We start from the raw sequence: 72089 nt of genomic DNA, 5'->3' as shown, positions 1-72089 counted from the left end.
TCTCATTTTCGAGTCCTTAGAACAGATAATGGTGGTGAATTTATGAACCAACGGTTCCAAGAGTATTTTCGCCTATATGGACTTCTTCATAAAACCTCTTGTCCGCAAACACCTCAACAAGGGATACATTTATAATTAGTTTAGGAAAGCTTATATATGTTTGTAATTAGTCTATGAGGGGTAGTTAAGTCTCTACACATAAGAGTAAAATGTCATAAAAACGGCTATATAAGAGATTGTAATTATTTTTATAGGTCAATGAAAGTTTAAGTTATTCTTCTTCAATTTATCTGATATGGTATCTGAAGGATCTTAAGGGTTTAGATTTAATCAGCCTAGATCTAATGTTGAATGGCCTAATTCATGTGGTCATTAGGGTCCATGTGAACACTACTGATCATTGAGAAAAAGCTTCAGCGTTTAATCTTTAATTCAGACTTTCAATTTCAATTACTTTTCATTAGTTTCGAAGCTCATGTATACAAAAACTAGAAAAATGAATATATATTCACTACAACAAATGCGGAGATTGTGACCGAAAATTCAGTTCCAAATCTGTTGCTAACACGTTTTGGGACTGAATATTAGTAGTTTGCTATGAAGCATCATACTTCTCGAAGGTCAACGTACGAGTATTCGATACTCCGAGATACGTACGGGATACGGCTGGGAATTATCCCATTTTTTCTTTTTCTTTAATTAGGGGATACATTCGGGACACGTCGAGGATACTTTAGGGGTTTTTTTTTTTAAAAAAAAAACTTTGAAAGTGTAGAAGTTTTTTAAAAAAAAAAACTCTGAAAGTATAAAGATTATAATTAAATTAATCCCACCCCGCTAAGCATGTACAGGTACAAAAATTGAAATTCCTAAATCAATTAGTCTTCTTCTCTCTCTCTCAAATGAACGAACGAACCCTAAATCAAAAATCTCGTGGTTCGCATAAGTGGCTCTTCTGGTCGACTTGGACTTCTTCGATTTGGTCCACTTCGACTTCTGTCCAAATTCATCATCATACAACTTCAACTTTTGTTCAAGTTCTATTTTTGTACTGGGTCTCGACTTATTCGACTCCACTCTACTTCTGTGACTCAACTTTTTTTTCTACTGTCTTTCACTGTGGTTTTTTATTCTGATCGTTTATTAATCAGTAAGTTATTCTCAATCCAAAAATGTGAGATGTTGGTGGAGATAAGTTTGAGTCGCCGGATAGTCCAATGATCCTTGAGATTGTCAATATATCTCTTGATGACCCGGAATTTGAGGCATTGGTGTTTGTAGATGAAGGGGAAATAGATGAAGAATATGAAGATATATTAGAATAGTTTTTAAATTCGATAGTTCAAGTAGTTTTAAGTATTAAATGTTTTTTTTTCTTATAAAATAATGACTTATTAGTTAATATCACAGATGTTATTTGTGGTTTTATAATGACTTTATGAATGTGATTTGTGATCTATATATTTATGTATCTTTTGAATTTTTCATTATAAATGATATATATATTATTAATTATATATAAAATTTGTTGTATTCCCATCGTACTCGTATCTCATAGTTTTTAGAAATGTCGTTTGCCGTACCCATATGCGTACGCGTACGCGTACCTGTATCGGTGCTGCATAGATAGTTTGCAACTGAAATCATTAGGTTGTAATATCGCTGGTTGCAAACACCTTGGAACTGATTTCTTCAAGCAGTTGCAAAGATTGCAACTGAAATTTCTGTCCCAATAATTAGTTGCTACCCTTTGTGACTGTTTGTTAGTTGCTAAGTAAACTATAAATCATTCCTTCACTTATTATTTACCGACGGAAATACGACGGATTAACTTGTATCGACAAAGTTTTACAGATTTAACGACGGAGTTTGTGACAGATTTACATATTGTTGCAAAATGTGAAGAAATTGTTGCTAAAAAAAACATAAGATCTCCTAATTCCTTATTATGTATACCAGAACTGGAATGCTATTCAAGAAATTGTTGCTTAGAAATATTTAAAATTACAGTAACATTAAAAAAATTGAACTTCAACAGAATTCAATAAGAATTTTATTAATTGTAATCCTGACAAGACAATACCAAACAAAATATTGGAAGTAAAAGAATATAAGAACAAATTCAGGAGAGACACATAAATTCAAAAGCTTATTCATATGGTATAGAATTTAAGAAAGTTTGAAAGATAAACCAGAGCCCCTTAATTTCTCTTCCATGACAGTTTGAAGTTTTTCCTTCATGGAAGGGCTTAGAAGATTAACCCCATTTCCTACCTCTCCTTTTCTGAAGAAAGCGTTGTTTGGGTGTTTTGATAAATAAGTTCCACTCTTATTCACCTCTAAATCCTTCAATGTCCCCAAACTACACAACTTTGCAATTTCTTCAATGGCACCAGTTCTCTTTTCCTCCTCAGAAAACGGGTACCCAATAAACTCGGCTATTCTCTTCAAACAAGGAACAATGTCTTCCTTCATGTCTTCATACTTAATAAACAATACCTTATCGGGCCTCTCCAAGCTCGCCTTCCAATACCCTAACACATGATCCCAATAGGGTCCAAACGGACTTATTCCTTTGAAGAACAACTCGAAAAACTCCTCCATACTCAATTGAGCATCATGTTTGTGTGTAAATGCATTGCTGAAATGGCAAAGGGAGACTACGGTGTCAAAAGGGTTGCGACAAACGTAAATAATTCGACAGTTAGAGTCCTTAATTGAGTCAGGTAATGCTGAATAAGGGGTGTGCATGGCGAAAAGCCGAGGAGATGGAATCATGGAAAGATCAGGAAGTTCATTCTTGGTAAAGAGATGGAAGTCAAGAAAGGGAACAAGATCATGAGGGTTTGAAGTAAGCAAAGGGGTGTTAGAAGGGGTATAACGTGTTCGGTTAACAATAGAAAAGCTCAAAGCCTTAAGCCAAGTCGTGCCAGTCTTAGGATTGGAGGCAACAAGAATATCAGTATCTTGAGCTTCAAAGCACTTTTGGAAGGAAATAACTCCGCGAATGGGAGACATTCCGGTTGGACACCAAAAGCCCTGGTATAAAGACAACTCGAAGGTAGTCCCCTCAAGTATTTTGGGAAGGGAAGGATAAATCTCGTTAATTTGTTGGTTCAAATCTTGAGCCATTGAAGAAGTGGTAAGTGAGGATGAAGAGGAGATGTTTTCCAATATGAAGAATTAGTAGGATGATAGATGGTATACAAAGTATTGTTTGGGGTATCTATATATATATATATAAGTTTATAGGTACTTTTTGAAACTGTAAAATTGGGACAGCTTAAAGTGTCATTATTGGCTGCTGGTTTAGGGTATAAATAAATATATAGATCACTTTGAAATCTATTAAATATACCAATTGGATGAAGTCTGCACATGTCTTCTCTATGTTCGTATTTGACATATATAGTCTTGTTTTCTTATAGTGTATATACAAAGTTGAGGCACTTTTAAAACAAAAAAGAATAATCAAGCCGTCAATTTGGGGCAGCAGAAACTGTCATTATTGGGTTCTGGTTGAAAGTATAAATTAATATATAGATGACTTTGAATTCCATTTAATAATATGCCAAATGGATGGAGTCTGCAGATGTTATAAGTATTTTCTAGTTATTTTGAAATAAGTATGGACTTGAATTGACTTTTCCCAAATCCATTTGCAAATTGAATCCCTATCGGTAAGAACGGTTAAACCACGCCCTATAACGGGCATGTACTGTGGATTCGGTCCGCCTACAGTGTCTATAGAGTTCCCCTCTATGGAGACATTCGCCTTCCTTCACGAATGACGTATGCCCGACTCTTCTGTCCCTAGTGGACGAAGGTTAAATCAACGAAGTAAATTAGTTAACAGAAAATAAAATGAAGTTTCTCACCTGTTTATTTTTCGAGAATTTTTACTATACACCAGGTGTGATACAACCTATCAATCAAAAGAATGATGGATATTAATTTATAGGAGATGATTGGTGTTAAGAAATAAACATATATAAATAGCATCATTTTATTGAACCGATATATTGCACCGGGAGTATGATAGAATTTCTCATTTTCTTCGTAAGCATAAGTTTCCGGGGTCTTTCTAATTAATAGTTTTGAAATAAAAGCTTTGAACGACTTTTCTTAAACAAAACTATTCTTCACATCCCATTTGCTAGTAAGTTTGAGCTACTTTTGGATTTAGGAATAAGGTACAGTACATCTAATGTTAATATCCAAGAATAATTTTATCACTAATTTCTAATGTTAATTAGTTGGATCGAAACTTTGACCAATTTTCAATAATTATTAATGGAGCATTATATGTAGTCATTAATCTTATTATCTGCACTCCATGTGTATATTATGTTATAACTCATTAGTAACAGATCAAAGATACGTGTACACACGTTAAAAAAATTCTAAAACATTATCCCGTGTACTACACCAAATCAAAGATACTCTATTGTGTACACGCATTATATTTGATCTTCTACTGATTAGTGATCACATATGCAAACGTGGAGTGTAGATAACAAGATTCATGACTATGTGTAGTTTAATTCTGATACGGTCAAGATATTATTGTGATACTCCAATCACTTAGTTAGGCTAATATGTACTTCTGACACACCTAGAATAAACGGACTTTCATACGAATTGTTGAATCGCACCGATGAAAACCTTTGAAATTCGACAAGGAACTTTGGAAAACAAAACTTACTTTTCTTTTTTGGTAACAGAAAACGAAACTTAAGTTTTAATTAATAATACTCACTAATACATCTGAAAATATGCTTTAAATAAATCTAATTCTAAAGGTAAAAGGAAAGAAAATAGAAATATGCTTTAAATAAAACTTCAGGGTCATTCCATTCCTTTCTCTTTATTTCCCTTTCTTGATTCCATTCCGTTACTCCTGTGCGAACCAAACGCCCCCTGAAAGATACCATGTCATGGAACTAAAATTGAACTAAAAGTTCAAACTAATAGCTAAGGCTCAATTATAGATCTCATATTAATTTCTGACACACCCCCACAAGTAAATGCTCATTAGGCTTGCAACATGTACAACACAAATCCATCACACCACGTGTTTTTAATTCCACAAATTAATAAGATTGTCAAAACTATCGACCATTTGGTCTTAAAGGCTCTAATACTATGTCATGTAACCAATTTAACCAAAAGCTCAAACTGATAGTTAAGGTTCAATCATAGATCTTATTTTAATATGTGACTTAAAGTGTACAGCCGGTAATTATAACCGATGAATGCAATTTCTTACGAGAATTCTGTCATGATATCCTAAAGTTTTGTCGAAATTTCTATCTTTCTATTACCATAATTTTCTTATATAGATGAAGTTTGTTCAAATAGTAAACAATTTAATGAATAGTTTTCCAGTTCTAGTATACATAAATAAGGAATCTCGAGATCTGATTTTTTTTAGCTCATTTCTTCACATTTTGCAATAATATTTATTCCGCTTAATACATCACCAGCTCCCTGACATTGTCCATAATAGTAGATTGGCTCTCTGAACTTTGCAAATATCTCACAGCTTCCTAAACTTACTTATTTTGTATCACCAACTCTCTAAACTTGTCTATAAAAATTTATTAGCTCCATGAACTTTGCAAGTGTCTCACCAGCTCCCTAAACTTGTTTGTTCTGTAACAACTAAATACAAAAACCATAATACTAACTCGGATTAAGGTGTAAAAATGTCCCTAACGTTTTGGGTCAAGAGTAATTTTACCCCTAACATTAGTAGCCAAGAGCAAATTTATAAATTTGGTGAATTTTTTGAATTTGTTTGTTCAATTTGTACAAAAGTCAGTATATTTTTTTTATTTTTTTTTCACATCTCAACATATGTTTGTGATTTGCTACTAATCAAATGACGCACGTGTGAAGTGTAAATGACAAGATTCATGACTGAGAAGACAGTTTGATGAATTATTTCTCAAATTAACCCAATTTATCAATGTTACGGGTAAAATTGCCCGACTTCCAACGTTAGGGGTAAAATTACTCCTGACCCAAAACGTTAAGGGCATTTTTGCACCTTAATCCGAGTTAGTATTATGGTTTTTGTATTTAGTTGTTACAGAATAAGCAAGTTTAGGGAGCTGGCGAGACACTTGGAAAGTTCAGGGAGCTAATAAATTTTTATGGACAAGTTTAGGGAGCTGATGATACAAAATAAGCAAGTTCATGGAGCTGATGAGACACTTGCAAAATTCAGGAAACCAATCTACTATTATGAACAAATTCAAGGAGCCGGTGATGTATTAGGCATATCTATCATTTTTCTAGATTTTGTATACATGAGCTTCGAACATATTGCTGAGTATTTTGGGAATAAGTATTGTTAATCCCCTAATCTTACAAAGCAATTCATGCTAGGATTTTTAAGTTTCCTCTTGCTCGTGGTTCCTTCTCCGGCATGGAGGTCTTTGTTCTCATGTTTTCCGAACAGACATGATATACATTGGTTGAATCTCGACACATCAAATTCCAAGCCCGAATCCAGCACAAAATCGTTCATCAATGCTGTGATAGGCTATAATAAGGGAATGGATACCAAATCCTAATCTTGGAGGGTATGCAACAGGCGAAGCAAAAAACTATCTAGGGCAGAAAACTTGACTAGAAATGAATCTCCTCAAGTATTATGCCATGGTGCTTGTCGATATAGATTTATCGAAGCCAATTCAACACACCATCCGAGTTAACACAAACATGATCTAATGGTTTGGATTAACTCGGACTATGCAGGTATGCCAGCTCATTGTTCTGCTTGCAAATCAGTTGGTCACAAGATGGAGAACTTTCGACATCTTGTTAGGTAAAAAGCCACCATAGGGCCGTGTTACCACTGAAAAGATGATACTACCAACGAACATCGTTAATCAAGGGGGCAATTAAGAGAGCGGAAATTTTCGAGGAAGCACTCGATCTCACCAATTAAGGTGAGAGGTAAGAGTGATGATAGTACGAGGAATTTGGAAGCTTTTATTCAAGCTTTCGTTAATAGTCGCATAACTAATAATAATTGTTCTTCTGGTACCTGAAGCTAAAGAAAGAGTTTGAAAGATAAACCAGAACCGACGAATTTTTCATGCATCACATTATATAATATTTAGTGGCGAATATGGTTTCCCCACAATATTTTCCCCACTAAAAATTCACTTTCTTGTAATGATCACTTCTAAATTTTTCAAATTGCTTAAACTACATACAATTTATTGAATGACTCCATCTCTCGCTTCCTCTTTAGCAAAAGAGTACCCAATAAACTCGGTTATTCTCTTCAAACAAGAAACAGTATCTTCTTTCATGTCTTCATACTTCAGAAACATCTTATTCGGCTTCTCGAAGCTTTCTTTCAGGTACCCCCAACACATGATCCCAGTAGGATCTGTACCAACTTATCCCCACAATAAATCCCCCATAGCCATTTCATCGTTTCTATATAATCTCATTTCACAATAGTGATGCCAATGGGAATCAAAAGGCTTGCGGCAAATGTAAACAATTCAATACTTAGACTGCTTAATAGACTCTAGAAAAGCTGAAAAAGGAAGGTGCGTGGAAACAATCCGAGTTGTAACGGCTTGCTTATCAAGAAATAGATGGTGATCAATGAACAGAACAAGATCATGAGAGTTTGAAGTAAGCAACGGGGTGTTAGAAGGGGTATAACGGGTTCGATTAACAACGGAAAAGATCAAGGCTTTGAGCCAAGTAGTGTCTTGAGCTTGGAAGCATCTTTGGGAGGATATTACACTAGGAAGATTGTATGTTGGGCACCAGAACTCGTGATATAAGACCACATCAGTAATTGTCCCTTCCAATGTCTGGGGAAGACAAGGAAGCAGCTCTTTAATTTGTTGCTCAACATCCTCAAGCAGTATTGAAGAAGAGGAAGTTGTCTTGTCTTGCTCCACTTTTGGTCTGAGAATGAAATGTTAAAAAAATTAAACTTAATTTATGGGACTTTATAGCTCAAATAAGTGTATGAGTGAGACATAAGCTGGAGCTTCTACATTGAACCTTAAAACATCTTAACCAACTTCCTTTGTTCCGTTTTAATCCGTCACTTCTGAACTCAGTCTCAGGAGTTCAGAAAGGAAATCGAATTCGGATAATACCCAAACAAACAATAGAATATATAGCTGATCATTTACCCCAAGAACTAGAAAATTAAGCTATTTAATTAACCAAACATATTGACATGATCAATCAGTGAAGTAAGATGCGAAGCTGATTAGCAGGTAAATCATATTTTCTTGCAAATGCATTGATTTTTACCTCAATCAAGTAAATCTGATGCAGAATTCTTCCGGAATGCATCGACTTGAACCAACTGTTTCGCCAGTGCTTCATTGGGGAATAAATTATATGCTTTCATTCTGTCTCGGAAACCAAAAGCTGGAGTTTCTGCATTGACGTAAGCCTGAGCCAATAACGCAAACACGTTGTTCCCTATAACATACCCGCACTGTCTGATTCTCTGAAACAGCTTCTCCGTGTTAAATACATCGCCTCGCTTTGCATACTCCGACATAACAGCCATATAAGTCAAAGACATAGGTCTTGCTTTGCTCTGACTACCTGCCCTATTCAGAATAGAGTCAGCTTTCTCAACTTCTCCTGATTCAATACAGAGCCTTACTAATGCATCCCAAGTTTTCGGGCCAATGGAGCATCCACTATCCGACATCTGCTTCACCAAATCATTTGCCTTAGTCAGTAACTTATTATTTACATATACATTCAGAAGTGTAGAGTAATGGAAGCCACTGATCTTGCACTTCTGACGCAACACATCGAAGACGGCCTCTGCATCTTCTATTTCGCCCAACTTGCCCCAAGCTTCAATAGCAGCTAAGCACTCGAAGATTGTTGGTTCTGATTCACAGTCTATCCAAATTTTACGGACCTTATCATCTCTTCCAAGAGAAGCATAAAGGGGAAGTAATAATTTACGAGCCCACACAGCATCCCCTTTCATTTCTTCAATTTCCTTCAAAATAGTTTCTGCTTTTGATTTGAACCCCGAAGCAATATAGAACTCAGCCATGGAAGCTAGAATACGTGGATCAGGTTCGACACCGTCGACCTTCATGGCCTCAAAAACACGCTCCATCCCCATAATGTCTCCAGTCTTACCTTTAGCGTCTACAAGAAGTTTATATGTTAAAAGTGATGGCTTGACATTTTGCTTTTGCATTGTCAATAAAATATCAACTATTTTCTTCTTGTCAAGATTCTTATAGAGAAGAATCAACTGATTGTAATCATCAACAGTTATAGGAATATCTAAATCCTTCATTTTCTTGAAGACCGCCTCCGCTTTCATCCTATTCGAGAAATGGACACAACTTCTCAAAAGGTTCCGGTATACTAGTTCACCTTTGAAGGATTCAGGGATCTCCTCAAAAAACATCTCGACCTTCTCAAGGGTTTGTGTTTGGGAAATACAACTGAGATGTACCGCATAATACTTTTCCGTTAACTCAATATGCTTACTTTTTCGGAGCCATTCGGAGAACTGGAGAACAAAGAAAGTCAAAATGAGCATAAAGAATCATAGAAGTTAAAGATAAAACATTAAGGGAAAAAAGGCGTTCTTAATGAAAAGAAAAAACGAATGTCACCAATAAGCTTAGTTGCTAGCATATGCAGAAAAAACTTAACAAAAGTTATGATCATGCCACAACACCTTTAATGCTTTCCAATACATATGACGGTTGTGCAGAGTACTAAAGATGATGGAAACCCCGCCTATGCTCAGTTTATTGCCTTTCTTCGCCCAGGTATCGCAAATATCAAAAAGACAATAACTTGAACCTCCTCTTATGGAATTTAATAACACTAAAGCTGTATCGATCATTTCAATGTCCTCACTGCTAGCTCCTTTCTCATCATCACCCTCCGAAAGCTCCATCTCAGAAAGTAATTCTTCTTTATCTCCATTTCGCTCTTCAGCAAGCTCAGCTGTAGGACTTATCTGAAGCTCAGAATCTGCCAGCACATCATTTCTATTCTCCCTTATTGCACTTGCCCCAGAGCAATAACCACAATTCCCCAAAAAGAGTCTTTCACCTGCAGATAGTGCAAAGCAGTGCTCTTTTTCCACTCTGCAAGAGCCAACAGTGTGCGACACAGAACTACTTAATATATCTGATTTAGCAGAGATGACTCGGGATGCCTCAAGCCAAGGTCCATGTAGCCTATGAAGAAAAGGTGAAATCTCTAAATACATGTACAAACCAATCAAAAGAACTGTGATTTTATTTACAAGGGAAAAGGATATATACATATAATGAATTGTGCTTTTCACTCCCAAACTTAACATAAATGTTCATAGAAACAACCATAGTACGAATTTTAACAACGCAAAATTAATATGTTAAAAAACAAAACGTAAGGTACCAAAACACCCTAATGTTGCTAGATGAGCATCATAACAATTGAGCGCATAACATTGTCAAGTTAAATCAACTTCAGATATTATTAACGGAGCCCTTTCTTTAGTCGTGAACATCTCCCTCATTTTATCACTAGTGGGAAACATATATTCTCTGTTCTACACGTGTTAGACAAAAGAAAGTTTAAAATCAAAATATTTCATCGAGTTTAAAGACATTTCATCTTCAAAACTATTCTGAAATCATAGAACCTTTCTTTCTGAACCAATTGGTATGCAAATGGTGCAGAACTAATAAACAGAATATTTGGGTATTTTAATAATGACTAAATTGGCTTAGACTTGCAACGCTGGGAAAAAGAGCAGAGAACCTAGAACGGGATACTTGTTCAGAATTTGATAACCAGTAACAATGGGAATCCGGTATCTTCAATATGGAAGAAAATCAAAATGTAAATTAGCCAAAAGAGATGCAAAATACTGCCTCGGCTCTCAATTCCGTTAATCCACAGCTAAAAATGATAGACAGCAAACGTAAACAATCAATGGAAACTAAAAAAACACAGCTACGACATCAAATAATTGGTAAGACATGATTTTTCACAATTAGAACAGCAATCTTAGCACAAATTTCACAATCATATGATAAAAGGGAATTCGATAGATAGACAGATAGATAGATACTTTAGAGGGAGAGCAGCTCGACGGAGCAACCACATCATCAATGGTGTAGATTAACCCCAAAAATCAGCAAGCAGGCAGCAACCGCAATTCAGTGGAGAATCCGGAGATTTAAACCCTTGCCTCTTCGGAAATCCCCTCTTTCTTTCTATCACGGTTCGGCCTGATGTTAGGTGGGCTTTGGTTCATGGATAATATTTGACCCGACATTCATAAGCTAAACTTTAATCAAAAATTAACTCCTAGTCCAAAAGTTAAAAAACATGGTCTTGAAGAAGCAAATTAATTTCTGTTAGAATGATTAATCCAAAAATTAAAATGAATTCGGAAATACGTAAGAATCGATAAAATTAGACTAATAGAGCATTATAACAGTTCCCTTAAAATAGATATTGTCGTAATTGACGATGTCTCCCATAATATAACACATTATATAAGTGAACTTTTACCGTGTGTAGAATTGTTATCGCCGGAATAGGATCACAGATCGAACAGAATAACAACTACGAAAATTGCAGGGATAAAAATGAAAGTGCTTTGTCCTTAATTGAACTTTTACAAAAGAAAATGAAAGAAATAAACCAAAAAACAAACTTCGATTATTGTACAAATTGTACATGTTCTGCATCGTTTTCCTTCGATAAGTCCATATTAATGGTTGTCAAGAAGCGACACCACCCTCCTCACGGGTGGTGCTAGCGGACAGAGGGCTCCCTCCTTCCGAATCGTAGGCTAGCTCCACCCTTAGCTAGAACTAAACACTATAGGGGTTAATAGATGAAAAATTATTAAAAACTACAAGGGATTTTTTACTAAACATCAGTCGGGGGAATTTCGTCGTACATTTCGTTAATAATGTCAAATCCTATAAAAGTTTTGGATATAATATTATTATCGATAATAATTATGTATTTAGCCATGGAAATTTTCCATTTGTAGTTCATTTTTTATCTAGAGTCGAGGGTCAACAGACTCTCCACGACCACATGTCGGTCCTTATGCCTTTGCTTAGAGATTTTTTGTTGTTCTTTGTTTTCACGGTGGAAATCAAATAGAAAATTTGAATAGTAATTTCGTCATAAGAGCCCATTCTTAGTTTTTGTGGTATCTCTCATTTATTTTGTTTTTTATTTTAAGTTTTATACATCTTGATAAAGTATTCCAAGAGTCTAATGTTGATTGTTATATAAACTATTAGATTGCTCAGCATTTGATATATGGTAGATGTTGTCCCCAAAATAGAGTGACACTAGCAAGTGCACTAGGTCCCAAGTAATAAAACGAAAGTATGTTATCGTCTCCACATGGATAGGAATGCTAGAAATTACATAGTTTTATATAGAACAATCAGGTTCTTAGAACAATGAGCCAAGTGAAATTATAGACGAGGATGAAATGATTGAGGAACTAATTCTAAGACTAGCAAGTAGGTAATTTATGCTAAACAGTAGCTATGCATGCAATTAAAGTAAGGTTGATTCAGAAATTAAATAGAACAGGCAAGAAGCACAACCAGACAGCTGGTGAACAAGCAGATTTTCCCCCATTGAGCAATATCATGCATATAGATCTAAGGTGACTTTCACTAATCTCACTAAGGTCAGGTCTCCCATGTTCCAAAGATTCTTCTAAGAGCATGTAAACTAGTATAAAACGTGGGCTCACAAGGACTCTTATGCATTAAGAATAAGAAAGCATTTTAATGGTGAAGCTAAAAACCCTTAGCACATTAGTTAATCGTGTCTTCGTCCTTAAGTAATGTGTGTTAGATGGTATTTTTCGTCATCTAACCCGAGTCTCCTCCGCAATTATTCAACTAAAGTATAGGCTAGCTAGACCTATCATGAACTACGCACCCAACCTAACAATCATTTATGGATATTCTTGCATGCAATAGGGACAGACATTACTTGCATCAACCAGCCTTAGGTCGGCTTCAGCCCATTGAGTGACTACTCACTCATGTTCATAATCAAAATAAATAGAATAATAAGATAACATAAATGGAAAGCTAGATAAAAAAGGTGAGATCACTAAGGATCTCACTATATAGTGCAAGTACAAAGATAAAAGATAGAAAGATAGACTGAGTCGTGTCCCCTTGCTTCCTACAAGAAGCTATATAAAAGGACACAAAATAACAAAATAAAGTACCAATCAAATTACATGAAATCAGCAAAGGACAGTCTACTGCTGGTAAGAACAGTCTGAGACAACAGACAAATATTTCAGAAAAAGACAAGTCTGCGGAATAGGACAAAATAGCACAAGCAGACAAGTCTGCCTACAAAAGGACAATGTTCTTCTTTTCCACAATCCATTCAAGATGCATGCAAAGACTTTTTGATTTAGAAACTAGTTGAATCAGCATTAGGACTTTTTATTTCTCTTTCCCAAGCATGGTCACATGATCTCTCCTCCCATCAGTTTGACTGCCCTTGACTACAGTTGAGCAAGCAAACGCATCAGAGAACAACCTGCACGGATAAGGCAAATTATAAGGCATTTTGGGTATTGATTTGATCAATTAAGTATTAAAACCAGTCCTTAATTCTGTGATTATCATGTCATAATTTGCATTTATCAGTAGAATATTTGAATAGACTACGGTCATGTGGTTTATACTCCTCAAATTGAAGGGTTTTCCACATAAATTTATTGCATGTTATGTATGATGTTTTTGTTGACACTTTCATTTTTACAGTTGCATATTGTGAATTGGCATATTACTCTATTTATAAGTTTATTCAAGTTGGGAAAAGATTAATAATAAAGATTCATTCTACATTATTGTTATTGTCGTTGTGATCATTTTTCATCAATTTTATCGTTTAATTTGTGTAAAAATAAAAAAATAGCTTTAAAAATCTATAAAAATGTAAATATTTTGTTGAATTGCGTCGTTTTAGGTTGGGTAGAGGCTAAAAAATTAACCATAATCCATATGAGTTGGGTTTATTTTTTACACTCCAAGCAATCAAAAGTCGATCTTGCCACTACACGAGTTTAAAATTGTTCCATATTGGAAATGTTGAAGACAAAATTTCTCTTCTTTGTCTCACCAATTCTAAAATTTTCAATCATATGACCCGAAAATCCATTCGCAACATTTATCTAAAGTCTTTGTGTTCTTCCTTAAGTATTTATATTCATTTATGTACTTTCATTAGCTAATCAAAATGGGGGCCCAAATTTATCATCTCGCCCCGGGCCTCTAAAAGGTTAGGAACAGCCCTGATTAGTAGGTAATACATATACTACTTAAACAAGTTAATGAGTGGATTAATTATTTATATTTAGGCGGTGCCAAAGAAGGGGAGAGTTAACAACGAAGACTTGGCGTTTCATTGGATTACTTGTTCCAAGTAAGTGATAGTTGATATATTGTTTGATTGTTGTGACTATGTATGTTTTAACAATTAATTGTCATTGATGGATACAATGGATGAGAAATTGAGATGATTATGATGCGTTATGAAAATTGATTGTCTGAGATCTTATGACATTGGTTTGAGTTGAAATTTATGAATGCTATGGACGTGAGTAATGATATTGCACTTGATTTTCTGATATTGGGTATGTTAGGAGATAAGCATGACAAATCGAGAATAATGGTTAAATAATAGATTATCATAGTGGATTATACGCAATGGTCATTTTGTGATGTTGGTATTTTATGGTTCAGTTGAGATATGATTTGCTAGTCACTTGTCCTTGTGGCTAGTGTCGGAGTATCTTGTGATGTAGGAGATACTCTGTGCTGTTTTTGCTACGCATTGGGAAGGTGCGGGGGTACCTGGCAGAGAGGTATCTTGTGCTGTTAATACATAATATGATGAGATTATGAATGAGATTTAGATAGTTTGAATTGACCAGTGAACCATTGGGTATACTTCTACTTGGCAAGCATGGTCCTTAACTAATAAATTAATATCAAAATACGTATGAAACTATAGTACAAGTCATGAGAAGTTATTTATCCGATAATTTATTGTTTTGTAATTATATTATGATAAATATATATTAGCTATCATCTTATTGAGTAGGCATCTCATCCATTGCCACCTATTTTTCCGGAGATAAAGTTTAGCTGTTCGATTCTTTTTCTCTCCAGCTTTTCAGTTCCTATTGACCGTGTTAAGTGAACCAGCGACGTTGAAATTCCTTTTAGATTTAAATTATAGCTTTGGAGTATCGTATGTGCTTAATCAGCTTGGGATAGTTTATTTCAAATTTTTTTGACTTTAGAATTTAATGATTAAGCTATGAGTTTCGATTAGTATTTGAAAGACGTATTTATATGGTTTGTTGAGTAATAAATGTCTTTTGAGAATCGGGTGTTACAAAATAACACTTGTATAAACATTTTTAAGTTGGAGGCTGAACGATTTTTTTATTACAAGGAATAAGGTACTAATTTATGTTGGATTTTTTATCCACAAAGTGGGCTTTACATGTATAATATAGTAAATTATGGGCTATCATATATTTGTCCATTAAGTGATCTAATTTAGTTTATGGACCTAAGGCATATATAATGGGTATGGGCTTATTTATGTGTAGATACCCAGTTGTAATATACTATTCTATGATGGGCTGAATAGTAATTACAACAATTAGGTTTTCACTATAAATAGAGGATTATGGTCCCTAGGGCATAAGCATTCTAATTCTACAGTCTCCCCCATCAAGTGTAGATGTGCTAGTTGCTTTTAGCCCTAGAAGACCAATCAACCTAAGGTGTCTCTGATTCTCTTTAATCCGCTGCGCTATTGATTCAGGTACGCTTCCGCTTTAGATCTTAATGGATTAACATGAGTTTATGATCTTGTGGTTTGTGGATCTAATTCCAATAAGTAATTCCAACAAGTGGTATCAGAGCAACTCATGATAGATTCATTGAGATTTTGTTTTACTTCGATGAAAAGTTTTTCTTTTGGTTTTCGCAAACCTTATGCTAAGGATTTAAGAATCAAGATTATTTGATTCAGAGACATTAAGTTGAATATCAATATTCGTTTAAAGTTGGTTTTCTTATGTTCTAGTTCATTAATGTTTTCAGTTCATTGTGTTTTTTCCTTGTTTCTAAACATGGAAAAATCTTATGGTATTGCTCTTGGATCAAGTTTTTTACTTATTTATTATGGATTTTAGAATCATTTATGATATTTATTTTAGGTTTTAAACATTGATCCAGAGACTTTAATTTGATGAATTCTTCAAACTTTTTAGTTGATTTGTTTTATTACAAATCAGAAGTTTTAGACATTAATGTCTTTTATATTGTTTTAAATCACAAAATTTCATAGTTTTAGATTTTTTGAAATTTTTGTGTTTTAATATTTTGGTTCTAAAGAATATTTGTAACAACTTTGGAACTTCGATTATATTAAGGTTTTGGTTACAATTTTTTTTTTGTAACAACTTTGGTGTTTTGGTTAAATTAAGGTTTTGGTTACAAATATTTTGTAACACCTTTGGTATTTCGGTTAATTAATGTTTTGGTTACAAATATTTTGTAACAACTTTGGTTTTTCGGTTGAAATTAATGTTTTGGTTACAAAATTTTTGTAACAATTCCGGTATTTATTTCCTTACATTAATGTTTTGGTTATAAATTTTTATGATAACTTCAGTATTTATTTCCTCATATTAATGTGTTGGTTACAAATTTTAATAATAACTTCAGTTTTCCTTACATTAATGTTTCGGTTATAACATTGCTTTGTAATAACTTTTGTATTTATTAAACATTAATGTTTTGGTTTTGAAATTGATTTATGGTTCGGTTTTAAGTTCTAAAAATTTCAAATAATGGTATAGATGTCAATTAAATATGTAACAATTATTTGGGTTTCTATATGAATATTAAACTTATCCAAAGATATGTTTATTATTTGATATGATTTTTTGTTAATATTTGATTGATACAATAAGATTACCACTTACAAGTTAATATTTATGTCCAAAGACAAAATATTAATGTTGTGCTAGGTGTCTTATAATGAGATTAACCATGATTTGATTTTTTTGTATTTGTCCAATTTTCTGATAATAAACTTTTGTGATTTTATTTGAGACAAATTTATAATATTGGACGATTATGTGAATTAAAGAAAAAAAAATTTAGGCATAATCATTTTATGCAGTTATTTAGTTTCGATGACCATACTTTTGTTATGACTAAATATTTATATATTGTCAAAAATATTTTCAGTTTTTAAGTTATATATGACAATATATAATTATTAAAGTTTTTTTATGGCCAATTATGTATACATGTCTCATCTGTATTCAATTCATGGTTATAGACGTTTTATATAAATTAGTTTAAGCAACATCCCACCAAAGTGGGCTCTCTTGTGGAGATTAATTTGATATATAACATCTATTCAGTTTTGTGTGTCTGTAAATTCATGCGGATATTACCCGGCCCAAAGGAAGGCTAATATTTGGCCGAATTACATACACACCTGTGGCAATAAATATGTAACAATTATCTAGTTTTCCATGTGAATAATAAATTTGTCCAAAGATGATTTATTATTTGACAGGACTTATTGTTAATATTTGATTGCTACAACAAGATGACCACTTACGAGTTAGTATTTTTGTCCAAAGATAAAATATTAATGTCGTGCTAGGTATCTTGTGATGGGATTTGCCATGATTTGATTTTTCTGTCTGCCCTAATTCAAATATATATAACTTATGCGAGCTTGTTAACTTCTCTGTTATTGAATTTGCTGCCATTATATTTGCTCATAATTAATTCAATTTGCATATTGAATTATGTTATTTAAGGTTTGAAAGAGAACATTATGCTAGTTCTCAATATTAAGTTTTGAAAGAGAACATTATGCTAGTTCTCAATATTGTTGATCTGGGCATTGTATTAGGAATTGATAAACTCACTGTCTTAATGACATCTGGTACTCATAATGATAAAAATTCATTATGGGAAGTGAAAAGATCAAATTGCATGAGTCTGATGATCATGAAATGTTTCATTCAAGAAGTTTTAAGGGCATTATATTGACTATAATGACTTATGAGGTATCTACAGATAAGGTTTCTTTGCTGAAATTGAGAAAAGATTTGCAAAGAATGAACATGATGATACTATTAAGGATAAGGAAAAGGAAACATTATGGAACACATTATAGAGATGTCTCATCCTACTTTTAAGTTAAATACACTTTAAGTTGCAGTTGTCTAATGACATGCTTGTGTATAAGGTTGTAATTTATCTTCTTGTATAATTTGATAAATTTAAGATGAGCTATAATTGTCATAAGGTCAAATGGATATAAGATGGACTCATTTTCTGAAGTTAATTTATCTTCAGTACTTGGACATACTTGGTGGGTAGATTCTGGTGCTACTACTCACATTAGTGTGTCCATGCAAGGTTGCTTGAGCTGCCGAAAGCCAAATGATGGTGAAAGACACATTTATGCGGGATATGGCAAGGTAGTAGAAGTAGAGGCAATAGGCATATTTAGATTACTTTTGAAAACTAGTGCTTATTTAGATTTGAATGAGACATTTATTGTACCGTCTTTTAGACGGAATTTGGTTTCTATTTGGTTATTGTTGTTCATTTGGAAACGGGAAATTGAGTCTTTTTCAAAATTCAGTTACCATTGGCACTGGTTCTTTATCTATTTATGATAACCTTTATATGCTTGGTGTTGTTTCTTCTTATAATGAAACCTTGCAAACTAGTACACGTGGTATGAAGAGAAAATTAAAATTATGAGAATTTTGCTATTATGGTACAAAAAATTAGGACACATTTCTCAAGAGAGAATTGAAAGGCTTGTGTCATATGGAATTCTCAATTCCCTTGATTTCTCAAATTTTAATATATGTGTCAATTACAAGAAGAGGAAATACTTCAGCAAGAGAGATCTGAATGTGTTTATAAGGCATCCACTTCAAATGATAAAGTTAAGAAAAGTATTAAAGATGCATGTATTGTGTCATTAAAGTGCAAAAGAGGCAAAATTCAGAAACTAATTGTTTCTTATGCAATAAAGTTGGACACAATAAAAAGAATCATGTCAACAACTGTGGTTGGCGTATAAAGAAAGGTACACTTCTTTTGTTTGTTCTAAGGTTATTTTTTGTGCTTGAACACACTTGATGAATTATATTTTTGGTATTATTATTCATATTGATGTGTTTGTGCAAGGTTGTCTAACCTAACATTCATTTGATGGTGAAAGATACATCTATATTGGAATGTTAAGGTAGAAAGTATTGACAATATACATATTAAGATTACATTTGAGGACCAGTGTATATTCATATTTGAAGAAGACTTATTGTACCACCATGTTAGGTGGATTTTGGTTTCTATTTTGAACAAATTCAAATATGTTTGTTTAAGAATAAGAAATTGTCTTTATCGAAAACACTATATATTTATTTGGTAATCTTTGTATGTTTGATATTGTTTTCTAAAATAATGAAACCTTGCAAACTGGTGCACATTTTGAGAATATTAATGAAAAAGAATTTTAAATATAAGTTTCATTTATCCAAAGAGAATTGAAAAGTTTATATCAGATGAAGTTTCCAAGTTCCTAGATTTTTCAGATTTTAAAATCTGTGTCAGTTTTTAATAAAGGAGAACAAACAAATGTAAAAAGAAAAGCTACCAACAGACTTGTGACCATTTTTTAAAACATGCAATTGACATGAATATTGTATGTTATGTTCTAATTAAAGTACCAATAAAATAAACAATTTAATCCCAAGCATTAGGAAGGTGTAAAAGCCTAGCTTAAACACTTATGTGTTGGGTTGTCAACCTATGGTTATGTATATAGACAAATTGAAAAGAAATTGGTTTTGAAGAATGATTGTTTATTATTTTATTGGGTACTGTGAATATAGGGGTTTCTAAATTCTATGTTCCCACTACTAAGAATTTATAAGACAAGTACTTCAAGATTCTTTAAGGATGTTGAGCTTGCAGGGGGAAATATGGTTGAATGATTTCTCATCCAGAAGAACAATCTCAACAACCTCAAGAATAATGCAAGTAAAGTGAAATTCAATAGAGAAATGAGAAGTGAATTTTTTTTATCATTATTTTGTATATCTCTAGGAACATAAAGATGATATTGAATTATCATTGTCATAAGGAGTTCCACTTCTCGATTGTGGGTTGATGCCATTAATTTAGAGTTTTCAAATCTTGTCAATTTTTTCAAAGGCAATTATGAAAAGATATAAGGTATTTATTGTTGTCAAAGACTTCAGACGAAAAGAAGACATTATTTGTGAAAAGCTTTCTTTCTAGTTTCATTGAAAGATTCTTTAATGTTATAATGGCATTGCTAACTGGTTATGGTCACGAATTTCACTAAGTTATTGTCTCATTGATTTTGAGATGAATTTGTTTGATAATTATGTATATTCTGGATTCAGTGGGAGCAAATTTATTTTTATGTTTGAGAACTCCAAACTAGGTGATACCCTTATCATTAAAGGAGACGATTTTAGTCTCAAATAGTGCACAAACAGTTATACATTATTTTTGTGTGCTTAAGTACGCATGCATTCTGATATGTATTCATATTTGAGGTAATGAGCAGATATGCAAATATTTTAGTTTTGAAGTTTTAAAAAAAAGCATCTAATAAGGTCATGCGCTATTCACATAGAATAAAGCTCGCATATAATATGTCAGAGTCAAATCAAGTAGAGATCATTATGTATACTGATTCTGATCATATCGGATGCTCATTTTGTTTAAAGTTAATTTCAGTTTATTAGATGGATGAATCATTTCTTCCATCATAGCAGCTATATCTATAACGCATTATGAGGCATCTAGTTTTTTGGTTGACTGTAAAATTGTCATTAGGCTGCAATTCGGATATAGAAAGATATATAATATATTATGACAATAAGTCAACACTTATGTTCTACTAGTAATTAAATATCTAGTAGAGATTTCAGAATGGACCGGTGTCTAATGAGCATATTAGGACAAACTCCATGGATCCGCTCAGTTAATGATTATTGCCCATGATCTTTCATAAGCATATTGCTCATTTGGGTGTTGAATTGCTTAAGGAAATTTGAGTTCAGTGGGAGTTTGTATTTTGGATGCTCTTTAGTTTTAGACACGTTTGTTTGTTCGGTACCGATTCCACTTAATAAAGTTTTAAGTTTATTCCATTCTGGAAGTGTTATAGTCTTGATCTCACTAATGAGGACCAGTTGGAAATAGACATGTTGAGATCACATTACATGTAATTTCCATGCTACACATCCATACTTGATTCATGTCATTTGGTTATGCTAACATATGTGATCATTGTTGGTAAGGTCACACTAAAGGTGACTGATTCTGCTTTGGTTTTATGTTGGCATGATTAATGGACGGAATTGTTGATATATGCATATAGTAAATATGATAGCGTATTTTGACGTCATAAAGGTTTCATAATTTTCAGGGACATGTTTCGCCCAAGTGGGAGATTGTTGGATTTTTTATCCACAAAGTGGGCTTTACATGTATAATATAGTAAATTATGGGCTATCATATATTTGTCCATTAAGTGATCTAATTTAGTTTATGGACCTAAGGCATATATAATGGGTATGGGCTTATTTTTGTGTAGATACCCAGTTGTAATATACTATTCTATGATGGGCTGAATAGTAATTACAACAATTAGGTTTTCACTATAAATAGAGGGTTATGGTCCCTAGGGCATAAGCATTCTAATTCTACAGCCTCCCCCATCAAGTGTAGATGTGCTAGTTGCTTTTAGCCCTAGAAGACCAATCAACCTAAGGTGTCTCTGATTCTCTTTAATTCGCTGCGCTATTGATTTAGGTACGCTTCCGCTTTAGATCTTAATGGATTAACATGAGTTTATGATCTTGTGGTTTGTGGATCTAATTCCAATAAGTAATTCCAACAATTTAGTCATATGGTTATTAGGAGTGAGCAATTAGCATTCATAAACAAAATAGTGCAATTTTTAGCCTAACGTTTATCAATTGGTACATTTTCAAGCTTAATTGACGAAAATGAGGTCTTTTATGTGTAATTTCTTATTCTATCCTCACTCCAACATCCACCGTTCTGGTCACTCAATATGGAAATAACGCATTTTTAATGTTAATGGAAAAAACTCATTTTTAATCGACTAGGTTTGAAATTGCACCAACTCATAAACGTTATGTTTAAGATTGCAATATTTTCCATATGGAAGCTAAATTAGTAGTGCAACAGTAATGAATATACTAACTAGAATTATTTGTGTACTAAAATAACAAGTATATGTGTCATGTAAAATTACAATAAGTAAATAAGTATATTATTTTTCATATTAAATATATATATATAGACATTTAATTTTTTTTGAAAATGAATTGACATTTAAATTTAAGAAAAAAATTGAAATTGGATAATAATAATGATGAGAAAAAATTAAATAGTTATTTTTTTTTATTCAATATATAAATTGATAATTTAGATTTAAGGAAACATGGAAATTATAGTAACAATTTATTATAGAAAATAAATGGTAAAAAAATATATTTGATAGTGATAAAATAAGGTGGGAGAGGAAAAAAAATATTTCAAAGTAATTAAAAAATAGGAAGAAAGATGTGCGAACCCTCAACCTTAATAAATGGAAAAAATATATATTTGATAGTGATAAAATAAGATGGGGAATGAAAAAAATATTTGAAATTAACTAAAAAATGGGAAGAAGGAGGTTCGAACTCTCCACCTTGAGTTAAAATGAAATGACTATGTAACTCCTCCTACTAACTAAACCAATTAATTTTAATATTATATGTTCATCTCTGTATTTATATATACACTATAAAAAAAAATTGGGCCCCTTAAAGCAACTCTAGTGGTTGGAGGGTTGTACACCCTCTAATCACTCCACCTCACCAATTTCTAACAACTCTCTCAACAAAACAATTCCAAAAAAAATCCTCTCTAGTGGTTAGTCACAATCACGGATCCCACACGTCATATAATATTTAATTTTCATTACTTTTAATCAATTAACCTATTTTATAATAATAATAAAATTCATTAATGAATTAATATTAATTATATAAAAATCTACCAATATTTAATATTAATTGAATAAATTTATATATTTGAATAATTTATTTAATTGGATTTAAAAATTAATAGGTAAATATAATTTATTTTCTCCGAATTTTAATCGATTTTAGTAATTAACAAAAGTGCATTACATTAAGGAAACATACATTTGAAAAAAACGAACAAGGTAAATGCATTAAATTAAAAGGAAAACATGATTGAAAGAGTAAAATTTTCCGACGTTCAAGTAGTAATGTTGGTGGTTCCGAAACGTTCCCAAATGTGCTCAACTAGATCCAATTTTAGTTGACCGTGCATGTTTCTATCGCGGATTTGTAAATCCCTTGCGAGATAAGCAGAAAAATCCGGAACAGGCCCATGTTGAATGTCATCAGAAACTATGGGCTGAGAAAATTCCTCAGTTGGAAAGTTTCTTGAGTAAGTGTGCCTCTCATTTTCAACAATCATGTTATGTAATATTACACAAGCATCCATAATGTCGTGGAGTTTTTTTTATGCCAAGTACGTGTTGGTCCACGTACTATTGCAAATCAGGCTTGAAGTACCCCGAATGCTCGTTCAACATCTTTCTGTGCGCTCCCATGCCTTTGTTTGTAACATATTCGTTTCGGGTCATTAGCATGTGGAAAGCTTTTCACAAAAACAGCACATTCGAGATAGATATCATCAGTTAGATAATAGCTCATATTATATGTCTTGTTGTTAACAGTAAACTGAACCGCCGGTGCTGTTCCTTTTAAATTATCTTGGAACAAATTGGATCTGCTCAAAACATTAAGGTTATTATTGGACCCAGTAACACCGAAATATGCGTGCCAAATCCAAAGATCGACTGAAGCGACTGCTTTAAGCATGATTGTTGGATATCCATAATCTCCTCGGGTATAGCCACTTATTTTTGCCGCATCGACCCTTTGTTGGAAATATGTTGTGTGATTTCCAAGGTCTTCCACTATAAGTTGGAACAAATTTCGACTCATCCGGAACCGTCTACGAAAAACTTCAGCTGAATAAACTGGTTCAGCAGCAAAGTAGTTATTATACAGACGTTCTGCAGCAGCTTCTTGATCACGTCTTATATATTTTCTCCTTCGAGGTTAAGAATTGTGGCCGACTTGTTGTTGTACTTGTTGAAGTAAATAAAGATCAAGTTCATCATCCTCTTGAATCATTTCAATTGCACTTTGTATCATTGGTTCGTATTCTGCACTACTATCAGAAGACATTTTGGTGAGATAGTGATGATATTTTAGATTATGAGTTTTTGTTTACATATTTTAGATGTATATATAGGAAAGTTTGAAGTTAAACTATCAATAATGGGGAGTTTGAAGTCAAATTATCAATAATGGGGAGTTTGAATTCATACGAATAATTATGGGGAGTTTGAAGTCCAATTATCAATCATGAGGAGTTTGAAGTCAAATTATCAATCATGGGGAGTTTGAAGTCATACGAATAATTATGGGGAGTTTGAAGTCAAATAATAATAATGCAAACATTGAAATCATGGAAAGGAATAATAATTTATCCTACATCTATAAATTATGACTCATTTGGAACAATTACGTCTACATTCAGAGAAGGTTCAACTGAAAAATTCCTAAATGGCTGCATCTCACCCAAATGTTAATACAGATGAAAATTTCCCTAATTTTCCGCCTGAACAGAGTATTGTCGAAACCCTCGACCGGCCAGCTTGCATTGAACACATGTTATGTTATCAATATGATGATGTTCGTTTTCATAGAAATACTTTTGTTACTCCAGGCATGTTTCATCCTTTATTCCCATATATGTTTTGTTTTAAGCTTCTGGTCGATGGCCAATTTCCAGTCCGATCTCTTCACATGTTGTGGTTCCTATGTTATATGCATTACATTCCGTTTGAATTTTGCATGCTAGAATGGTGTAACGCTTTCATCGGAGGTAATATTCCTGCGAATGTTGTGACATTCCTAAAATGGTTTATGCCTATTGATGCATGGAAAGATATGTTCACCAATTTGATGGGTGTGAAAATAAGACAATACCGTGCATTGCGTCCGACAGAAAGGAAAATTCATGACATATTCTTTCTAAAGTTATCAAAATCTAATTCATTTCATGAGATTTATGAAGCTTATCCATTCTCTGTTTGTGAAAAATGGGATGAACATCGTTCCGTATCCAGACAACTGGAAGAAGTTTGTGCACAGAAAAACAACTACCTCATTGGTCAAAATTGGAATGATGGTCCTTGGCGAAATCTTCCAAACGACTATTCAGAAACAATAGAGGAATATAGAGAGATATATCTTGCAGAGGAGTTTGCTGGGGTTTATGCTAATTCAGAAAACATGGAGTATTATGAAGATGACGACGATGCTATCGATTATGAATTTATGAATTTGTCGCCAAGCCATGAGCCCATCAATAGGAGGGATTGGTAATTTCGATGTTATTTGTAGTATTTTCAAGCCATGTATTTTTAGTATTTTTAATGTTGTTATTTTTGTATTTCCGATGTAATTTTCAATATTTTCAATGTTATTATTTCTAATATTTTCAATGTATTTTCAGTATTGTTAATGAAGTACTTATTTATTTATAAAAAACTTAAAAATTAAAGTTCATTAAATAAATACACATAACATAATAAAAATTAAAGCTCATTAAATAAATACACATAACATAATAAAAAATTAAAGTTCATTAAAATTAAAGTTCATTAAATAAATACACATAACATAATAAAAATAAAAACATAACATAACATAATAAAAATAAAAACATAACATAACATGCATTAAAATTCATACTTAGTCCTAATATAGTGGCACATTTTACGATGATCTGCTAGAGCTTCATCATCTATAGTCGAGGTATCTTTACCGAGGATTGTGAAATCTTGTAAACGAATTTCCTGAAGATGGTTTACTTCCCGCTGTTGAACTGCACGAGCAATAATATCAAGAGATGATTGTCGTTTCTCTCTATCCACTTTTAACTCATCCCAATCTAAGCCATCAGGTATATTGGCAGTGTTTTTAGCTTTAGCGGCTTTTTTTGCTGCCTTCTGACCAATTGGACGTTGTTCGACCGCTTCGTGTGTTCCACCCTCAGTTGCCTCCTGAGCTGAGCCTGAAGAAGTGTAGGCACCTGAAGCAGAATTTTTTGTTCTTTTTGAAGAACCTTGTGCTTTGTTTTTATCTGAAAACTCATGCCACTTAGGCTATCCTTTGAGGATTTCCCAACAATGCATATAGGTAAATTTTTTATTACATCTTTGAGTAAATAGCTTATTAGCCTTACTAATTACATGTGCTTCATCGTGACCGCTTGGGTGGGTCTCCCTAATGGTAGCCTGAAGAAGTGTACACTACAAGAAAAAAACAGTTTACATACGACATAATGTCGTCGGTAATAATAAGATTTTCGTCGGTAATATCGATTACCGACGACATACAAACGATACTCATGTCGTAGTCGGATTGCTTGTTGGGAAAATGGTTACCGACGACAAAATCATTGTCATTTGCATTAGCGACGACATTGTCGTTGGTAAGTTATAAGTGACCAACCAGAAGAATTAACGTATGTCGTTATTGGACACAACATAAGTCGTTGTTAAGTCGTAGGTAATATATATGTCGTCGGCATACCGTCGGTAATCTTCACGTTGAATTTGGCACCAAATTAATTGGCGCGAAAAATAGGGACAACTTTGTCGTCAGTAATTCACGCGTTGCTATGTCATTGCTAACATGTGTTGTCAGGAAGTCGTTTGTATGTGGTTTCTAAATTCAATAATATGAAAGTCGTTTGTAATATCGTCGTTGGCAATATATATCTTAAGTTGATAACTATGTTGTCTAAGCTGTTGCCAACATATATATATATTGTACCTAATAAATCATCAAATTTATATAATTTTTAAATAATTCTAAATCTAATAAATAATATCTCACACACCAAAATAATAAAAATACTAATCAAGTCATCAAACTAATAAGGTAACATATCCAAAATAATTACACAAATATCCAAAATTACTCTAATGTTCTAGTTTTTGAGCTTTAAGGGCTAGAGTTTTGAAAGTAGTATGAACTATTCTAAATCACAATCCTAATGTAGCAAAAAGATAGGACAATCAAGCTAGGAAGAAAAAATATTCCAAAATTACAATCCTAGATCAGTATAGCCATACAAGGATCCTTAGAAAGTACTTTCCTTGATTCATGCGGTATTTCACCCCTTGCCCACTCACTTGTGATATTTCCAACATAAACATGACAACTAGAACCAACAGCAACACCATTTATAGCACCTCTAGTTCCCAAACCTATATCCATGAACTTGACCTTCAAGGGATAATTACATCGCATATACTCCTGTATTCCACCAAGGCATACGCAGTAATCCATCCTTATTACCAGCTCCTAGCAACAAGCAAGAGGCTTCAAGATCATTAAAAATATATATTCTCGTGAATGCAAATTGTGCTATGAAAAAATATATATATATTAAAAAAATGAGTTGCACAAATAGCTTACCTGGAACTGAGGTGGGATCCTCCTCTCCTTTGAATATTACCCATCTTTTCTCTTTCACTAAAACATCAGAAAATCCCAAAATATAAAACAAACTAGTCCATACGATTTCATTCTATAAGAAAGCGAATGCAAAATTGCACTGGCATTACCCAGAAAGCTACATGTATGGCTATGATGCGTATGACCATTGCCCTCAACAACACAAATAGCTCCTTAGAGCACAAGCAGATTACGACTAACCAAAATCACATTGAAACTAAAAGAAGCCACCTCCTTAAAGCACAAGCAGAATATAATATAAGTTGTTAACTCAATAAGCAGATGAAATTTCAGTGCAATTTAGTCTACAATGTAACTTATTAGGCTCAATTTGCAATAATTTAAGCGCTTAAGAACCACCAACCTACTCAAATTCCATACTAAAAGGAAAACGCACGAAATAACTACTATCCAAGCAATTCAGGGAATACAGCAACAGAAATGAATTTGCAAAACTAAAGGAGAAAAATAAACAAGGTAAAAGGAAAGGAGACCCACTTACTGATACCATCCATCTCTTCTGTTCTGGCGAAGTATCGGTTGCCTGCCTTATCCCTACCCGCCAAAGTTCAAACTTAAGACCTGTAACCACACAAGGGTTATTTGAAAGAATGTTTTTGTTATCTTAACTCAAAGGTATTACAAGTATTTATATACAAACCAAGCAATTAATTCCCAACTACTTTATTCCCAACTACTTCCTTAAATGCTAACTACTAACTACATCTAATTATTGCTGTAACACTCCCCCTCAAGCTGGAGCATAGATATTTATCATGCCCAGCTTGTTACAAATATAATTGACTCGAGTTCCTGGTAAAGCCTTGGTGAATACATCTGCTAATTGACTTCCGGTTCTGACATGTGGAGTTGTGATTGTACCATCCTCCAACTTCTCTCGAGTAAAATGACAGTCAACTTCTATATGCTTTGTTCTTTCATTAAACACATAGTTATTTGCAATATAGATAGCTGCTTTATTATCACAATATAACTTCATTGGTTTTATCTGGTCAAACCCAATTTCGCCAAGTAGACGACGTAACCACACAAGTTCACATGTAGCCTGTGCCATAGCTCGGTATTCAGATTCTGCACTGGATCTAGAAACTACACTTTGCTTCTTACTCTTCCATGAAACAAGATTTCCCCCAACAAATACACAGTACCCAGTAGTAGAGCGTCTGTCTGATAGATCTCCAGCATAGTCTGCATCGGTGAAGCCTTCTGCGATGTGATGTCCATGATTTTGATATAACAAGCCTCGTCCAGGAGCTCCCTTTAGATACCTCAGGATGTGAGTAACTGCATCCCAATGCGTTGTCCTAGGTGAGGACATGAATTGACTTACCACACTCACAGGAAATGAAATGTCAGGACGAGTAATTGTGAGATAATTCAGTTTGCCAACAATTCTCCTGTATTTCTCAGGTTCTTTGAGTAGATCACCATCATCAGACTTCAACTTCACATTGGGCACCATTGGAGCATCACAAGTCTTTCCCTCAATTAGACCTGCATCTTTCAACATATCTAAACAATATTTTCTCTGATTTAAACAAATCCCTTTCCTACTGCGAGATACCTCTATTCCCAAGAAGTATTTCAAAGGACCAAGATCCTTTGTCTGGAAGCGAGTACCAAGTAACTCCTTCAACTCCTTAATCCGAGCAATAGCACTTCCTGTAATTATGATATCATCAACATACACAACCAGTAGAATGCATCCAGAGCTAGAACTGAAGTAGAAAACAGAGGGATCATAAGCACTTCTATGTAAGCCGAATTCCATTACAGCGGCACTGAATTTACCAAACCATGCATGGGGAGATTGCTTCAAACCATACAAAGACTTTCTTAATCTGCACACCTTTCCAGACTCCCCCTGAGCAACAAATCTAGGAGGTTGCTCCATATAAACCTCTTCATTCAGGTCACCATGCAAGAAATCATTTTTAACGTCCAGTTGATGAAGCTCCCAATTGTAAGTGGCAGCTAAAGAAATGAACAGACGGACAGAAGTGAGTTTGGCAACAGGAGAGAAAGTATCGAAGTAATCAATATCATAAGTCTGAGCATAGCCTTTAGCAACCAAGCGAGCCTTCACCCGAGCAACAGTACCATCAGGATTCATTTTAACAGTCCAGATCCACCGAGCACCAATCTTCTTCCTATCTGTTGGTAAGTCCACAAGGTCCCAAGTGTGATTTTGTTCGAGTGCTTTCAGTTCTTCTTTCATTGCCTTTAGCCAATCAGGATGAGCCATAGCCTCTGAAACGGATTTTGGAACCGCAATGGAATCTAAGGTAGCTACAAAACACTTGGAACGGGGTGATAAGGCATTATAAGAAACAAAGGAGGAGATAGGGTAAGTGCAAGACCTTGTACCTTTCCGAAGGGCAATAGGGAGATCAAGACTAGGTTCAGATGAAGGTGGAGGATCTGGAGCCGAAACAGATGAGGTATCATTGGTGACTGGTCCTAGAGCAGGTGCCATAACCGCAGGCTGTACACGCCTAGAATAAACATGACGAATAGGAGGACGAGAGATAACCTGTTCACTTACAGTATAGATCAAAAAATCATCATCAGATGTATCAACAGAAAAAGAGGGTGAAGGGGAAGATGGACGGAAGAAAGGCGTATTCTCAAAGAACGTGACATCGGCTGACACAAGATAGCGCCCCAAGGATGGAGAGTAACAACGGTACCCTTTCTGACTTCGAGAATATCCCAAAAAGACACACTTGGGAGATTTGGGGTCAAGTTTGGAGACTTGAGGACGAATATCGTGTACAAAACAAGTACACCCAAAAATACGAGGGGCAAGAGAAAATAAAGATTGAGAAGGAAACAGGATAGAGTATGGAATCTGACCCTACAGAACAGCGGAAGGCATACGATTGATGAGGTAACAGGCAGTGGAAACAGCATCTACCCAAAAAACTTTCGGGACTTGCATTTGGAACATGATAGCCCGAGTGACTTCAAGTAAATGACGATTCTTCCTTTCAGCTACACCATTCTGTTGTGGGGTAACAACACATGACGTTTGATGAATAATACCATGTTGTGAAAGGTACGACTGAAAAGTACTGGATAAGTGTTCTTTGGCATTGTCACTTCGCAAAATACAGATATTTTTATTAAATTGAGTTTTAATCTCAGCATGAAAAGCACAAAAAACAGTAAATAAATCTGAACGGTGCTTCAAATGATAAAGCCATGTAACTCGAGAAAAATCATCCACAAAAGTCACAAAATAACGATAACCAAGTTTAGAAACAATAGGGCAAGGACCCCACACATCAGTGTGAACTAAATCAAAGACAGACTCAACACGTTTATTTATTCGAGGAGAATATGGGACTCGATGGTGTTTAGCAAACTGACATGCTTCACACTCCAAAATAGAGTTCCTTGGAAGACTGGGACACATTTTCTGCAAGACAGGAAGAGATGGATGACCAAACTGACAATGAAGCTGCAACAAAGAGGAGCTTGTACAGGCAATTGGTCTTGGCACCGCTTCAGTGGAGTCAAGAACATACAACCCATTCACCAGTTTCCCTCTACCAATATTCTGTTTCGTCCCAAGATCCTGAAAAAGGCAATAATTTGGAAAGAAAACAACACAACAATTAAGGGCTTTGGTGAGTTGACTAACAGATAACAGATTAAAAGGGAATTGAGAAAGACATAAAACAGAGGATAAAGAGATTTTGGAGGTAGGTTGAGCAGTTCCATGACCATTTACAAGAGCGGTGGCTCCATTAGCTAAAGTAACAGATGGCAGATTGACATTAGTATCAAAAGAAGAAAGAATACCTGTGTTACCAGTCATGTGATCGGTAGCACCAGAATCAATAACCCAACTACGGGATGAGGTGGAGAGACAAGCAGCCCGATTACCTGTATCAGCCAATGTAGTAGTAATGGACTGGGAGGCACCATGATCAAGAGACAGCTGCTGAAGTCGAGCATATTCATCAACAGAGATAGTGACAGTAGGAGTAGAAGACGAAGATTGAAGGGATGGTAGGATACCATCACCAGCGGCAATGTGAGCAAACTTTCAATTGTTACTTTTCTGAGGCCGACCATGAAGCTTCCAACAATTCTTCTTAATGTGTCCTTCTTTGCCACAATGATGGCATACTTGAAGACCACTTTGAGAGATACGGTGAGTAGTGGAATTCTGAGGACCACTTTGAACTCCATGTGTCGCATTGCTCACCAGAGCCATTGTCTCTTGAGACACCACATCAGACGTCTTTTCAATATCCCTACACACGGGAAGAAGTCGACCATAGAGGTCAGCAAAGGAGGGAAGTGTCCCACTGGTCAATATCTGGATGCGTGCTATCTCAAATTCAGGACCAAGACCCTCCAGAAATCCAAGAACAAATATACGATCATCATCCTCTTGCATCTGCTTAACATCGGCTGTCATAGGAAAACGAGTTCGCTTCTCCTCACAAATCTGCTTACATTCATTATAATACTGAAAGAAGGTGCGACCCTTTCTCTGAGGACGATAATATGAAGACAGCAAGTTATGAATATGAGTCAAGTCTTGTTTACTAGCATACATAGACTCTAAGTATTCCCACATTTCTTTGACAGTATCACAATGAGTCACAATGTCATCAATAGTAGAGTCCAAAGTATTCTGAATCAGATTAAAAAGTTTATAGTCTACCATCATCCATTTCTTCCTACTTCCCTGCTCATCTCTAGGTGGAGGATTATTACTCAAATGATCCCCCAAATCGACACTATTAATGTACCGAGTAATAGTACGTTTCCACTGAGTGTAATCCTTAACTCCAGTCAATTTTCTATCCGTAATTTGAGTGGTACCAACAGTAATTTCAGTCATGACTTTCTTATTTTTTCCTCAGTCATTGTCAATCCAAGCAAATGACAATTACCACAAAAATTCAATTAACAGTAAATGCACTACTGTTAACCAAGATAAAGATAAAGTAGAGCAAATATTGTCAACCTTAATTGAAAAGAAAAGATATCAGATCAGAAATATGGGTCTAACCAAACACAAGCCGGAGTTACCACAAGGAATGAGACTGACCGGAATTACCACAACCAGAAACTGACCACACAGACTGACCGGAATTTCAGAGGCGAGGCTGGGAGAGGAAGAACGGCGGCGAACGGAGCAGCCACGCGCCCTCACGCGCCGGCGAGTGGGCGGCGCGTCGGAAGACGAGGCGGCGTATGAGCCCTACGCGCGACTCTTCTGGCTGCCGGAAAGTTGCGACTCGGCAGATCGGCGGCAGGGGAATCCGATGGAGGGGGCGGTGAGATAAACGGAGATGTTGGAAAACTCGACTTCCAACCCGGACCACCGTTAACCAGTTCAAACTCAGAGACATGATTTACTAAAGCCAAAAATGCTCTGATACCATGTAACCACACAAGGGTTATTTGAAAGAATGTTTTTGTTATCTTAACTCAAAGGTATTACAAGTATTTATATACAAACCAAGCAATTAATTCCTAACTACTTTATTCCCAACTACTTCCTTAATGCTAACTACTAACTACATCTAATTATTACCGTAACAAGACCCAACCATGCTGCAATTTCTTCTTGAATGGTTTTCAGGTCAACAGTCTGAGTCACCTTTGCCCAAGTCAACACTTTAAAAACTCCATCTCGTTTGACTTCATTGATTAGATGCTGAGTAGCTAGCGTGGTTTTGCCAACACCTGACATTCCATACACTCCAATCAAATTGAAGTCAACATTCTTCAATGCTCCCACAATATTCATTCAGAACAACAGTTCTTGACTCCAAGGCCTCATAGTCTTTCGGAGGCTCTAATTCCTGGACATCCAGAAGATATGAAATTTCATTGATGGAGCTCCTTTCTCCTTGAACTTCAGCAACAGTTGGTGTGTGTTTCTTGGCTTTTCTGCTGAATCGGTAACGCGTCTTCAAATTAGGACATAAACCGATGAAGCAGCTCCTATTGGCAGTCTCATGGTCTTCCATAATCTTCTCTGCCAAATTAATAGCATCATCCGCACGCTGAAACCAATTCGTTACAACATCTTCAATTAGTTCTCCATTTCTTCTGCACGCTTTTTTCATCTGCTGAAGTTTTCAAGACAGGTGTTTCTTCTACAGGGATACTGATGCTCACTAATCCTGAATCTTCCGTTTTAAAGGTACCTTCATTCCAGGCATTTGAACCCATTGAAGAGCACTTCCAGTAGATTTGAAAGAAACTCCGTTAAAGTCTTTTCTGCAATGGACAAGTCTCAAAATATAAAGCCTGAATTCAATATTCCAAACGAACACAAAAAACACAAGAATAAAGTCGTGATAATGCACCGTAATAGAAAAAGGCCCAACAACGATATCCCCACTAACCCTGCAGGGGATGCTGAGGTGTCAAGTGGTGTTAGCTGCTTGTCAGCTGTGATTCACAACTTGTATATTTGGTTACAGGCGTTGCCTGCAACAAAAACAACCATTCTAATGTATAATTTCTATACAACTCACTATTAATTTAATCAAAAGCATTCATATGTTCACTTGGTTGCTGACACCACCAATTACATTAAACAAATGCAATTGATGTCTAGTCCCAAGATTAATAGAGTGGAAAATAAAAAATGCAGTTTCAAAGATTTTATCTTTTTGCTTTAATCACCCACTCCACTATAATCAATCAAGCTATCAAGCTTATAATAAAAGGAACACTAAAAATGCAGTGATAAATGTTCAAGTTCATATTCATTTTTACCATCTGGATATGTTAACCAGTTTAAAATGTGAAAACTATATCAGTCCTAATGGGGAAGATCAAGCAAAATATACTAGTCCTAATGGGAAGATCAAGAGAAATATTAAGCACTTAGACTACCATAATAAGACTGCATTATCATTGATCAACAAAGATCTTAAAACACAAGATAACGCCATTAACTATTGAATCTGCATAAAAAATTTATTAGGAAAACCTTTTAACATGAATACATTTTAAAACAAATGAAACTATAAATATAAGCAAGTAGAGAGAAAGCACATATGGCTGATCCTGCATACCAGTTTCATCTTCAATTTTTCTCCTAATAGCACCAAGTGGACCAAGTAGCTGATGAAGAGCATCATTGCTGAACTTAAATATAGTTGCATCATGTTCTGTTAGAGAACTAGTCATGTTCTATTAGATTAAAGTTTAAAGAACAGAGGATTAATTAATGAGTAAGGGTTTAGATTCAACATAAGCATATGGGTAAATACCCCACATACACCCAAGACGAGATTTGAATGAAAAAGGTCTTATCTCTCTCCAAATGATAATTATGTCATTGTGCTTTGGTGGATTCCTCCATCTCTCCCTCATATGTCCCTTTCATCACATTTTCACTACATCCAACTTCCTATACAAGTCCTCATTTTATTTCCAGAATTGTGCACTACTTCTATCCTTTTTTTTACCAAAATATGTAAGTGTTTTCAATTGAGTCCAAATTGATTTCCCAAAAGATATCTAAAAAAACAGATAATGACTCAAAAGCCATTAAAATCAAAGGTAGTTAATCCTCAAATGTGTATAAAGATAGAGGGAATAATTTCAAGTTTTTTCAAATAAATAGAAAATGCAATACAATAAGAACTTGTTCATTACAATCCACACTAGCATTTAGAAGCATGAAATTAGACCTTTCTATTCATGTTGCTAATCAGCTCCAAATGTTGTTCATAGATTAGCCTTTCATCATTGAATGACTTGGACAATCAGAAAATGATGCTTTATTGTCTTATACAGAACATAAGACATTGTGATTATCCATCAAGAATAAATGACGAAAGAACAATCTGTAACCATTTGATGATGCGAACCCACGAGGAACGGTGCCTCGAAAACCCGACAACTAGATTTGATTCCCAAGAAAGCTAACGAATCAGGGTTGGATAGAAAAGAACCTTTGTAAAACAGAGTTACAAAGACCCAATCCCAATCTCCAACAACCAAGAATACGATCCGAATGATAAATTGAGACGGAAGAAAACCCCTGCAAAACGAAGTTGCAAAGATCCAATCCCTAGTCTAACTAACAAGGATTCGATTCCGAATTGTTCAGTTGTAGTGCTCCAAAGAACACAAGAGAAACCCTCTCAAGAGAAGAAATTCCAAACTTTAATTTTGATGATAATCGATGTCTGCCGTTACAATCCAAGGGAAAGCTATAAATACCTAACCTAAATCTAATTAGTTTTTGGACGTAATAGTCCTTACAATAAAATAAGGAATGAAATAGGAAGTTAAGGGTATATTGGTAACCTTCCTAATTATTAAATAAAAACATAAGCCGATATCTGTTAAGCCGTGCCCACGTCAATTTCCAGGCCACTTTTGTTATGAAGAAACAGAAGCCGATATCTGTTAAGCCGTGCCCACGTTAATTTCCATGCCACTTTTGTTATGGAGAAACAGAGGCCAAAGTTGTCTAAGCCGTGCCCACACCTTAGGAAACTTCCGAAATTGTTGTTAAATCCTTGAGAACAACGCCAATCAATCTTGAACATTCTCATGTGAGTCCGAATGCTCCAATTGACCTCCGTATTCACATCTCATGCAACTTGAAAGAGATATGACAATTAATGGACCATTAATTTCAGAAACTACGCTTTTATCCGCGACGTCCATCACTTGGACCATATATGATTGAAGCTCCTCTTCAAACTGTCTGGCTCTTGCTCGGGTAATAGGTCCATCGGGAAGCTTTAATTGAGTGATGTGAGATCCCAAGTTTGAGCTCTGATTTCCATTTTCAGCACTACAACTGAACAATTCGGAAGCGAATCCTTGTTAGTTAGACTATGGATTGGGTCTTTGCAACTTCGTTTTGCAGGGGTTTTCTTCCGTCTCAATTTATCATTCGGATCGTATTCTTGGTTGTTGAAGATTGGGATTGGGTCTTTGTAACTCTGTTTTACAAAGGTTCTTTTCTATCCAACCCTGATTCGTTAGCTTTCTTGGAAATCAAATCTAGTTGTCGGGTTTTCGAGGCACCGTTCCTCGTGGGTTCGCATCAGTTTGGTATCAGAGCCGAGCTCTAACTTTTCAGGTTTTACCTATCTGTTTCTTTTCTTTGATTTTTTTTATTTATTTTTTTCTTTATTGGTTTCATCAAATTGAAATTAGGGTTCATATTTGATTTAGGGATTAAAGTTGATTCATTGATTACATATCAACCTATCCTGCTTTCCTAAGTTTTCCGAAAAAAAAAAATCAAAAAAATAATCTGTGCTTCAGCTAACCAATTCTAGTTTGTTGAAGGTATCGAAAAAAAGAGTTGTTGTGGAATTGAATTAAGATTTCAATTCAAAAAAAACAAAAACAAAAGTTGTAGTGGAATTGAACTCAAATTCAATTCAAAAAAAAAACAACAAAAAAAAAAGTAAAGCAACATAAAAAAAAAAAAATAGTGGTTTGAAAAAAGAGAGGCTAGTTGTACTAAATAATTGGCATTCCTATTAGACAGTTATTGTTTTGTTCTATTATTTCGTATCGTCATTTTTTTGGTCATCGACTTGTTTATCTGCGATCCGTTCTTGTTTATCGTTTTGCTTCCTAGGTTGTAGGATTTAATTCCGGTTTGGACTTTCAGGGTTTTGAAACTGAATTTTATTCTATTGAGTGCTTTAAAGAGCACAATAAGAGAAATCGAGTGGTAAAAGGCAACGAGTGGTGAGCGTATCAGAGTGAAAAGCCAAAGAATTGAGCGAAACACCGAGAGGATTGTGAGCTTGGATTAATTTTTCTTGTGTTTGTTCAACGTTATCTGTTTGGTTTTGTTTCCTTTTCTGTGTAGAGAAAAAAAATGGCGGAGGAACGAGTATTGACATTGTTAAACCGGTTAATGGAGCGTATGGATGTGATTGAGGAGAATCATAGAGTTGCTTTGCTGAAGAAGCACGCAACGTCGAAGAACAAAATCGACGTGATAACCGGGATAGACAAGTTTGGCAACATGAGGGACAAGACAGAGGTCTTGGGAATGTGAAGCTGAAGATTCCTTCATTCAATGGTAAGGATGATCCTGAATCTTACCTAGAATGGGAGAAAAGAATTGAACTCCTATTTGATTGTCATAATTATTCTGAGGAGAAGAAAGTGAGGGCAGCAGTGATTGAGTTCACAGACTATGCATTAGTTTGGTGGGATCAGCTTGTGACCTCTAGATTTAGAAGTAGAGAGCCACAAATTGACACGTGGGGTGAGATGAAAGCCGTTATGAGGAAGCGTTTTGTTCCTAATGATTACTATGATGGCCTATACAGAAAATTGCAATCCCTTCGACAAGGCTCTAAGAGCGTAGATGCTTACTACAAGGAGATGGAAATGGCAATGTTGAGAGCCGATGTAGTGGAAGATCGGAGAGCTACCAAGTCTCGATTTTTTGCTGGCCTTAATCGGGACATAGCCAATATTTTCGAATTTCAGCATTGTGTGGATTTGGAAGACATGGTACATGCCTCAAAGACAGCAGAACGCCAACTTAAGGAGAGGAAGGAAGTTCGAACCTACAATGGGGGTTCCTCATCTACCAACTCTAATTGGAAGAACCGTTGGGGAAGTCAAGAGAGGGGAAGCAGAAATCCATCCAAGTTTGATAAACCCACACCTAAGACAGACTCCGCTGACAAGAACAAGCAGAAGGTAGAGGAAAAGCCGAGAGCAAGTAAAATTCAATGTTTCAAATGCTTAGGCTTCGGGCACATAGCTTCTGAATGCACGAATAGAAGAGCTATGGTGATGAGAGGAGGTGCAGTGGTCACTGATAGTGAGAGTGAGTGTGAGGTAGATGAAGATGAAGGGGAATTTGATTCTGATGAGGTAGACGGCTACACTAAAGCCGAGAGGGGAGAATCACTAGTCATCTTACGACTATTGAATGCTCAAATGAAGATTGCCGAAGATAAGAAACAACGGGAAAATATTTTCCACATTCGATGTCTCGTGCAAAGCAAGGTATGTAGTGTGATTATTGATAGTGGTAGTTGTGCTAATGTAGCTAGTACTACTTTGGTAGAGAAGTTAGGATTGCCAGTAAGAAAGCACCCACATCCTTATAAATTGCAATGGTTAAATGATTGTGGGGAAATAAAGGTTAATAAGCAAGTTTTAGTGTCACTCAAGATTGGGCAATACCAAGATGATTTGCTTTGTGATGTAGTTCCTATGCAAGCCGGTCATATTTTGCTAGGTAGACCATGGCAGTTTGATAAAAATGCTATGCATTTAGGGAGAAAGAATCAATATAGTTTTATGCATGATGGAAGGAAAATTATTCTCGCTCCCTTGACACCAGAAGAGGTCTATGAGGACCAAATTAAGCTCAGAGACTGCAGCGGGGCTGTTTCTAACAAGGCACCTGAGTCCGTTGATAAACAGAGAGATTTGAGAGAAAAGCATGATCAGAAGAGTGATGGTAAGGGGGACTTAGGGAGAGAAAAGCCAAATCTGAAAAAAAGAGAGATAATTGATATTGATGTGGCCAAGGAGCGAGTGAGTCGAGGTAAAAATAGTTCTGAGAGTTTAAAAGGAGAGGGGCCACATGCAAAAGGAGAGTCAAGAGAGAATAACAGTGTGGGGTGGAGTAAGGTCAATTTCTTTGCAAAATCCAGTGAGGTTAAGTATGCTCTTTCTATGAATAAGCCTGTGTTATTACTTATTTATAAAGAGGCGTATGTAAATCAAGCTGACAATGTCCTGCCTAGTTCTTGTGTCCCTCTTTTGCAGGAGTATCAAGATGTGATGCCTGAAGACTTGCCTGAAGGGTTTCCACCTATTCGAGGCATCGAACACCAGATCGACTTAGTACCTGGAGCAGTTATCCCTAACCGTCCAGCTTACCGGTGTAATCCTGAGGAGACTAAGGAATTACAACGCCAAGTGGAAGAGTTGCTTGCTAAGGGATACGTGAGAGAGTCGATGAGTCCATGTGCTGTTCCTGTGCTTCTCGTGCCTAAGAAGGATGGGAGCTGGAGAATGTGTGTTGATTGTCGAGCCGTCAACAACATAACGGTAAAGTATCGTCATCCTATCCCTAGGTTAGATGATATGTTGGATGAATTACATGGAGCTTTAGTGTTTAGTAAGATAGATTTAAAAAGCGGATACCATCAGATTAGAATGAGAGAAGGGGATGAATGGAAAACTACTTTTAAAACTAAACATGGTTTGTATGAATGGCTCGTTATGCCTTTTGGTCTAACTAATGCACCATCAACTTTTATGCGCTTAATGAATCATGTGTTGTGTGTATTAATAGGCAAATTTGTGGTAGTTTACTTTGATAATATATTGGTGTATAGTAAGTCATTAGAAGAGCATATAGGTCATTTGAAAAGTGTCTTTGATGTGCTTAGAAAGGAAAAATTGTATGCTAACATGTCTAAGTGTTCTTTTTGCACGGATCGAATTGTTTTTCTTGGTTATATCGTGACTGCTAAGGGAATTGAAGTAGATGAGGAAAAGGTAAGGGCAATTCGTGATTGGCCTGCACCTAGTAATGTGTCTGAGGTGCGAAGCTTTCATGGCTTAGCATCATTTTACAGACGATTTGTGAGGGACTTTAGCACTTTAGCTGCTCCCCTTACAGAGGTGATTAAAAAGACGGTTGGATTCTCATGGGGGGTAGCACAGGAGAATGCTTTTAATATTCTGAAAGATAAATTATGTTCTGCTCCTGTCCTTGCATTACCTAACTTTGAGAAAGCGTTTGAGATTGAATGTGATGCCTCTGGCATAGGTATTGGTGATGTTTTGATGCAGGATAAACAACCGATCGCTTTCTTTAGCGAAAAGCTGAGTGGGGCTGCACTTAATTACCCCACATATGACAAAGAGCTATACGCTCTAGTGAGGGCATTGGAGACATGGCAACACTACCTTTGGCCCAAAGAGTTTGTCATTCATTCTGACCATGAGTCCCTGAAGCATCTCAAGGGACAAGGGAAATTAAACAGGCGGCATGCTCGGTGGATGGAATTCATTGAAACTTTTCCTTATACCATCCAGTACAAGCAAGGTAAGGAAAATGTGGTGGCCGATGCACTATCGCGCAGGTATGTTCTCTTAACTTCATTAACTACTAAGCTCTTGGGATTTGAACATCTTAAAGAGTTGTATCATGGTGATGTTGATTTTGGTGACATTTACTCTTTGTGTGGTAAGTCTGTTGTGGACAAGTTCTATATACTTGATGGGTTTTTGTTTCGTGAGAATAGACTTTGTGTCCCACAATGTTCATATAGAGAATTACTTGTTAAGGAAGCTCATAGTGGTGGTTTAATGGGCCATTTTGGGGTTACAAAAACTTTAGATATTCTGCATGAACATTTTTTTTGGCCGAAAATGCGTAGAGATGTCAATAGGTTTTGTTCCAGGTGCATCACTTGTAAAAAGGTCAAATCTAAGGTTTTATCTCAAGGTCTTTACACACCATTACCTGTACCTACGGAGCCTTGGGTAGATATCTCCATGGATTTTATTGTAGGGTTACCTAGGACAAAGAAAGGTCGTGATTCTATCTTTGTCGTAGTTGATAGGTTTAGTAAGATGGCACATTTCATTCCTTGTCATAAAACCGATGATGCTACTAATGTTGCTGATCTTTTCTTTCGTGAGGTTGTTGAGTTACATGGAGTCCCTAAGACTATAGTATCCGATCGAGATGCCAAGTTTTTGAGTCATTTTTGGCGTGTTTTATGGAGTCGACTAGGTACTAAGCTTTTATACTCTACAGCTTGTCATCCCCAAACGGATGGACAGACTGAGGTTGTTAACCGAACCCTTGGTCAAATTTTTCACACAGTAGTCGGTAAAAATCTTAAGAGTTGGGAAGAATGTTTGCCTATGGTTGAATTTGCATATAATCGTAGCATTCATTCATCTACTTTGTTTTCACCATTTGAGATTGTTTATGGACTTAACCCTCTTACTCCTATGGATTTGTTACCTTTGCCTGTGGATGCGAGGTCTAGTACAGATGGCGTTGGAAAGGCTGAGTTAGTGCAATCCATTCATGAGAAGGTTCGCAAGCATATTGAAGCGAAGAATCGACGGGTTGCTTCAAAAGTGAATCGACATCGTAAACGAGTTGTGTTTGCTCCCGGTGATTTAGTGTGGGTGCATTTTCGAAAGGAACGATTTCCTGGACTTCGTAAAAATAAGCTACAACCTCGAGGCAATGGACCATTTCGAGTTTTGCAGCGAGTGAATGATAATGCCTACAAGATTGACCTGCCTGGTGATTATAATGTTTCTGCTACTTTTAATGTTTCTGATCTATCCTTTTATGATGCAGATACTGATTCGAGGTCGAATCCTCTTGAGGAGGGAGGGAATGATGAAAATGGAAATCAGAGCTCAAACTTGGGATCTCACATCACTCAATTAAAGCTTCCCGATGGACCTATTACCCGAGCAAGAGCCAAACAGTTTGAAGAGGAGCTTCAATCATATATGGTCCAAGTGATGGACGTCGCGGATAAAAGCGTAGTTTCTGAAATTAATGGTCCATTAATTGTCATATCTCTTTCAAGTTGCATGAGATGTGAATACGGAGGTCAATTGGAGCATTCGGACTCACATGAGAATGTTCAAGATTGATTGGCGTTGTTCTCAAGGATTTAACAACAATTTCGGAAGTTTTCCTAAGGTGTGGGCACGGCTTAGACAACTTTGGCCTCTGTTTCTCCATAACAAAAGTGGCATGGAAATTAACGTGGGCACGGCTTAACAGATATCGGCTTCTGTTTCTTCATAACAAAAGTGGCCTGGAAATTGACGTGGGCACGACTTAACAGATATCGGCTTCTGTTTTTATTTAATAATTAGGAAGGTTACCAATATACCCTTAACTTCCTATTTCATTCCTTATTTTATTGTAAGGACTATTACGTCCAAAAACTAATTAGATTTAGGTTAGGTATTTATAGCTTTCCCTTGGATTGTAACGGCAGACATCGATTATCATCAAAATTAAAGTTTGGAATTTCTTCTCTTGAGAGGGTTTCTCTTGTGTTCTTTGGAGCACTACAACTGAACAATTCGAAATCGAATCCTTGTTAGTTAGACTAGGGATTGGGTCTTTGCAACTTCGTTTTGCAGGGGTTTTCTTCCGTCTCAATTTATCATTCGGATCGTATTCTTGGTTGTTGGAGATTGGGATTGGGTCTTTGTAACTCTGTTTTACAAAGGTTCTTTTCTATCCAACCCTGATTCGTTAGCTTTCTTGGGAATCAAATCTAGTTGTCGGGTTTTCGAGGCACCGTTTCTCGTGGGTTCGCATCATTTGAGATCACCTACATGTATTCTATTTGGTCAATCTTTATAACAAGAAGAAACTCTAGACTGAAATTTGATTTTTAATGAATCAAATTTCAATATATCTGAATTAGCATCTCGGAAAAGAACACTAACATGCATAAAATTTCAAACCATTAATAGAAGGAAACATTGGAAAGTCAGACAGTGTCAACATAGTATTTTAAGGATTCCTAGCCATTCACCACAAATATTTTATAAATGCAAACACGGGTATAAACTAAGGAAGCAAATTACAATTGTTGTCAGAATTTCGCAATTTCTTATGATTGCACAAAAGCTATTTTTCTAAAGCATGATTATCATCTTATTTTATCAATTAAATTTTATCATTTACCAACAGCATCACTTTTGTTCCCAACAAGGACAATATTTAGATCACTTCTCATTCCGTTCTTACCTCCTCAATCACTTACAAGTGTGCAGAAATGATTCCCTATCTACATACACTAATCCTCCGGGCAATGATCACTTCTCATTCCGTTCTTACCTCCTCAATCACTTACAAGTGTGCAGAAATGATTCCCTATCTACATACACCAATCCTCAAGGCAATTTATAAACTTGTTATCATATTACACCCACTACCTTCAAAACAAACACACCAAAATTATGAAGACACCATTTTATCTTACCATCTTTCCAAACACAATAAAATACTACATAATTCATTACATTCATTTCCCTTTAACATACCATACATGACATGAATAATAACACTTCAACCAAACAAAAGCTGTCTCTCTATTAAAAAGGAAGACACATGTGGAACTTCTTTGTAAATCAAACATCTATAACTCCTTTAGAATTTAAATTGAAACATAATATCAAGCACCATGGCCAAACTAAGTCACTGTGTTTTTCAGTTCAAAATGAGAAGTGGTGAATTGTAAGATATGAAAGTTGCAGAGAAATATTGACCATACTCAGCGAAGTTCTTACCTCTGTTGAAAATCAATTTTCACTCTCAATAGAATTCTTCTTTGCAGCTTCTAACTCTTGCTTCTTAGCTAAAGCCCATTCTTCATTTCTATTCTGCTTCTTCAACACAAACTCTAGGACGCCACCTTCAATTCCTCCCTACGCATCTCTCTTTTCCTTAGAGACGGCTGTGAGCTCTGTTACTCAGTTCTGGAGATCAAACCCTAACCTCTTCAACACACCCCCAAATAAATAGGAGAGAAATTAGCAGCGACAGAGGGCGAAGAATGCATCCAACGGGGATGGCCAGAGATGGAAATCTGATATGGACGGCAGGAGTTGGTGACAGATTTCAGAGATTTTGGGTTTCTATTTCAATTTTGGCTCTGAAAATAAGAAAGGGGGAGAAGTGAAAAGAATAAAATGGGTACTATTCCCGCTTACTTCTTTTTTTTGGATTTCTACATTAGGTTTGTACTAGTTTTAGACTCGTGCTTTGCACGGTTTGTTTATTTGGTTTCGTCATTGTATAAATATCTACAAATTTACATATTAAAACTTTAATAAATATATAAAGTATTTGCTTTAAAAAAAATTAAAATTTAGTATAATAAATTTTTAATTTATGGTGCACTAAATTATTGAAGAATAATGAATAACTCAGTCATTATTGAATATATTTTTTTCAAACTATACCTGGAACTTTAATAACCATGATTACAAATTGCCTTTCAAACTTGAGAACTGATATGGATTTTTTCTAATGAAAATATTTGGCTCTTGAGAATAACAAATTTGGCCTAAAAGAGCTAATGAACATGAACATAGATTGAATAGTTACTCAGATAATGTAATTTTATTTATAACTGAAAGTATATGAAAATTCTTTCTCCACACTAACTAATTCATTCAATGCTATTATTCTAATTCAAATAAAAAGCTCAAGAGATAATTCGTTGTTTCTAATTATAATATTATTACATTTTTCCATATACTTTATTAGTTGTCAATTATTATATTACGTTTTGCTCATGGGAAAAAATGTCAAAAATAACTGAAAGATAACAAATTAAAAGGATAAGGCAACAAATAAAAACAAATTATAATTTAGAAGAAGTCTTCATCAACAAATGTATCTAATAAACTTTTTCATGTATTGGAATTGAAGCAATCCCAGGCAATTGCCGCATAAATTTCAAAAAATTAAAAATTAAACAATGTCAATAAAGATGCAATAGTTATACATGTATACAAAAGCAAAATATGTCCGGCAGAGACGGTCTACGAAATTGGTGAGAGAACACCAATTTCACGTTACATACAGAGCAAGAGAATGGAGAGTTTACAAATAAACCAACCTTTAACCTTTGAAAGTTTGAGGGGTTGAAGACCCTGATTGTAATATACCTGCCCAAAACATCTCTGTAAAAGTCAATTTTTGTACTCTCCAAATTAACACAATTTGCATTAAGTACATGTTGAGGTCACATTATTACAATTTGCAATAGGTACATATTGAGATCTTAACATGCAGTTCTGAATTAAATAACTGGTATTGTAAGATTATTCAATTGAAATGTGAGTGTTTTATACGTTCTTCATATATACAGTTTTAGACCCGTGCTGTGCACAAAACCCAAAGAAGTGCTCACAAAGGATGAAATAATTCTACAAAAGGAAAAAACAAAGATACAATTTCATATTTTCAATAAATTTTCCAACATACATTATAACCTCAATATTTGAAAGAATCCCTTCAAACATACCTTGTGAAACTGAAAGATTGACAACAACATGACTAACCTTAGCGGCTGCATTGGCTATAGTGTCTCTGCCTAAACACCCACAACATGGTTTTGGACTCCTCCGGTAACACCAGAACTCTCTGTGTTTATGTTCGGTGAATCCGCAGGACTAATTCAAGAAGAAAATGATGGAAGATTGCCTACAAACTCATAATCAAATTGAAAGTAGAAAATTCAAGATTACCACTAATTTGTTCAATTATTCAAGGAAATAGAAAATAAGTACAACATTACAAACCAATGTGTCGCAGACTGATGAGCATTTCAATAAACAAAGAAAAGCAGGAAAGGAAAGATAGCTTACTGTAATAAAAATTTGCGGTTAGCATATAGAAAACCCCATTTGGAAGCCGCACGAATCAGAGAACGTCTGCTAGGGGAGATTGAATCCTGTCCTTGCCAACAAAAAAAAAAGGTAAAAAGAACAAATCAGGTACCTAATGAGTGAACTTGTCGAAATTGACAAAAATGAAGATTTTTTTACAGGCAAAACCGAAAATCCCAAACTCTGAACAATAGCCTATTATTGCCTCATACATTTAACAATTAACATCATGGGTTGCATAAATGTTAATCAAATTAAAAAAAACTCACCAACAGAAAAGGATTAATGGCAAAAGCAATCCAAATAATAAGTAGATTAAAAAGATAAAAACAAAGACTAATTTTGTATGCATCTGCTAGTGGATGATGAGAAATCAATTCTCTATATGGTCTTCACATTTGTTTAGAACCATTTCAAAAAATCTAAATCTAATTTGAATAATCCTCAAGCATGTTTCACTATTACAAATCTTTGCCATTACTAAAACGCAATAACTCATCCACAATGGTAGAAGCCCAAAAAAACTATTAGCTTTGCTTTAGAACCTAATAATATTAAACAATGAAAATCAAATAATTGGTTGAAGATTAATATTAAACATATCCATAATCAAGCATCTAATTAGATCTGCAAACCAGACATAATGAAACTGAACCTGTTTTTGGGTTTTTTTTCTGCACTTTTGAAACTCTTTTTGCTGGTTATAATAGCAAGATGAACACAACGTTGAAGTGAGGTCTGCAAAAACGCTGCAATACTGAGATACGCTGCAAATACGCTCCAAGAACAAAGCGTCTATCAACTATATACCAAAGTAAAAGTAAGGTACGGTACCATATTCTCCTTTACCACCAATTTAGAATAAAATCACAACTTAGCATAATAATGCCGCTTCCATGGAATGAAGTAAGCCTACTGCCAAGACAAATTTCTGCCAAAAATTAAGGACGAATAGAACAAACAGACATAATTGTCGTTGAGTAAAACCCCAATCAAAGTCCCGAAACCAAAAGCACTTAGCAATAAACCCCGGATTAAACTTGCAGAAAATAAGACCGCAATTACGCATTTATACTGGCTGAAGAGACAATAAGAAAGGAAATTCGAAAAATAAAAAACCTAACAAAAAAATAAAATTTAGCAGAAATTTATACCCCAAAAAAACTTTTGCAAATATCATCACCTGCATTAATCGGCTAGCAGAGTAACCCCAGAGACAGATGAAGAAGAAGAGAATCATAAAAATTCAAGAAACTCATACCGTAAAGCATCCAGTTTGGGAAAAATGACAGAAGAAATTAAAACCCTTGAGAACTGCAGTAGGGAAACGAAGAAGAAGAGTGGAACTCGTGAGAAAGCAATTCAAAGAGGATGGTTTTGCGGTTGATGTTTGTGTTGATAGATAACTGTTGATTTAAACTGTAATGTAATGTGAAGTGATTCAAATTATGATCGTGGATTAAATTATGTGGGAATAAATAAAATGAAAAATCTAAAAATATAGCATTTAGACACATCAGTAAAGATCACCTACCAATCTGACACGTGGTAAATTTGTTTACAGATTTAGTATATTGTATAGATAGATTCTCGCTTTCTAACTTCTTTTATGTTTTTTTATATTTAAATTATCACAAAATTAAATTTTATTATAATATATATTGTTATATATTTTTTTATTTATTGTTAACTTAAAATTATAGTAAAACGTAATAAGTAGAAATCGAATTGCGGATCGCTTGGCGGCGGCTGGGCACGAGGGGATGTTAGGTGTTTCCACCCTTTCTGATCCTCTTATCTATCTTTCTTCTCTCCTTTTAGAGGACAAAGTTGGGGTTAGCTTTCCTAGGCTGATCCCAGGTTAGCTTTTGTCTCGGTGTTGGTTTGTTTTCTTTCCTGTTTCTACCAAAAAAAAAATCGAACAAATTGTTTCTAAAAAACAGAAATTTAAGAAATTGTAATTTTAATTATTCTAAATACATGTGATTTAAAAAATTTGAGATACTAACCAATCGTTGGTTGGCGCAGTGGTAGCATGGGGCTGCGTTTGGTAGGGCGGTCTCAGGATCGATCCCCCACAATGGCGATTGGGAGGTATTTAAATACCGTAATCCTTGGACCCGCCCCGAATCCGGATTAGTCGGCCAATGTGGTTCGGATACCGGATGGTTTAACTAAAAAATTTGAGATACTAATTTACTTGTCACGAAATAAATATCTCGAAATAAATAATTTAATGTCACATGTAGAAAAATTCGGTGGCATAAGTTAAAAACACATAAATCAAGATAAAATTTAAATGTTTAGACCAAAAAACTATACTAAATTTTATTGAAAAACGAAAACGACACTTAAAAAAGAACAAAAATAATTATCTAAAACGACACTTATTTGAGAATGAAGGGAGTAAAATATTAAGAGGTAAGTTTTTAGGGTAAAGGGTGAAAGTAAAAAAAAAAAAATTAGAGGGAAAAGTAAAATAAAAATAGAGGGAATTTTAGAAAAAGAGTGGGAAAACAAAATTATTAAAATTTCCAACGACAAAAGTCGTTGGTAATATATGTCGTTGGTAAGTCATTTGTATTTTGTTGGTATATTCGTTTATGTTGTTGGTTAAATGATTTTGTATGTAAATCGTAGGTATGTTGTTTGTACTAACCACGACATATGTGTCGTTGGTAAATTGTCGTCAGTAAACTGTTATTTTCTTGTAGTGGTAGGCACCTGAAGCAGAATTTTTTGTTCTTTTTGAAGAACCTTGTGCTTTGTTTTTATCTGAAAACTCATGCCACTTAGGTTGTCCTTTGAGGATTTCCCAACAATGCATATAGGTAAATTTTTTATTACATCTTTGAGTAAATAGCTCATTAGCCTTACTAATTACATGTGCTTTATCGTGACCGCTTGGGTGGCTCTCCCTAATGGTAGTGTATGCTCCGTGAAAACCAGATACATCCTTACTAATTTTGTACCAATGACAAGAAGTTATTTGGTCATTCACATCAGGACCTTCCTTCTTCCACTGATTATAGTAACTTGCAATTTTCTTCCAATATTCCCTCCCCGCTTGAACTCCGCCTGTGAGGGTCACTTGGTGGCCTTTACAGCCGGTCCCAAGCCCGGACAAAGGAGGAGGGTTGCGGTAGCTTTGTGGCGGCCAGCGTAAAACTTAGCCACATCTTATGACATGAACCATAATATAAATACCGTTGGGGCGTTCCCTACTCAGCGACGCGCTGCACTTCCTAGACCCGGGTGTAGTGATAAATGTGCAAGGGTTGCTAGGTCGTCGCCCCGAAGCGGCGCGCCACCCCATGACCCGGGGGTGGTGTCAAATATGCAAGGGTTGCGGGTAAATAAGCTAGTCCATGGTAATGGTAGGGTTAGGGGTAAGGGTAGTAGGTTACGCTTTGGGACATGGAACATAGGTTCTTTGACAGGAAGATTAGCTGAAATTGTAGATGTTATGAAGAGGAGGAGAATAAATATATTATGCCTACAAGAAACCAAGTGGGTTGGAGCCAAGGCTAGAGAGATAGCTCATTGGGGTTATAAGCTTTGGTACTCAGGAAAGGATAAGGGTAGAAATGGAGTAGGTATTCTTATTGATAGGGAGTATATTGATGAGGTAGTAGCGGTGTCTAGGAAGAGCGATAGAATTATGAGTGTTAAGCTAGTGATAGGGGATGAGGTTGTGAATGTCATTAGTGCATATGCGCCACAAATAGGATTAGATGTGTCTATAAGACAATCTTTTTGGGATGACTTAGAGGAAGTGGTGCAACAGGTTCCTAGGGATGAAAAAATGGTACTAGGGGGTGATCTCAATGGACACGTGGGTTCTAGGCGAGATGGGTTTGAGAGTGTTCATGGAGGGTATGGCTTTGGAGATAAGAATGAAGCAGGAAATGATATTTTGGAATTCGCATCAGCCTATGACTTGAGTATCATGAACACATGGTTTATGAAGAGAACATCCCACTTAGTGACTTATCGGAGTGGCGGTAATGCGAGCCAAATTGACTTCTTCTTAGTAAGGAGTGCTTGGAGAAAGAGTTATATTGATTGTAAGGTGATCCCTGATGAGAGTACGACAACCCAACATAGAGTAGTGGTGCTAGATTTTCGAAGTAGGAAATGTATAAGAAAACAAACACCTCAAGTAGAGACTAAGATTAAGTGGTGGAAATTGCAAGGGGAAAATCAACAAAAATTTGTGGATGAGATGACCAAAAAAGATATTTGGACTTGCAATATGGATTCAGATATAGATTCGATATGGAATAAGATGGAGCATAGTATAAGGGAAGTAGCGAAGGAAGTTCTAGGGGAATCTAAAGGTAGCATGCCACCGGGTAAGGACACATCTTGGTGGACAGAAGAAGTACGACAAGCAGTAAAGAGTAAGAGAGAATCCTATAAACTATTGGGGAAATGTAGGAGTGACGAGAACTACGAAAAATACAAAGAGGCTAAAAGGGAAGTAAAGAAGGTCATACGAGATGCTAGAGCAAAGGTGAATCGGGATCTGTATACAAGATTGGATACGAAAGAAGGGGAAAGAGACATATATAGAATTGCTCGGATGAGAGATAGGAAGACGCGAGATCTCGGAAAAGTTAAATGTGTGAAGGATGTGGACCAGAAAGTCCTAGTTGGAGATAAGGATATCAAGGAACGATGGAGGTCCTATTTTGATGACTTATTTAATGGAGATCGCCAACAAGATGTTGGAGATATAAGTATCCATCACGATATGATAAATCATGAATGCCTGCGGAGAATTCAAAAGGGTGAAGTCAAAATGACATTAAGTAAGATGAAGTTGAAGAAAGCAGTAGGACCTGATGGCATCCCTATTGAGATTTGGAGATGTTTGGGAGAAAGAGAAATCGAATGGTTGACGACGTTCTTCAACAAAATTTGGAGAAACAATAAGATGCCATCAGAATGGAGGAAAAGTACCTTAATCCCTTTGTATAAGAACAAAGGCGATGTCCAAGATTGTGCCAACTATCGGGGAATCAAATTAATGAGTCACACTATGAAACTTTGGGAGCGAGTGATTGAACAAAGGCTAAGGAGGACGGTGAAGATCTCGGAAAACCAGTTTGGCTTTATGCCGGGAAGATCAACTATGGAAGCCATCCATCTAATGAGACAATTAATGGAGCACTATCGAAATAAGAAGAAAGACTTGCATATGGTTTTCATTGACTTGGAGAAAGCATATGATAAGGTACCAAGGGAAGTACTTTGGTGGGCCTTGACAAGGAAAGGCATTTCGCGGAAATATATTGACATCATAAAGGACATGTATGAGGGAGTATGCACGAGTGTACGTACTAGTGTTGGGAAGACTGAAGAGTTTCCTATTACGATTGGAGTGCATCAAGGTTCCGCACTAAGCCCATTTCTTTTTGCCATCGTTATGGATGAACTAACAAGTTCACTTCAAGATGGTATACCATGGTGCATGCTGTTTGCAGATGATATTGTGTTGGTTGATGAGACGAAAGAAGGAGTGGAGATGAAGTTGGAACTATGGAGGCAAACTCTAGAATCTAGAGGCTTTAAGTTGAGTCGAAGTAAGACAGAATATTTGGAGTGTAAGTTTAGCGGCCGTAGGAGTAGGGAGGCAGGGACAATCACCCTAGATGGGAGAGTTGTTCAGGCCTCGGATTGCTTCCGGTATTTAGGATCTATTATCCAAACGGATGGAGAAGTAGATGGAGATGTTGCTCATAGGATTAAAGCTGGTTGGTCGAAGTGGAAGAGTGCTACGGGTTTCCTTTGTGATCCCGGCATGCCTAATAGATTGAAGGGAAAATTCTACCGGACGGCAATTAGACCAGCATTGTTATATGGTACGGAGTGTTGGGCAGTGAAACACTGCCACATCCATAAGATGTCGGTGGCGGAGATGCGTATGTTGAGATGGATGTGTGGTCACACGAGAAAGGACCGGGTGCGTAATGAAATAATTAGGACAAAAGTAGGGGTCACATCTATTGAGAATAAAATGAGAGAAAACCGACTAAGGTGGTTTGGCCATGTGAGACGTAGAGCGCTTGATGCGCCGGTTAGGAGAACCGAAGAGTGGCAAAGGGATGTAGTGGTGAGGGGTAGGGGAAGACCTAAGCAAACTTGGAGGAGGGTGATCGAGAGTGATATGAGTTTATTGGGAATTGAGGAAAATATGGTAGTGGATAGGACGGAGTGGAGGGAGCGAATCTGTGTCGCTGACACGACTTGATTTTCACGGTTTTATATGATGGTTCATGTTAGCCGACCCCGAATCATTTCGGGACTAAGGCTTTGTTGTTGTTGTTGTTGTTATTCCCTCCCCGCTTGATCTATGCCCATAATTGGATCTGTGGTTATTATCAGCCAACTGGCATAAATGTACATCACGTACATTGGTCCACTTCATTTTCATTGATTTTTTATTGTTTGCATTTGGTTCCCGAACTATTGGAACTTTAGACTCCGTAACGGAACCGATGTTCGGAGATTCGTCTGGCATGGTCGACGATCCGAAACTGTCTCTTCTCGTATTTTCAGGAACTGTATATGGTTCTTGAGGATACGGGGTACGAGGAAAGTATCCCGACATCACCGACTGATTACCTACTGCAATCGCTGGCTGACTATAACTGTTTGGATTATAGTATAACGGATGAGTCGTGGAATATGACCTGTGAGGATCATATTGAATATTTCGTGGAATAGGTCGGATTGGAGGACTTTATGAGCTTGTATTTTCGGTGTTTTGATAATTTGCAACGTATGAGAAATATTGACTGTATTCATCATGAGAATCCATTGAAAAATAAATATAAAGAGTGAAAGAAGATTGAAAAATATTGTGGTTTATTTATGGTTAAATTGTATGTATTTATACAATTTTTTAAAAAAATTACCGTTTGAATTGTTTGAATTTTTCAAAGAATATAACCGTTTGAATTTTTTACCGTTTGTGATGGAAAATAAAAATTGGAGCCGTTGGTGCTAAATATTAAATTTTAAAAAATCTTATAATAAAAAATCATTTAAAAATTAAAGTTTAAACAACAATGAAATATGTGACACAAAAGTTAAAAGGAACCCACCATATATCTGAAATTTAAAACAAAAAAAATTAAACAACAATGAAAGTGGAGACACAAAAGTTAAAGGGACCCACCATTTCCTTGCCTTTTTGCGGATAAAAAATTACTCCACCCACATATGAGGACTTCAACTCCACGCATGCCTTCTCTACTTGTTATGCAGCGCGCGTTTCTTCTTTTTCCTCTACCGCGCGTCTGCTTCATTCTCATTCAATTTTTCTTGGAGACTCGCTGAATTCAGCGACTCGCCGAAAGCTGGAGACTCCAAAACTTCTTTCTCTAGTGGTTGGGGGTAGTTGGCAAATTGCAAATTGGTCCTTTATCCTCACCACTAGAGATGCTCTTATCGTTATGGGTCTTGGGCTGGCGCTCCTCATTTCATAGCCCAGGATCGGCCCTGCTACTAATTATGCAAGTTTCGGATCATTATTAAAATATAATATTATTAACAGTACCAATAAACCAAAATTTATAAGGTTATGAAATTAATAGTTCTCTGATGCTTATACCATTATGTTTGAATAAACAAATATATCTTAATTTCTAATTATCATTATTATTATTTTTACTAGTTCTAATGAAAGAAAAACACAATGAAAGAAAAACTATTCCATTAAAAAAATAATTTGATATATATATGTATGGTGCCTTCTATGGTTATTTTGTTTTTGACAAAGTAAGCCTTACTTGGTTATTTTCATCATTGGATGATGGAGTGTAAAATTCATCCAATGGTAAAAACACACAAAGTAAGGTTTATTTTGTCAAAACAAAGTAAACACAGCCTTTACCTATATTGTATATATAAGATAATAAAAGAAAAACTCATAGACTTTGCCGCAAATGCAACAGAAATTTGTTTTATTTTATTAATAATAAAAAGGTATTATTTTTATTTGTACGAAAAAGAAAACCTAGAATCAAAGTTTATAAAATATAGTAAAACACATCCACTTTCCATAAAGAAAATAATTAAACAGATTTGTACCTTGGGAATTGAAATAATGCTTTCAAAAAGAATTGACAGGATAATGATAAGTATGGAGCTTTTCAAAGGACTTAGATTTTCTCTGTTTTCTCTTCTTTTGTTTTGTTTTTGCGGAATGATAAAAAGTTGTAGGGTTTTCCCCATATTATGCTTAGAAAATTACTATTATGCCCATGCTACTAATGTAAATAAAAATATGATTATTATTACCATCAATTAACTAATTTTTAAATACCTTCATTAACCTATTGTATTATTTGACTTTTACCCAAAATTTAGATTAATTTCTTAATCTCATCCTAAAATTCAATTGTATCACTAATAAATTTTATAATCCTATTATTTTTTTAGGACGTTACATATTTATTTACAATTTCAAGCTTTCTTTGTAACTTCTCACTTATTTATTCATATCTTTTTATGTTTTCAAACTTTTCACAATCAATAAAAAAAAACATTTTCAATTCTTGGAGTTATATTACTTGTTAGCTATTATAGAAGCTAATGAGGAAGTCGAATCTTTGGAGTTGATCGGGTATATGAAGCGAGGTAGCTAGCTGCTACTCCGGTCACCGGACTTGCGTCGGGGGAGGCCCCCGGTATACACTCCGATGCTAAAGTTAGTAGGAGTATAGAAGTAGAAAGATAAAGTAATGTGTAGAGAGAGGAGCGAGAGCAGAGTATACCTTCCCCTTATAGGGGTATTTATAGTGAATGTGATGGACTTAGAGGACCTTGCTTGTCCTGGGCTTGATTGGCTTGGGCCTAGTGGGCCGTGTTCATATTCCAAATCAAGTAGTCCCCCCTTCAAGGGTCTTTCGAGTATTTATGCGAGGTTCACAACACTCTAGGAGTAGTAATGAACATAATTGTGTTGCTTGGGACCGCTTGTGAATAATAATGGTGTCGATTAGGACGACTTTATGAATAACAATGGATGAATGTATACGCGTCGAGGGACGGTCTTCGAGAAATAAATGGTATATAGATGTCGAATGACGTTCTTCGATAAATAAATGACAATTTACGCGTCGAATGACGGTCTTCGAGAAATAAATGGTATATACACGTCCGGAGATGGTCTTCGACAAATATGTGAATATGTACCCGATGAGGGACGATCTTCGAGAATTAAATGACTATATACACGTCGAATGATGGTCTTCGATAAATAAATGATAATTTACGCGTCGAATGACGGTCTCTGAGAAATAAATGGATAATATATTTGCGTCACTTGGGACGTCTTGTGAGCATGGTTGCGCGAATGGGACGGCTTATGAATATAATGGCGGTAATTGAGACGGTTTATGAATATAATTGCGGTAATTGAGACGGTTTATGAATATAATTGCGTCAATTCAGACGACTTACGAAAATAATTGCGTCAATTGAGACGGCTTACGAATATAATGTGTCAATTGAGACGGCTTATGAAACTAATTGCGTTAATTGAGACGGCTTATGAATATAATTGCGTCAATTAAGACGGCTTACGAAAATAATTGCGTCAATTGAGACGGCTTACGAATATAATTGCGTCAATTGAGACGGCTTATGAATATAATTGCGTCAATTAAGACGGCTTACGAAAATAATTACGTCAATTGAGACAGCTTACGAATATAATTGCGTCAATTGAGACGGCTTACGAATATAATTGCGTCAATTGAGACGGCTTATGAATATAATTGCGTCAATTAAGACGGCTTATGAATATAATTACGTCAATTGAGACGGCTTACGAATATAATTGCGTCAATTGAGACGGCTTATGAATATAATTGCGTCAATTAAGACGGCTTATGAATATAATTGCATCAATTGAGACGGCTTACGAATATAATTGCGTCAATTGAGACGGCTTATGAATATAATAGCGTCAATTAAGACGGCTTACGAAAATAATAGCGTCAATTGAGATGGCTTACGAATATAATTGCGTCAATTGAGACGGCTTACAAATATAATTGCGTCAATTGAGACGGCTTATGAATATAATTGCGTCAATTAAGACGGCTTACGAAAATAATTGCGTCAATTGAGACGGCTTACGAAAATAATTGCGTCAATTGAGATGGCTTACGAAAATAATTGCGTCAATTGAGATGGCTTACGAAAATAATTGCGTCAATTGAGACGGCTTATGAATATAATTGCGTCAATTGAGACGGCTTATAAATATAATTGCGTCAATTGAGACGGCTTATGAATATAATTGCGTCAATTGAGACGGCTTATGAATATAATTGCGTCAATTAAGACGGCTTACGAATATAATTGCGTCAATTGAGACGGCTTATGAATATAATTGCGTCAATTAAGACGACTTATGAATATAATTGTGTCGATTAAGACGGCTTATGAATAATAATTGCGTCGCTTGGGACGGCTTATGAATAATAATTGTGTCGCTTAGGACGACTTATCGATAATGGTTGCGCCACTTGGGACAATTTGTGAATAATTGTGGTGTCGCTTGGGACGGTCTTCGAGGAGTAGATGAATATATACACGTCCGGAGATGGCCTTCGAGAATAAATGAAATAAATACACGTCCGGAGACGATCTTCGAGAATAAGTGAACATATACACGTCCGGAGACAGCCTTCGAGAATAAATGAAATAAATACACGTCCGGAGACGGTCTTCGGGAATAAGTGAATATATACACGTCCGGAGACGGCCTTCGAGAATAAATGAAATAAATACACGTCCGGAGACGGTCTTCGAGAATAAGTGAATATATACACGTCCGGAGACGGCCTTCGAGAATAAATGAAATAAATACACGTCCGGAGACGGTCTTCGAGAATAAGTGAATATATACACGTCCGGAGACGGCCTTCGAGAATAAATGAAATAAATACACGTCCGGAGACGGTCTTCGAGAATAAGTGAATATATACACGTCCGGAGACGGCCTTCGAGAATAAATGAAATAAATACACGTCCGGAGACGGTCTTCGAGAATAAGTGAATATATACACGTCCGGAAACGACCTTCAAGAATAAATGAAATAAATACACGTCCGGAGACGGTATTCGAGAATAAGTGAATATATACACGTCCGGAGACGGCCTTCGAGAAATAAGCGAATATATACACGTCTAGAGACGGCCTTCGAGAAATAAATAAATATATACACGCCCGGAGATGGCCTTCGAGAAATAAATAAATATACATGTCTAGAGACGGCCTTCAAAAATAAATGAACTGAATATACACGTCTGGAGACGGTTTTCGAGAAATAGATAAATATGAATATATATGTCCGGAGACGATCCTTGAAAAATGAATAAATTATCATCGGAAGACGTCATTTTATCATTTTTACAAGCATCCATATGTCAATATATTATGCATAAGAGAATATGAAAATTTCACCTAGAGAAGGCATAGACCTGTAATGTATATTGTAGTGGCATTTTGTTGATCGAATGAGGCTTCACAAGGGGAATGAGATCGAAGTGGACTAAACTTGTGGTCCTCGAGAATGAGATCAAGTCTGTCCGGAGACGGTCTTCGAGAAATAAATAAATATACACGTCCGGAGACGACCTTCGACAGATAGACAAATATACACGTCCAGAGACGGTCTTCGACAAATAGATAAATATACACGTCCAGAGACGGTCTTCGATAAATAGATAAATATACACACGTCGAGGGACGGTCTTTAAGAAATAAAATTACTCAATAGGGGCTTATGATTGCACGTGTGGAGCAAGGGCTCCTAATGGAACATGAGTCTTCGATTTTGGTCTTTGATGACTTTGCAAAATCCCCCATCCTCCTTATTCCACCTTTGTATTTATTGAAATGATGTAACCTAACATGTGATAAGAAAAAAGGCTTGCAAATGGGACAGATGTCATTTGTGAATAATTTAGTTGTTATTTGCTATCTGGATGCCAAACTACAAAAACATGTGGATGCTTGCGAGACGGCGTGGCGAGCATGCATTGATGCATGAAATATTATGTGGCAACATCTTGGTCTAATGTTGACTTTCCTTTTCAATTTGTTTGTATTCGTTCAGCCCATTGATTTTGATAAATCCAGGAGTACGATTTGTAGTCGATATCTGCGGACGGTGGACTCTAATGTTGATCTTGTTGATCGGAGAGGGTCTGATGTCGATCCGAGGTAGGAGGGGTGTAGGAGGGATGCTCGATATTGATCCGATGTTGTCTGATGTCGAGCTTGCTGGTCGAAGTGGTGTTCGACGTTGATCTGAGGCTGCTCGATGTCAAGCTTAATGTTGATCTTGTTGATCGGAGGGGGTCTGATGTCGACCCGAGGTAGGAGGGGTGTAGGAGAGATGCTCGATATTGATCCGATGTTGTCCGATGTCGAGCTTGCTAGTCGAAGTGGTGTTCGACGTTGATCTGAGGCTGCTCGATGTCAAGCTTAATGTTGATCTTGTTGATCGGAGGGGGTCTGATGTCGACCCGAGGTAGGAGGGGTGTAGGAGAGATGCTCGATATTGATCCGATGTCGAGCTTGATGGTCGAAGTGGTGTTCGACGTTGATCTGAGGCTGCTCGATGTCAAGCTTAATGTTGATCTTGTTGATCGGAGGGGGTCTAATGTCGACCCGAGGTAGGAGGGGTGTAGGAGAGATGCTCAATATTGATCCGATGTTGTCCGATGTCGAGCTTGCTGGTCGAAGTGGTGTTCGACGTTGATCTGAGGCTGCTCGATGTCAAGCTTATTGATCGAAGGGATGTTCGATGTTGATCCGAGGTAGGGGGTGCTCGATTTGAACAGGTGGTCGATTTCCAGAGGTTCCCAATTTGAACAGGTCGGATGCCGATCAACTTTCGACCTCTAAAAAAGTGGGCTTTTGCTTTGGTTATTCGGAAAGTAGTGAAATCGTTTGATGGCGATGGCACCATCTACTTGGACCATGTAATAAAGAATGGTGATCTTGATGGTATTTGCACTTTCTTCTAGTTCGATCATGTAAATGGAGGAGCACATGTGGCTTTTGGGTGCTCGAATTTCGTTGACGTCTGCTAACCAAGAAGTTAGCCATGTCGGGGAACTGAGGGGACATTTCCTGACTTTGAGTGAGTATGGATGCGGATTGCCCGATGATGAGCATCCTCGATTTGGAAAGTTGACTGATCCGTATAGTTTACTTCAGGTGCAATTTGTATTCCGAAAATGTCATGAGGAATAATAATCAAATTGAGCAAAGGCACCAAATGGGATGATTTCACGTAGCCACTTAGCATGCTTCTGAATGATCCGTAAAGCTTGTCTCCTTAATTGGGAAGAGCTCCCAAATGTGAAAAATGTGTTGTAATACTTATACATTGAAGGATCCAAAACCTGATGCATCGATGTGTGTATGCTTTGTGATGCAGGTGTCATGTGTGGACACATATTCAAGTTACATTAATCTGCCTGATTGTTAGATAGACCACCTAAGTATGCTATGTAATAACAATATTGTTACCTGAACTTTGACATAACAGTTCAAAGGGTAGAAACATGAGATTTGCAGAAAATGAGTTGTGTTGTGTATCCAAAGATCGCTTGTTCTCCACCTTCACCGCACCAAATAATGAGGAAGTCGGATCTTTGGAGTTGATCGGGTATATGAAGCGAGGTAGCTAGCTGCTACTCCGGTCGCCGGACCTGCGTCGGGGGAGGCCCCCGGTATACACTCCGATGCTAAAGTTAGTAGGAGTATAGAAGTAGAGAGATAAAGTAATGTGTAGAGAGAGGAGCGAGAGCAGAGTATACCTTCCCCTTATAGGGGTATTTATAGTGAATGTGATGGACTTAGAGGACCTTGCTTGTCTTGGGCTTGATTGGCTTAGGCCTAGTGGGCCGTGTTCATATTCCGAATCAGAAGCTAGTGAAGCTTTTTGTAGTGGAGTTAGAGATCCAAAAATATTTTCTTAATCCTTGAACTTTTTGTACATTTGATTAGAACTTAGAACCATTATATAACATTAATTACTCATTCTAAAATCCGCTTCCTTGCAAATTCAACAAAGCTAAGGTTGAAGATAACATATTTTGAAAATATCGTTAACAATTTTGCCATGGTTAATGGGACAATTGACAATGGAACCATAAAAGAATATCGAAAAAGAGCACGCTACTTCCCACTTAGAAGAAAATCAAAGTCAAAATCAAAATTAGGAATTTCCCGAAGGTTTTGTTGTTGAGGTGGTAAGCAATAACAAAAGAAGAAGTCACACCGCCACTAGATGGGATAATAAAACACATGTCTCAAATGAGGCAAGGTTTTAAGAAATGCAAGAAAAAATGGATGGAGGTCATGGACAATATGATCGCTATGTAAAAAGAAACCCATGATCCTACCGTGGAAGAAAAACTTGACGGATTAGCAGATGATGTCAACAAGATTCTAAAAGTGTGCACAAATTATGACTGAAAAATCTTCCACTCAAAGTGCGATAAATAATGGAAACGAGGTTCCAAACGTGACTAAAAAATATAGACCTCTGACAATACGTGAGGAACCCTCAAAACCTAATGGAATCAGGCATGTGGACCATATTGTGCTAAGGATGTCATATCATACCAAATCTCAAACTGAACCTAATAACCATTACCAAGTACTACGTGTAAACTAGTGTTTGGGACTCAAAGGACATCCAATAGGAACAAAATTCAACATGATATGAAATTGGATATGTCTCTCACACCTCTAAATCTTATAAAATGCATGGAATTTTTTAGATTCCTAACATGGATGAAGAAATAGCTGTAGAAATTCAAGAAGATGATGAGATATTTTCTACAACTGTGACTCATGGGCATCAAAGAGGAAGAGAATTAGTAGGAGTTCATTTTGGAAATGCCTTTAACGCCTCAAATTTTTCTAAAACATGTGAGTTCTATGGAATTTTCTAACACGAATGACGGATCAAATTTGGATTCCATGACTCTTTTCATTAAAGATCAATTCGGGCCTTGCGATTATCAAAAAAAAATCAAAAGGTTCTTATTATCGCGCTCGTGTCCGCAAATCACGAACTGTCTATCTTCAATGGCTCCCGCTCTACTGGTTTGTCAACGGTGCTGGACAGTCCTTCTAGGAAAACTGTCGTTGGGGTTTTCGAGTCGCCGCCAATTGGTTGACAGTCTGATTGGACACCGATTTGATTCAGAATTTGATCATTTCGGGTTAGTATGGATAAAGAAGTGGTTTGCGATGATTCTATATTTGGTTTCCGGTTACGTATAGGGAAAAGACGTAATCTCACCCTACCCTGCCTGATAAGTCGGTACTATTGTATTTCTATGTGCTGTGTTCATGACTGCTTTGAAAATATTGTTAATCATATTTACTCGAACCTTTTAACGATACTCATAAAGTTGTGATAATATAGTCGTAATAGAATCGTTATCCAACAATCATAACGAATGTAACCAAATCAGAAATTAACTAAACAGGACGGCTCAGTTTGTAAATAAGCAGGGGTAAATTAGGGATTACAAATAACAGGGGATAAATTTCGATTATAGGGTTTGATGTGAACTTAGATTCACGCCTCCATCCCCGTCTTTCCTTCTCTTCCAGAATATCACACAGCCTCCATTTTTCTTCAAGAAAAGCAGCCTCTTCTTCCCTTCTAGTCGCCGTCTCCTCCATCCGGCCTTCTTCCGCTTCGGACATCGCCGTCTCTCCTATCCGCTCCGCTGCCGCCCGTTCGAGTCGTCACCGCCTTGGTACGCCGCTGCGTCGTCTGTTCGTCTCGTCTGCTCGTCGTTTCCGTGAGTTAAGATCTGCTGCTCATCTTTCTTTCTTTGGTTTTATTTAGTTATCTCTATTTCTGTGAATTGAGGTATAATTAAGGTATCAATGAATTTTTAAATTTACAATTGTAGTATGTCCAAATTGAGAAATATTCAAACCTTGACCATTATCGAATTGCATATTATTATGCCCTTAATATGGGCGGGGATATTGTATACTGTTCTAGACAGTTGAGGACGGAGATGGTTATAAGTGTTCCATCCACGTCTCTGTTCCCGAATGTCCCCAATGAGGATCTTCGACTAAATATCCGAATACATAAAAAACTAATATATATATATTATTAATTTATTTTAGATTTGTTTTTTATTTTATGCTTTTAAATCTTTGTTTGTAATTATTTAGTTAATTTTCTATATCTAGTAGTGTTTGATTTTATATGTTCCTGTAATAGTAGTTTATGACTTTCAAAATGGAGTTTCGCCGCGGGACGGGGATGGTAGTCAAAATTTTCCCATTTATATTTCGGGGTCGGGATGGGGAATCCCCGATAGACCAATTGTCGGGGATGGTTAATTCAATACCCGCCTCATCCGGTTTACAGCCCTACATGTGATGTGTGGTGCTTGTGTCTGGGTACCAAGGTTGTTGAGGTCCGATTAATGGACCAGACGACTGTTGCTAAGCAAAGTTAGTCTTTAGACAAGGGTCATATGGTCTAGGGTTAGCATACATACCTATGTTGGGAGGTTTGCACTTTTCAGCCTAGTGATTGACATCTCCAAATTTGAAGTACTTATCTTGCCTCTTTCTGTTTTTGGATCCATTTATCTGAGCACTAGACACAATATTAACATTAGCCTTAGGAATTGATGGTGCCGATGGAGGAATAGTAGTAGCACGAGCACTATATAACAACGCTTCATAAGACACTAGCCGACCAGGAGGTCATAATAGTCAATATTTGTCATTTTCGTGTAATGGGAGATCGAATGGTAGTGTGATAGTCATCTCTCAAATTTTTAAACAGTAGAGATGGTAAAAGATGTGCAGGGAATGGATTTCTTGAAGCTGCAAGATCATCAAATATGTTTTTTTTTCATCTTTTGCATATATTTACTAACAGATAAGCCATTTTTCTTCAAATTATAAAGATTAAGGTTTAGCTGATATTACTGAGTCCCAAAAAGAACAACATATAAGTCCGTTCAAGAGCATACCGGATATCATGAGAAAATTTAAAACTGGTAATGATATAATATACCTCTTAAGTAATTGAGTTCAATAAAAGAGCATGAACTTCATTTTCTGTGTTATGTCGTGAGGGATATGACCTATGTTAGGTCCATAAGATACCACAGCTTTTAGTGTTCTATGATTCACCTCTGAATAATGAGTAGGTAGTTTGATCCTTTTGATTTTTCTCTTTATAGTAAACTGAAAAAATGGATATCTTAGCGCCACGCTGGGGGGCAGTACTCCTTTACTTACGTACTTTAAAAGAAAGACAGGTAGGGGAATTTCAATGATTTCGAGTGTTAGTCATCTTCGATAGATTAGAGAGAGGAGTAGAGGTGGCAATTTTCGTGTTTGTGTTGTGTCATTTTCGGGTTAGTGTCAAAAAAAAAAACCTGAACATGAACACAACACGAAAATATTTTTGTGTCAATATTTGAAACCTAAACACGACCTGCTCTTGACACGAATAACACGACACGACACAAGTTTTATATAGAAATAGATAAACGTGTTAATTTGACACGATTCGACCTGCTGACATGAAAAACACGACACGACCCGACCTGCTAACACGACTCGAACTGCTAATACAACATGACCTATTTGAAGAATCTAAAGGATTACAAACCACTCAAACTATTAAATTAATACTAATATAATAAGATAGACACAAGTTTGACCATAAAAAATACATCATCAAACTAACAAACAAAGTCTAAAACATCCATCAAATCTAAAATTCAGAACATTATTACATCAAATTAAAATATCTATCAAATCTAAAATTCAAAAAAATAAGCCATTTAAGGAGAACATCTTCAACTTCAACCAAGTCTTTTTTGTTCATTCTGAAAATTTTAACCAAAAACTGAAAACATTAGAAATTGGTTATCAAGCTAAAAATGAACAGAGAAATATTAGTAAATATTAAAGAGTATTAACATATAATTAACTGACCTATATTTCAAGTGTCTATTAAACAAGTTTTTGTATGCCGAATCAAATTGCCAATTCCATGTTTGATTTTCGCAACATAGAGAGAGACCCACATTTTTTACATTTGTAGGATGGTCGCTTGTCATTGTCATCGTCATCTTTAAGATGTACCAATTCAAAGATTCCCCAAATAGCAGATAACTTTATACTGCCCTTTTCTGGTATTATGTTAGCCAAAGAACTCATGGAGTACAAAATTTGTCAACCTACCATTTTGTCAATTTAAACAAAAAAATTCTCAAAAGTAAATTAAACCAACAAAATATTCTCAAAGTAAATCAAACTCAAACCAATAAACAAAAATAAACAAAAGTATATGCTTATCATAAAATAAAAAGGAACTCAATTGCTTAAGCATGAACACTGCCTTAGGAGATTATAAGAAACTAAGAAAATCCTCAACAACACTTTGACAATGGATGTCCACACCATGTTAGTAAACTAAAGGACATATTTATATATATTAAAAAAAAAGAAAAGAAAAATGACCATTTCAAAACTAATCAAGTTAATGCAAGTCAAGTTCAAAAAACAAAACATTTAAAAGCTAGCCAAGTTCAGAAATGACCATTTCAAATGAAAGAAAGAGCTTGATTAATTAGAAATTGAAAGTGAACTATTACCTACTAAGTTAATTAGAAATTAGAAATTGAAAGTGAACTATTACCAGAAAATGATCATTTCACATTTGGATCTAGAAATTAGAAATTGAAAGTGAACTATTACCAGAAAATGATCATTTCACATTTGGATCAATGAGACAATGTAGGTCCAGTTTTATATTAGTCTTACATTTAAACATAAAATACTTTATAATGTAAAATATAAAAATCAAGAGAAGCAGAAGCAACCAAGTTGAAAGAAGCAGCTTCAGCAGAGGACATTGACAGCAAAGTTTATGCACAAATTAACATGTTTGGACCTAACATTGTCACCATTTGTAAATTGAGTCCTTATTTGAACAATGAACAATAGCAACATTAGGGGTGTCAATGTTAGTTATTGACAATTTGCATAACTTACACAAAAACTGATGTTTAGCATTTCATTAAATACATTTTGGATCAAATTAAAGTTGACTAATAAATCAATTGAATCCCATTCTCCTCAAATCAGCAAATGAGTTACTAACCTATACCAAACCCACAAATTAAGCATAAGTTAACAATAGCAAAGATGCGTACGAAAAAAGACACACATAGTGGCCAAGAAGCCTGCAAAAAAAGGCATATTGCAATCACATTCCACACCTGATTTGTAAAGGAACAATATAAAAAATAGATGATGAACTAAATGATGATATAGAGCCAACATTCAACCTCCTCTCTCAAATTTCTATTTTCTTTCCCTAGTTTTAAGGATGAAAACAATGGAGGAATAAGCAAGTTCTTACCCCTGAAATTCGATTAAGGCTATTGCCGGCAGATTTTGAACCAAACGATGGTGGCCGTCGGCAGATTTCGAACCTAAAAGATGGTGGTTGCTGGCAGATTTCGAACCGAAACAATGGTGGCCGCCGGCAGATTTTGAGCACAAACGATGGTGGCTGCCGGCAGAATTTGAGCGGAAACTGTGGTGGTGGAAGTTTTCAACTCTCACTTCTCAAATGGTGCTGCTGCGTAAGAAACTGAAACCAGAAAGAAGAGAAATATGTCGGCTAAAGAAAAATTAGGTTTTTAACTTTTTATACTCAATCAAATGTAATGTAAACCCTAAGGATATTTTTGTAATTTTATATTTTCGTGTCATTTTCGTGTTTTCGGGTTGATCCAAACACGACTCGAAGTTTTTAGTGTCATTTTCGGGTTGATCTGAAAATGACCTATTACCTACTAAGTTCAACAACACTAACATTAAAAAATCGTATCGTGTAATCGGATCGTGTGTCATTTTGCCGCGTCTAGAGAGGAGCCACCTTTGAAAGACTTCAATGCTCCTTACCAAATGCCCTTCCTTGGGTTGGGGCAACGGAGAACTATGACTTTTAGACCTTGCTCGGGTCTGCCCAAGCGTTGAAAGAGTTCGCTCCTGGACTCCACTCCCTTGAGAGCAGGTTGCCGGCCAAGATGGAGCTGGTAGCTAACCTAGACTTTCCTGGGGCTTCCCCAACACCTAAAAAAAGGCGGGTGCCAAAAAGGAAAGAACCCAGCCTCTTCAGGAAAGCTTTGTTTGGTAGGCGCTGCCTACTCACTCAGACAATGCCCTGAACACGAAAGTGTGCAGTTCCGAAGAGATTATACCTATAACTAAGAAGGCAATCTTAGGGGAAGCCCCTGAAGATTCACTCCTGTTTGAAGGGCTTTAAACGGCTAAAGAAAATCTTTCCATACTTAGGGAGAAGACTTGGTCACCTAAACCAATAAAAAGGGACGTCATTATTCACCTGATGAACAAAACAGGGTACGAACTCACGACACATGATAGGAATAGTTAGCCTAAGAGGGGGGACATATATGCACGCAGTTTCAGACTTGTCTCTCTCTCTCTCTCTATCTCTCGTCTCGGCTTCTTCAACTACTCTTTCTGAAAGACCGAGATGGAAAGTGCAATCGCCAAACCCGGCTATTCGGAAAGCAAAGAGGTTTTTCTCTAATCCTCTATTTGTTACCGGCTCTGCTTAAAGCCGGGAGCTCATCTCAAACAAAAGATATAGGGGGGAGCCAAGGAAAACCCAGCAGACTCAGGGCTATTGTCTGATTAGTACGATCTAGTCATGTATCACTGGACTTAACATAAAATCAATAGAAGTAGAAGTAAAATTGTTTAATAAAATTAGATATTGATGTTCAAAATAATAATAACAAAAAACTAATTAATAATATGTTTTCTTAATATTCAAATTAACACTATTTTAGAACAGAATTAGCATTTATGATTCAATTCAGAACAAAAACATCATTCAATGCATCAAGCATAATGCGTCCAAGTTTGGATCTTTTATAATTTATACCGTAGCTGTCCAAAAATTCTTAGAATCTTTTAAATTTCTTAGTACGTTTGGTCCTCCATTTTTTGTATTTAGTTATGGTCACGTCATGAGAACTATTAGTTTCATTAGATTTAGTTTGAATTTTACCTTTTTTTTGTATATGGAACGATAGTCATTATGAGTTTTTCGCACGTCAAACCAATCTACAAATGAATTGTTGTTTCTCAAAATTGTAATCAAATTTTAGTAAAACTTTCATTCGAATCGTCGTGGTTTTCATGAAAAGTAACACCCTTCGAAGTGTATCGATTCCACCTCTGTTAATACACAGATAATATTGAATTAACTTTCAAATTTATAAAGAAAACAAATAAACAAAAAAAAATTTTGTAGGAGCAGCATATATTTATCACGTGAGTTTTCTATCAATACATTAGAGTCTATCCAATTTTACATAATACAGTCAAAATTACAATGATCTGGACATTTCTATACCAGCTTCTTTCTGGGAACTAATTTTGCATAATACGACCAAAATTACACGAGTAGGGCACTTTGTTGGGAAATACAGTTTGGTGAAAGAATCGCCACTACGAGGATACGATGGTAGATTCGGTGACGGTGAAGTGGATGACGGGAAATACAATTTGGTGATTCGAATGTTAGAAGTTCTACTCTTCGTATCTTTGGTTGTGATATTTACTCGTGTCTTCGTCCATACAATATATAGAAGTACAACTTCCGTACGAAATTATGCATCTACCTTAGTTCTTCGTCCAATCACTCAAGAGATATTTGTCCAGTCTCTAAATATGATGGAACTAATAGTTTTCATGATGTGACTATAAATGGATACAAGAAATGGAGGACTATAACATGACGTGTATTTTTGGTTGTGCTATGTAGAATTGGTTAGATCATGCATAAAAAATGAGCTCATATAGAAATGTCCAAATTATTGTAATTTTGATCGTGTTATATAGGATTAGATAGATTATTTTAATATGTGGATAGAAAACTCACGTGATGAATATGCAACTCCTACGAACTTTTTTTTGTTTGTTTGTTTTCTTTATAAATTTTGAAAGTTAATTCAATATTATCTGTGTGTTAACAAGTGTGTGATCGATACACTTTGAAATGTATTATTTTTCATGAAAACTACGACGATTCGAATGAAAGTTGTATTAAAAATTTGATTATAATTTTGAAAACCGACGGTCCGTTTCTAGGCTGGTTTGACGTGTAGGAAACTCCTAATGACCCTCATTATATATACAAAAAAAAAAAAAAATTCGCACTGAATCCGATGGAACCAATAGTTCTTATACTGTGACCATAACTGGATATAAGAAATGGAGAACCAAGCGTACTAAAAAGTTTAAAGGATTCTGGGAATTCTTTGACAGCTACAGTATAAATCATGGAAGATTCGGATTTGGATGCATTATGTTTGATGCATTGGATGGTGTTTTTATTCTGAATTGACTTATAATTGCTAAAATTTTTCTAGAATATTCTTAATTTGAATATTAAGAAAACATATTATTAATTAGTTTTTTTGTTATTATTATTTTGAACATCAATATCTAATTTTAGGGAAATAATTTTACATCTACTTCTATTGATTTTATGTTAAGCCTAGTGTTACATGACTAGTGTGACACAGAAAATGGAGTTCGTTGAATTCCGTTGCTTTTCTCGTCGTATTTCAGGATTTAAAAGCTCCCGACACACGAAGGTCATAAAGATGCAAAAATACACCTGCTCGTCGAGCACACTTTCCTTTGCTCGTAGAGCAGAACTCCAAGTTCGAAGCCCATTATCCAAACAACAGTGTTTTTTGAGCCACCCAGTCCAAATTAACATACTGTGCGGCGAGCAATCCCATTTCTACTCGCCGAGCAACATCAGTTAAAAATCGAAATCAGCAGTTCAGTTCATCGAACCTTTGAGCTTCCAAAACCCCTAGAGACCCTTCCCTTTCAAATTCCACCATAAATTCGTCCCTGTCCCCTTAAAAACACTTCGATTCATCCCCCACACCTCCATTCTCACATCAATTTGAAGTTTTAGGGTTAGGTTTTCCCAAATTTTCAAAATCCCCTAAGCCTAGGAAAACCTAAAATCATCACGTCAGAGGGAGACGATTACGCACCGCCAGCAGCAAGGGGAGGAAGGAGGAAGCACGTACCGCCCGTGAATCCCATGAGGCGTGCATAAAGGGGAGCTCCACCCGTGTTCCTCACCACACATCCATGTGCCTTATCAGTTGAGTATCACTGCCCTTTTCCTCTTGTAATCCGAGGCAGAAGGTAAGAGGTTCCAATTACTATCCGGTAAGACAATATCTGCCACACGATACTTTGATTTTACTTTGTTGGAGCAATTAGGATTGCATGACCGTATTCAAGAAATTGCTAAAAATGTTGGATGGTTTGATTTGCTAAATCTAGAACTAGACACCTACCCGTCTCTAGTCCTAGAATTTTTTACATCTTTCACTTACACTGTTGATGAAGGCGTTAGTTCCATTAATTTCCGTATGTTTAACAATTCACACACTGTCACAGAAGCTTTATTTTGTGAATTGTTTGGGCTTGACACTGAGGGAATTAGTGATTGGTTAGAAGGGGTGTCTGCTAAGTCTTTCTGGTTTGAAATGTCTAGTATCATTGAGGCATGGTCTAAGAGTCTCAAAAATAAATTCATCAGAGACCCTGTCCTCCGTCTAATGCGTAAATTCATCTGTTATTCTATCACTGGTAAGGATGACAGTGATAAAATAGCAAATGTTGAGTTTTTACTTCTTTATTGTTTACCGGAAGGAATTTATGCAAACTTGCCTAGGGTCGTGTTTTCCACCATAAATGTGGTGGTGGTTAAACAACGATCAAACTTGGGATTCAGTCACTTTGTGACTCGATTTGCCTAACATTTTGGCTACACAACTAGGCTAACCAATCTTGTTTCCATTGGCTCTCTAACTGTGGATTTTAATTTTATGACTAATCTAACATTATGGACTTGTTTTTATTTTATGCTTTGAATCTTTGTTTGTAATTGCTTAGTTAATTTTCTATGTCTAGTAGTTTGACTTTATATGTCCTCAAGTAGTATTTTATGGCTTAAAAAAAGTATATATACTACAAATGAATGTTCTACAAGAAAAAAGTAAAAAATTTAAAAACTTGAACTTGGATAGGGATTTCCCACGAGGATGGGGTTTCCCCACGGGGCAGGGATGGTAGCCAAATTTTTTCCATTTCTAATTCGGTGATGGGGATGGAAAATACCTGATAGACCAGTGATCGGAGATGGTTAATGCAATCCCCGTCCCGCCCTACCCCGTTTACAGCCCTAATGAACCCACAAGGTCCAAACGGAGACATTTTTGCAAAGGTACAAGAATCATGTAGAAAAGATGTAGTGTGCTTTTGGAGCTTTACAGGTGAGGTTTGCCATTATGACTAACCCATCAAGATTTTGGAGGAAAAATGTACTTAATGATATTATGCGAACAAGCATTATCCTACAAAATATGATAATTGAGGATGAACGTGATCTATCGTTACCCATTCAAGATCCACTTACAGCACCCTCAAATCTAGAAAGTCCAATAAATCATGATAATCAGTTCTATGATTTCCTACGGCGACACTGACAAATTAGAGATGAAAGGCATAAGAGGATGTTTATTCGTAACTGAGCTACTAGAGAGTTATAAAAGGGAGGGTCTCGCATTTTGGTGATTCTTACCTAGCCTTAGTTGCTGACTTCGCCGCTAGAGTATCTGAACTAGTTGAGCACTCCCCCCGACTCCCTTATTGGAACACAATCACATTTGATCTTCGCAACGAACTAATACAGCATGTTTGGAAGGTATATTCTGATTCAATGAATTAGAACGATTGAGTTGGTTCAACAATTACTTTTATGCATTTCATGTACTCGTATTGTTCTTTTCAGTGTATGGCATGCGCCTAAGGTCTAAGTAGCATTTTATTTATATGTCGATTTTCTTATATTATGTAATCTGTTATGGTTTTAATTCATTATCTTCATTCTATTTTAGACTTTTGCAATATTAATTTTGACTTATCACGAAATTTAACTATATCTAATTATTTAAATAAATTTAAATAATAATTATTATTTTTAAAAATTAAAAACATTGTTATGATATTTTTTATTATTTTTAATTAGCTTTCGAATTAACTTTTATTATACATTATTGATAATGATAATAACAATAATAATATATGTAAAAAAATAATAAAATATTAACAAATGTGTTTGTTGGTCCCGTATGATTAGTTCCAAGAGGGGGGTTAGGAACTAATATAACTTTTTCTTTTTAATTAAGCTGACTTAATATATTTTCTTGAGTTTGCTAACTCAGCTTTGGTCAGCACGGCCGATTGTAGCGTAAGATAGCTTTAGTCAGATGTTGATTAGAGCTATTTTACATATGAGTTGAGAATTGACACTTTTGTGGTCAGTTTTCAACTCAGCACTCTTATTTACTCAATGTTAATTTAAACAATTTATATGCCGAGTAAATATAACAAGCAACATATATATATATATATATATATATATATATATATAGAGTTAGAGATTCAGCATGACTTATCCTGGTTCGGCCTCTCCGCCTACGTCTAGTTCCCAGAATCCCTCCGGGCTTTTTAAATCCAATACTGAGTTCTTTAAAGGTAGAGCACAAACCGTTTACAAGGCAGTTGAATATGCAAGAGTACCATCCTCTATTCGTCTACTCAACTCCTACTAAGTGCTATAACCAAACACCTAGATTTCTTTACCACTAAGCACTCAACACCGAGTACTCA

General features: G+C 35.9%; 3 protein-coding genes and 2 long non-coding RNA genes across 13 annotated transcripts; 1 reads left to right on the top strand and 4 right to left on the bottom strand.

Moving 5' to 3' along the window:
- Positions 1-2037: 2037 nt before the first annotated feature.
- On the bottom strand, positions 2038-3294 carry LOC136224141 (cytosolic sulfotransferase 15-like). The gene has a single exon (XM_066012399.1). The coding sequence runs from the start codon at positions 3130-3132 to the stop codon at positions 2170-2172; it is 963 nt and encodes a 320-aa protein (XP_065868471.1). The 5' UTR covers positions 3133-3294; the 3' UTR covers positions 2038-2169.
- Positions 3295-7091: 3797 nt separating this feature from the next.
- LOC136223414 (pentatricopeptide repeat-containing protein At1g80270, mitochondrial-like) lies at positions 7092-11255 on the bottom strand. Its single transcript, XM_066011379.1, has 4 exons — positions 11108-11255; positions 9716-10226; positions 8302-9544; positions 7092-7944 (listed from the first exon to the last, which is right to left on the bottom strand). Exons 1-3 carry the CDS (start codon positions 11143-11145, stop codon positions 8303-8305), a joined length of 1791 nt encoding a protein of 596 aa, XP_065867451.1. The 5' UTR covers positions 11146-11255; the 3' UTR covers positions 7092-7944; position 8302.
- A 21836-nt stretch (positions 11256-33091) lies between these two features.
- On the bottom strand, positions 33092-35008 carry LOC136224634 (uncharacterized). Its single transcript, XR_010686530.1, has 3 exons — positions 34879-35008; positions 34162-34285; positions 33092-34072 (listed from the first exon to the last, which is right to left on the bottom strand). It is a non-coding gene; the product is annotated as an uncharacterized lncRNA (long non-coding RNA).
- Positions 35009-37664: 2656 nt separating this feature from the next.
- LOC136222788 (uncharacterized) lies at positions 37665-42460 on the top strand. Its single transcript, XM_066010510.1, has 6 exons — positions 37665-37679; positions 37739-40360; positions 40451-40877; positions 41106-41145; positions 41734-42098; positions 42156-42460. Exons 1-6 carry the CDS (start codon positions 37665-37667, stop codon positions 42458-42460), a joined length of 3774 nt encoding a protein of 1257 aa, XP_065866582.1.
- A 608-nt stretch (positions 42461-43068) lies between these two features.
- On the bottom strand, positions 43069-47673 carry LOC136224630 (uncharacterized). Of its 9 annotated transcripts, none has more exons than XR_010686523.1 (6): positions 46884-47673; positions 46208-46293; positions 45902-46050; positions 45457-45505; positions 44120-44484; positions 43069-43155 (listed from the first exon to the last, which is right to left on the bottom strand). It is a non-coding gene; the product is annotated as an uncharacterized lncRNA (long non-coding RNA). The 9 variants fall into 9 exon arrangements; XR_010686521.1 differs by lacking the exon at positions 43069-43155 and adding an exon at positions 43401-43765; XR_010686522.1 differs by lacking the exon at positions 43069-43155 and adding an exon at positions 43401-43761.
- Positions 47674-72089: the final 24416 nt, after the last annotated feature.

This window comes from Euphorbia lathyris, chromosome 3 (genome assembly GCF_963576675.1).
Source record: "Euphorbia lathyris chromosome 3, ddEupLath1.1, whole genome shotgun sequence".
Classification (NCBI taxonomy): Eukaryota; Viridiplantae; Streptophyta; class Magnoliopsida; order Malpighiales; family Euphorbiaceae; genus Euphorbia; species Euphorbia lathyris.
Note: the sequence above shows the minus strand (reverse complement) of the source record. Positions and strands in the feature narration are given on the sequence as shown.

Coding starts and splice junctions, on each gene's coding strand:
- LOC136224141 (XM_066012399.1), bottom strand. CDS start 3,132: ATGGCTCAAGATTTGAACCAACAAATTAACGAGATTTATCCTTCCCTT.
- LOC136223414 (XM_066011379.1), bottom strand. CDS start 11,145: ATGATGTGGTTGCTCCGTCGAGCTGCTCTCCCTCTAAA. Junction 10,227..11,107: donor CGAGCTGCTCTCCCTCTAAA/GTATCTATCTAT, acceptor TTTTCTTCATAG/GCTACATGGACCTTGGCTTG. Junction 9,545..9,715: donor TGTATTGGAAAGCATTAAAG/GTGTTGTGGCAT, acceptor TTTGTTCTCCAG/TTCTCCGAATGGCTCCGAAA.
- LOC136222788 (XM_066010510.1), top strand. Junction 40,878..41,105: donor TACCATCCAGTACAAGCAAG/GTAAGGAAAATG, acceptor GTTCATATAGAG/AATTACTTGTTAAGGAAGCT. Junction 41,146..41,733: donor CATAGTGGTGGTTTAATGGG/CCATTTTGGGGT, acceptor TAATCGTAGCAT/TCATTCATCTACTTTGTTTT.